The sequence below is a fragment of the Ranitomeya variabilis genome, chromosome 4, assembly GCF_051348905.1.
Source record: "Ranitomeya variabilis isolate aRanVar5 chromosome 4, aRanVar5.hap1, whole genome shotgun sequence".
NCBI classification, from domain to species: Eukaryota; Metazoa; Chordata; class Amphibia; order Anura; family Dendrobatidae; genus Ranitomeya; species Ranitomeya variabilis.
The window spans coordinates 168,542,260-168,614,348 of NC_135235.1; the positions used below are offsets into that span (position 1 = coordinate 168,542,260).

At 43.8% G+C, this 72,089-nt stretch overlaps 1 protein-coding gene across 1 annotated transcript; it reads right to left on the reverse strand.

Annotated features, from left to right (window-relative positions):
* Nucleotides 1–6,996: 6,996 nt before the first annotated feature.
* LOC143768559 (uncharacterized) lies at nt 6,997–51,511 on the reverse strand. Its single transcript, XM_077257203.1, has 7 exons — nt 51,316–51,511; nt 49,647–49,784; nt 43,423–43,548; nt 40,742–40,849; nt 24,918–25,052; nt 8,446–8,505; nt 6,997–7,717 (listed from the first exon to the last, which is right to left on the reverse strand). Exons 1-7 carry the CDS (start codon nt 51,497–51,499, stop codon nt 7,368–7,370), a joined length of 1,101 nt encoding a protein of 366 aa, XP_077113318.1. The 5' UTR covers nt 51,500–51,511; the 3' UTR covers nt 6,997–7,367.
* Between the last annotated feature and the right edge of the window lie 20,578 nt (nt 51,512–72,089).

The following is a 72,089-nucleotide window of genomic DNA, read 5'->3' on the forward strand; positions in this document are numbered from 1 at the left end:
GGAAAACTGAGAAATTCAAGCTAGTTGCACCAGCTGTATCAAAACAATTCCCTTGTAAATCCTCTCTAGAAAACAATAGAGGTTTCAGATACAAGTAATAAGAAGCACAAACACTAAATTTGTTTATACTATACAGATAATATAGCCATTATGTTTTCTATAAGTGAGATAATGGCCTCGGAACGCAACAGACAAGATGTAATTTTTATCCTGAAGTTGGATGTGTTCACTGTATAGGTGGAGATCCCCATGGGCTGACAAATTGACCAATCTCTAATAATTTTTTCATGGTACACCTAGTCACTTTCTTAGAATCCAATATCCTGTTTCATTTAGTAAAATGCAACAAGTGTGATCAAACCTTAGCCTTAATTAATTCCTAGTCTTATTATTTTTGGCATGTAATACCATATCATTACTCAAACCAACAAAGCTGTCTTCATGAATCAGATCCCATTGTTCTTCCTATAAAAGCCATTTGTCCTATTTCAGTGGCTAGCTAAATTTTTATTACCTTTACAAAAAAAAATGACAAGAGAGTGTTAGCTTAGCTACGGCATGTGCAGAGTCATCATCTCTATCAATCCCCTTATGCCAAGCCAACTTTTAAAGAGTCAGTGCATAAGTCATCTTAAGTCTTTGAGGCTGATACACAGGCACAATACTAGACCTGTGGAATGTATTTCAAATACTTCCAAGTGCACACATTATAATCCAGGCTTTAAAAAGTATTAGGATACAAAAACAGACAGAGCTGGTTTTGCCAATAACTTTATCAGGGGTTATCTGATGTCACAGCTGAGGGTAAAATTAGCAGATGCTAAAGACACTAACTCTGACCAAGAATGATTGATTGGACTCAAGACTGCTAGATATACTGTACTTAAAGGTCATACTGGGTCAATTGTGTGACAAACTTTATTATAAGAGCTCAGTTGTGAGCTACACTTTGGCTATTCATCTAACAAAATGTATAAACCTACAGTATATATACATATACAGTACAGAGCAAAAGTTTGGACACACCTTCTCATTTAAAGCTTTTTCTGTATTTTCATGACTATGAAAGTTGTACATTCACACTGAAGGCATCAAAACTATGAATTAACACATGTGGAATTATATACTTAACAAAAAAAAGTGTGAAACAACTGAAAATATGTCTTATATTCTAGGTTCTTCAAAGTAGCCACCTTTTGCTTTGATGACTGCTTTGCACACTCTTGGCATTCTCTTGATGAGCTTCAAGAGGTAGTCACCGGGAATGGTTTTCACTTCACAGGTGTGACCTGTCAGGTTTAATAAGTGGGATTTCTTGCCTTATAAATTGGGTTGGGACCATCAGTTGTGTTGTGCAGAAGTCTGATGGATACACTGAGATCCATAGGCAATATGGAAAGGAGTCTTCTGCTCACTGAGCAGACGCTCAATGGGATAGATGGGGGATGGTAGGATGGAGCTGCAGGATAGTGGGGTAGCAAGCTGGGTGCCAGTTAGAAGGCCGGGTAGAGGGAAGAGTGCCAGGGAGGCTAGTCCTGATCTGGCACACCCCAATAAGTTTGCTAAGTTGGCAGATTAGGGGGGTGCCAGTACAGGGGTAGCACTGCTGCAGCCAGGCATGTCCTCTGAAAGCTGGATGAGTGACTGCTACAGTAAGGAGGGAAATAGGAAAGCAGGGCAGGCCAGACAGGTGCTGGTAGTGGGGGACTCAATTATTAGGGGAACAGATAGGGCAATCTGTCACAAAGACAGGGATCGTCAAACAGTGTGCTTCCTACCTGGCGCTCGAGTCTGACACATCGCTGATCGGGAGGACAGATTACTGGGAGGGGCTGGTGAGGACCCAGCGGTCATTGTGCACATTGGCACAAATGACAAAGTTAGAGGTAGGTGGAAGGTCCTTAAAAACGATTTCAGGGAATTAGGCTGCAAGCTGAAAGCAAGGACCTCCAACGTGGTATTTTCCGAAATACTGCCTGTACCATGTGCCACACAAGAGAGGCAACAGGAGATTAGGGAGGTTAATAAGTGGCTCAAGAATTGGTGTAGGAAGGAGGGGTTTGGGTTCCTGCTGAACTGGGCTGACTTCTCAGCTGGCTACAGGCTCTATGCTAGGGACGGGCGGCACCTCAATGGGGAGGGTGCAGCTGTGTTGGGGGAGAAAATGACTAAAAGGTTGGAGGAGTGTTTAAACCAGGGATTGGGGGGAGGGTATTCATTTTATAGGAGGGGAAGATAGTGCAGATAGAGACCTGGGCACAAAGAAGGAAGTTGGGGGTGGAGGTGGCATGGGGGGTGGGGTTAGAACAGTTAATAATTTAAGAAAGAATAGAGGTACAGAGAGGAACATCAAGTGCATGTATACTAATGCCAGAAGCCTCGCCAACAAAATGGACAAATTAGAACTAATGTTGTTGGAGCATACTTATGACATGGTGGGGATATCTGAAACATGGCTGGATGAGAGCCATGACTGGGCTGTTAACTTGCAGGGTTATAGTCTGTTCAGAAATGACCGAATGGATAGGTGAGGGGGAGGGGTGTGTCTATATTTAAAATCATCCTTAAAACCCATCCAACGCGATAATATAGGTGAATCTAATGAAAATGTAGAGTCCCTGTGGGTGCAGATAAGGGGAGGGGGAAAATAATAAATTACTGATAGGGGTTTGTTATAAATCTCCAAAAATAATGGAAGCAATGGAGAATATCCTCATAAAGCAAATAGATGAAGCTGCGACTCAAGGAGAAGTTATTATTATGGGGGACTTCAACTACCCTGAAATAGATTGGGGAACAGAAACCTGCAGTTCCAGCAAAGGTAGTTGGTTTTTGACAACTATGATAGACAATTACCTTTCACAACTGGTTCAGGACACAACAAGATGGGGGGCACTGCTAGACCTAATATTAACCAACAGGCCAGACCGCATATCAAATATAAGGGTTGGGGGTCACTTGGGGAATAGTGATCACAAAATAATAAGTTTTCAGGTCTCCTTTAATAAGATGTGTAGTAGGGGGGTGACAAGGACACTAAACTTCACGAGGGCAAATTTCCAACGGATGACAGAGGATCTTGGTGCAATTAACTGGGACGATATCCTGAGACATACAAATACACAAAGAAAATGGGAGACGTTTATTAGCATCCTGGATAGGACCTGTGCACAGTATATACCGTATGGGAATAAACATACTAGAAATAGGAGGAAACCAATATTGTAAGGGGCGCAATAAGTGACAAAAAGAAAGCATTTAGAGAATTAAAGGAAGTAGGTAGTGATGAGGCATTAAATAAATACAAAAAATTAAATAAATTCTGTAAAAAGCAAATCAAGGCAGCAAAGATTGAGACAGAGAGACTCATTGCCAGAGAGAGTAAAAATAATCCCAAAATATTCTTTAACTTCGTGAATAGTAAGAAACTAAAAAATGATAGTGTTGGCCCCCTTAAAAATAGTCTGGGTCAAATGGTGGATGAGGATGAGGAAAAGCCAATATGCTAAATGACTTTTTTTCATCAGTATTTACACAACAAAATCCCTTGGCAGACAAAATGACTAGTGATAAAAATTCCCCATTAAATGTTACCTGCTTAAACCAGCAGGAAGTACGTCGGCGTCTAAAAATCACTAAAATTGACAAATTTCCGGGCCCGGATGGGATACACCCCGAGTACTGCAGGAATTAAGTACAGTCATTGATAGACCATTATTTTTAATCTTTAAAGACTCCATAATAACAGGGTCTGTACCGCCTGGGCCTCGACCAATCAGCGACGGGCATAGCATGGCGACGATGATGTCATAATGGAAATCCCGCGTCTCTGATTGGTCGAGGCCGCCAGGCCTCGACCAATCAGCGATGGGCACAGTATCGACGTAGATGTCATAATGGTTGCCATGGCGACGATGATGTCAAAAAGGTTGCCTCGACCAATCAGCGACGGGCACAGTCGGAATCATCATTGTCCATATACTACGGGGACATGCATATTCTAGAATACCCGATGCATTAGAATCGGGCCACAATCTAGTATATATATATACACTGAACAAAAAAATAAAGGGAATACACAAATAACACATCCTAGATCTGAATGAATGAAATGTTCTCATTGAATAATAATAATAATAATCTTATTTATATAGCGCCAACATATTCCGCAGCACTTTACATTATAGAGGGGACTTGTACAGACAATAGACATTACAGCATAACAATAAACACAGATCAAAACAGATACCAAGAGGAATGAGGGCCCTGCTCGCAAGCTTAGAAAACTAAGAGGAAATAGGGGAGACAAGAGAGGTGGATGGCAACAATTGCTTCCGTTGTTCGGACCAGCTATATTGTGAGTATCAGGTGTTCATGTAAAGCTGCAGGAACCAATAAACAGCCTAAATATGTAACAGTATAGATACAGAGGGCTAATTAAATACATAAAGCGTATGAGAACATGATGCGAGGAACCTGATTTTGGTTTAAGTTTTTTGAATGGGCCACATAGGGATAGTTAGGTTAATGCATTGAGGAGGTAGGCCAGTCTGGACAACTGCATTTTTAGGGCACGCTTAAAACTGTGGTGATTGAGGATTACTCGTATTAACCTGGGTAGTGCATTCCAAAGAATTGGCGCAGCACGTGAAAAGTCTTGGAGATTGGAGTTGGGAGGTTCCGATTGAGGATGTTAACCCCAGGTCATTAGCAGAGCGAAGAGCACGGGTAGGGTGGTAGGCTGAAACCTGGGAGGAGATGAAGGGGGTGCAGAGCCATGGAGTGCTTTATGGATAAGGGGAATAAGTTTGTACTGGATTCTGGAGTTGATGGGTAACCAGTGTAATGACTGACACAAGGTAGAGGCATCGGTGTAATGCAGGTACGGACTGGGGCTGAAATTCAGCCCTGGCATTTGAAATCACACAGGCCCATGATGTCCCTGTCTCCAAGCACCAGATTAAATATATTATTAATATTACTCTGGATGGAGGAAAGGAAGATTTTCTACAAGACCAATGTTTCTAATGATACCCGTGGCCTGCTGGGGTAAGTGACGGAGTCAGCGACTTTGTGCTCCATCACAACTCTTAACAGTATGGGTGTCTTGAGAACAATGTAGCAGACAAGGCAGCCCATGACCACAAAGGCCCTTCTGGCATTTGCCAGAATTGCCAGATGGCCAGTCCGGTCCTGGTGTAATGATTGGTGAGGAATATGATCCTGGCTGCAGCATTCAGGACAGATTGGAGAGGGGAGAGTTTGGTAAGAGGGAGGCCGATTAGTAGAGAGTTACAATAATCCATATGAGAATAAATAAGAGAAACAGTAAGAGTTTTTGCAGATTCGAAAGTAAGAAAATAAATCAAATTTATTAGCCAATGGAGGCCTGGATTTAGAGTCACACACAAAATTAAAGTGTAATGTAATGTCCTTAAAACAAGTCAAAATGATGCTCAGTATTGTGTGTGGCCTCCATGTGCCTGTATGACCTCTCTCCAATGCCTGGGCATGGTCCTGATGAGGCGGCGAATGGTCTCCTGAGGGATCTCCTCCAAGACCTGGACTAAATCATCCGCCAAGTCATGGACAGTCTGTGGTGCAACGTGACGTTGGTGGATGGTGCGAGACATGATGTCCCAGATGTGTTCAGTCGGATTCAGGTCTGGGGAACTGGCGGGCCAGTCCATAGCTTCAATGCCTTCATCTTGCAGGAACTGCTGACATACTCCAGCCACATGAGGTCTGGCATTGTCCTACATTAGGAGGAACCCAGTGCCAAATGCACCAGCACATGGTCTCACAAGGGGTCTGAGGATCTCATCTCGGTATCTAATGGCAGTCAGGCTACCTCTGGTGAGCACATGGAGGGCTGTGCCGCCCTCCAAAGAAATGCCACCCCACATCATTACTGACCCACTGCCAAACTGGTCATGCTGAAGGATGTTGCAGGCAGCAGATTGCTCTCCATAGCTTCGCCAGACTCTGTCACATTTGCCAAATGTGCTCAGTGTGAAACTGCTTTCATCTGTGAAGAGCACAGGGCGCCAGTGGCGTTCTGTGGCAAATGCCAATCATCCTGCATGGTGTTGGGCTGTGAGCACAACCCCATCCGTGGATGTCGGGCACTCACACCATCCTCATGGAGTCAGTTTCTAACCATTTGTGCAGACATATACACATTTGTGGCCTGCTGGAGGTCATTTTTCAGGGCTCTGGCAGTGCTCCTCCTGTTCCTTCTTGCACAAAGGCTGAGGTAGCAGTCCTGCTGATGGGTTTTTGCCCTCCTACGGTCCCCTCCAAGTCTCATGATGTACTGGCCTGTCTCCTGGTAGCGCCTCCAGCCTCTGAACACTACACTGACAGACACAGCAAACCTTCTTGCCACAGCTCACATTGATGTGCTATCCTGGATGAGCTGCACTACCTGAGCCACTTGTGTGGGTTGTAGAGTCCGTCTCATGCTACCACGAGTGTGAAAGCAAAGCCAACATTCAAAAGTGACCAAAACCTCAGCCAGAAAGCATTGGTACTGAGATGTGGTCTGTGGTCCCCACCTGCAGAACCACTTCTTTATTGAGTGTGTCTTGATAATTGATAATTGCCAATAATTTCCATCTGTTGTCTATTCCATTTGCACAACAGCATGTGAAATTGATTAAAAAATTAGATATTATGATTATATTATGATTAGATATTAATTGATTAAAAAAATTAGATATTATGCAACCCACCATTCCAAATACGCTGCTTTTTGAGCAGCGTATTTGGAATGGTGGGTTGCATAATATCTAATTATGTATTAATTGTGGAGGTAGTTCTGTGTTCAGCTGTGCAGTGTAGAAGAAAGGGAAAAAGTGTGGAGTCAGCATAGGAGGTGGAGGAGGAGGAGGAAGTCGAGCAAGTTACGTTGCGCCTTCCCACATAGACATGAAGTGATACAACCACGACAACTACTGCAACCTCAGCCCCATCTCTGACTGTGACCGGCACCTGTGTACAGTTTGCAGTTTTGGCAAGGGTTGAGTAGCCTGAAAATCAGACTGTTATAATGTAAATGTTGCACTGACTAAAACAGATAAGTATAAATACGTTTTACGACATACAGAGAAATAATATGCTTTATGTTTATTAGTTACAATCAGCAAGTTTTATCATATACTGTGAATATAAGATACGTTATAGTTTGATGTAAGCACATGCTGAAAAATAGTTGGAACAGATACAGGACAGACATCTATAATGTCAGCTAATTTATAAGCACACAATCAGAACTTTTTATGGGCTTCTATATCCTAGAAAAACTCTCTGAAATCATTAAAAACTCATGACCTACTGTATCCTCTAGAAGAGACTGTGGTTTAGATTTATAACTCACAGACAGTAAGACGTTTTTGATTACAAGCTTTAGAATTCCATTGGCCATCAATATACATTTCAGTGCAGTTTTGTTTTCCTTTTCCACTTGGTTCACCTTTTCCCCAGCGGGTGTATACTGCCGGGTTTCCTCGTCCCTCCTCCATTCCGAGATATGTTTGTCTGTTGTATTTTTTCACAAATGTCAAAACAGCATTGTTCTCAGCTTCACTTTTAGGAGTAACAATCCGTCCACCTACAGATTTACATTTGGACTTAGATGTTGCAAAGTCTGCTTCTTTTCCACTGGTGGCCATCATTTTGCCACCAACCACTTGAATCCTTTCTTCCAACTTGAGAACTAGATAATCAAATATAATTATTACATATTTTTATTTGGTAGGAAGAAGTTAATTTGCCTTAAATATAGTCAGTATAAAAGTAACCTACAAGTCCTTTCCAAATCTATCAATCTAGAATCACTTCGCATAAGCTTTCAGTGACATTCTAACACACCCACACAGAACCAGACACACAGTCTCTGCTCTGTCAGTGACATTCTATCACACTCGCACCAGAACAGGAGACACAGCCTCAGTTCTGTCAGTGACATGCTAACACCCATACAGAACCAGACATAGGCTTAGCTCAGTCAGTGACATTTTAACACATCCTTACAGAACCAGACACACAGTCTCAGCCCTGTCAGTGACATTCTAACCCACCTGTACAGAACCAGACATTAAGCCTCAGCTCTGTCAGTAATAATCTCTTTTGTGTTATTTCTTAGCTCATACAAGCAGTGCTCCTATCTAACTACCTTGTAAACTACTAAAAATACTAAAACGTGATGCCACTAAGGTATGTGCATAATGAAATCATATTGCAAATTTACAGGAACTCATTTATTTAAATTCCATATTATTACCAGACTTTTATCTAAAAAGGTTAAATTCTAATTAACTAATCTGGCTTACATTTTTTTAAGTGATGTGTATTCATCAAGAGTCTTCAATTATGTTCAAACAATTATTGTGTCTTTTTCTAAACCTATAAATTGGCAAAAACAATATCATGTTAGTCACTTGCCTGCTTCCAATCGGTTTATACGATGGTATACGTCATTCCATTGAGAAGTTTCTGAAATACCTAAAATAACATAGTAAATTTACAGTAAAAAAATATAACAGTCATAGGTATTGACTAAATATCTATTACTTTTCTGGCTACTGCCTTACTAATACCAAGGTCTTTTTCACCCTCCATCTATATATTTAAAAACAAGTGTATGTGTGTGTGTAACAATGATGATGTCACAATGGTTGCCATGGCGACGATGATATCAGAAAGGTTGCCATGGCGACGATGATGTCATAATGGTTGCCATGGTGACGATGGTGTCATAATAGGTTGCAATGGGGATGGTGATGTCATAATGGTTGCTATGGTGATGATGATGTCATAATAGGTTGCAATGGTAACAGTTATGTCATAGTGGTTGCCATGGTGACAATTATGTCATAATAAGTTGCCATAGCGACGATGATGTCAGAATGGTTGCCATGGCGAAGATGATGTCATAATGGGTACATGGGCACAGAACTATGGGATGGAGGATGTGTGATGGATATATGGGCACGGGACTATGGGATGGAGGATATGTATGATGGGTATATGGATACCGGATGGGATGGAGGACAATCATTATAATTTGCTATAATTAACCACAGTAAGTTACTATGCCCGGGCAACGCTGTGCTTTTCAGCTAGTCTATATATATAAAAATGAGTGTGTGTGTGTGTGTGTGTCAACGATTATGTCATAATGGCTGCCATGGCGACAATGATGTCATGAAGGTCGCCATGGCGAAGTTGATGTCATAATAGGTTGCAATGGTGACGGTGATGTTATAATGGTTGCTATGGTAATGATGATGTCATAATAGGTTGCAATGGTGATAGGTTTTTATAAGATCAACCAAACAAGGCAAGTCTTCATTATTCAACCACCACAACCCCTTTGTATACCAGACAAATGCCCAAACTCCATACCCTCCCTATCCAACATCACCGAAGGGGAACTTAATTATCTCCGCTACAAATCGCACCTCACCACCTGTGTGCTTGACCGCATCCCATCCCACCTCCTCCCCAACCTCACCGCCACCCTTATCCTATCCCTAACCCACTTCTTCATCCTATCACTAACTTTTGGTAACTTCCCTTCTGCTTTCAAACATGCCACAATCACGCCTATCCTTAAAAAGCAAACCCTCGATCCAACTGCTATGTCCACCTATCGCCCAATATTGCTGCTCCCATTCGCTTCCAAACTCCTGGAGCAGCGCGTCCATGCTGAACTTTCCTCCCACCTCTAATCTAACTTGCTCTTTGACAATCTACAATCTGGTTTCCACCCCATCACTCAACTGACACTGCCCTGAACAAAATTACCAATGACCTACTTACAGCCAAAGCTAACAGACAATACTCTATACTCCTCCTCCTAGACCCTGTCCTCTGCTTTCTACACAGTTGACCACTGCCTTCTACTACAGATCCTCACCTCCTTTGGCATCAAAGACCTCGCTCTATCCTGGATCTCCTCATACCTTTCCAACTACACATTCAGAGTCTCCCACTCCCACACTACCTCCTCATCCCACCCTCTGTTCTACGACCCTTACTCTTTTCAATCTATACACTTGGCCTGGGACAACTCATAAAGTCCTATGGCTTCCAGTACCATCTATATGCTGATGACACTCAGATCTACCTCTCTAGCCCAGACGTCATCTCTCTGCTGTCCAGAATATCAGAGTGTCTATCAGCCATATCCTCCTTCTTCTCCGCTCGCTTCCTCAAACTCAATGTGGACAAATTTGAACTCATCATCTTTCCTCCATCTCATAGATCTTCCTTACCTGACCTATCTATTGCAATTAACGACATCACGCTTTCCCCCATACCAAAAGTCCGCTGCCTCGGAGTAACCCTTGACTCTGTCCTGTCCTTCAAACCGCACATCCAAGCTCTTTCCACCTTCTGTCGCCGCCAGCTCTAAAATATTTTCAGAACCGTCCTTTCCTCAACCGTCAATCTACTAAAATGCTTGTGCATGCCCTCATCATCTCCCACCTTGACTATTGCAACATTCTTTCCTGTGGCTTCCCTGCTAACACCCTTGCATCTCTCCAGTCCATCCTTAACTCTGCTGCCTGACTAATTCATCTCTCTCCTCGCTACTCCTCCACTTCACCCCTCTGCAAATCTCTTCACTGGCTCCCATTCCCTTAGCGTATCTAGTTCAAATTTCTAATGCTGACCTACAAAGCCATCCATAACTTGTCTCCTCCATATATCTCTGAACTAATTTCTCAATATCTTCCCTCACGTAATCTCTGATCCTCCCAAGACCTCCTTCTCTCCTCCACACTTATTCGCTCCTCACCCAACCGCCTCCAAGACTTCTCCAGAATATCCACCATCCTCTGGAATTCATTGCCCAAACATGTCCAACTATCAACAACATTCGGATCCTTCAGACGGAACCTGAAAACTCACCTCTTCAGGAAAGCTTAGAGCCTGCACTGACCCCGCTGCCTCCTAACCACTACTGAAGCTACCACCTCACCAACACCGGAGCTGCTGCAACCCTCAACCTTTTGTCTTCTTCCCCACCATCCTGTAGAATTTAAGCTCGCAAGGGCAGGGTCCTTGCCCCTCTGTATCAAACTGTACTTGTTAGTCCGCTTACTGTTAGTGATATCTGTAATTTGTATGTAACCCCTTCTCATGTACAGCACCATGGAATCAATGGTGCTATATAAATAAATAATAATAATAATAATAATAAAAATGGTGATGGTTATGTCATAATGGTTGCCATGGTGACGATGATGTCATAATAAGTTGCCATGGTGACGATGATGTCAGAATGGTTGCCATGGCAAAGAGATGTCATAATGGGTATATGGGCACGGAACTATGGGATGGAGGATGTGTGATGGGTATATGGGCACGGGACTATGGATGGAGGATATGTATGATGGGTATATGCACACGGGACTATGGGATGGAGGTTATGTATGATGAGTATATGACCACGGGACTATGGGATGAAGGATATGTATGATGGGTATATGGGTACGGGACTATGGGATGGAGGATAATCATTATAATTTGTTAGAATTAACCACAGTTAGTTACTATGCCGGGCAACACTGGGATCTTCAGCTAGTTCTTAATAAAGATAAAATGCAGTAGCGTAGGTACCAGGGGGGCAGAGGGTGCGGTCCCCCTGGGACCGCCGCTCACAGGTGGGAACCCTGAGTTACACTCCTCTTAATTATATCAGCATGCACAGCTCACCGATATAGTTAAGCTCTGTCGTAGAGCAGGGAGAAACAAGCTACCTATACTACTGTGGGCAGTGGCCAGGGAGAGGCAGAGGAGCACATGCCCGCTGGGACACTGGGTTCCGGCACTGTACCTGTGAAAGCTGCCTCCAGTATACAGCAGACATGCCTACATTGCACGCAGTGTGAGCATGTCTGCTGCAGAAAAGTCAGGAACATGCTGCTTCTTCAGTCCAGAGAGGAGCAGGACAGAGGACACAGTGGTGCAGTAAGTAACAGCTGAGACTTCCGCTGTTACCAGCCATAGGTGTCTGCACAGTACAGTGAGGAGGTGACTTAGGGTACTGTCACACAGTGGCACTTTGGTCACTACGACGGTACGATCCGTGACGTTCCAGCGATATCCATACGATATCGCTGTGTCTGACACGCAGCAGCGATAAGGGACCCTGCTGAGAATCGTACGTCGTAGCAGATCGTTTGGAACTTTATTTTGTCGCTGGATCTCCCGCTGTCATCGCTGGATCGTTGTGTGTGACAGCGATCCAGCGATGCGTTCGCTTGTAACCAGGGTAAACATCGGGTTACTAAGCGCAGGGCCGCGCTTAGTAACCCGATGTTTACCGTGGTTACCAGCGTAAAAGTAAAAAAAAAAAATACATACTCACATTCCGGTGTCCTTCAGGTCCCTTGGCGTCTGCTTCCCGCTCTGACTGACTGCCAGCCGGAAAGTAAGAGCAGAGCACAGTGGTGACATCACCGCTGTGATCTGCTTTCACTTTACGGCGGCACTCAGTCAGAGCGGGAAGCAGACGGCAAGGGACCTGAAGGACACCGGAATGTGAGTATGTACGGTTTTTTTTTTTACTTTTACGCTGGTAACCACGGTAAACATCGGGTTACTAAGCGCGGCCCTGCGCTTAGTAACCCGATGTTTACCCTGGTTACCCGGGACCTCGGCATCGTTGGTCGCTGGAGAGCGGTCTGTGACAGCTCCCCAGCGACCACACAACGACTTTCCAACGATCACGGCCAGGTCGTATCGCTGGTCGTGATCGTTGGAAAGTTGCAGAGTGTGACAGTACCCTAACACTGCTCTCCTCCTGATAAGATCTGGCCTTGTGCTGTATCTGCAGTCTCTGAAGCTCAGTAGATTTATGGCGGTTGCTTGAACTTTTAAACAGATCGGCTCACTGTCAGAGTGAGTTGCCCGAACATCACACGAACTGTAACAGACTTCAAGGCAGCTGCCATCAATGTCACGGTGCCTCAGATAGAGACTGAAAATTATCTATCTATCTATTATCTATCTATATATCTATTATCTATCTCTCTATCTATCTATCATCTATCTATTATCTATATATCTCTATTATCTATCGATTATCTATCTAACTCTATTTATGTATCTGTTATCTCTCTATTTACCTATCTATTATCTCTCTATATATTATCTATCTAATTCTTTATTGATCTACCTATTATCTATCTATCTATTAGCTATCTATCTCTATTTATCGATTATCTATCTATATCTATTATCTATCTATCTATCTATCTATCTATCTATCTATCTCTATTATCTATTAATTATCTATCTCTATTATCTATCTATCTATCTATCTATCTATCTATCGATTATCTATATATCTCTATTATCTATCTATCTATAAAAAAAAAATAGGAACAGCACACAATTCTTTTACTTATCTTCGGGTGCAAGGCCCCCAGGCAACCTGTCCATCGATTGTCCAGAGTACATAAAATTCAAAAAAGCAGGCTGCACTCCATATCGTCTGTAAAACTGTGCACGCTTGAGAAAGGCTCATTTGGAGCCGAAACATTGCCCAGACATGTGGGTTCAATAAATCCTGCACAGTTTTTCAGATGATATGGAGTGCTGCCTGCTTTTTAGAATTTTATCTATCTATCTATCTATCTATCTATCTATCTATCTATCTATCTATCTATCTATCTATCTATCTATTATCTATCTATCTCTATTATCTATCTATCTATCTATCTATCTATCTATCTATCTCTATTTATGTATCTAGTATCTCTATTTATCTTTCTATCTATCTATTATCTATTTCTCTATTGATCTATCTGTTATCTATCTCTATTATCTATCTCTATTATCTATCGAATATCTATCTATCTATCTATTATCTATCTATCTATCTCTATTTATGTATCTATTATCTTTCTATTTACCTATCTATTATCTCTCTATCGATGATCTATCTATCTCTATGATCTATCTATCTCTATTATCTATCTATTATCTATCTCTATTGTCTATCAATTATCTATATATCTCTATTATATCTCTATTATTTTATTATATTATAATAATTATTATATATTGTTCCTATCTATCTATCTATCTATCTATCTCTATTTATGTATCTATTATCTCTCTATTTACCTATCTATTATCTCTCTATCTATCTATTATCTATCTATTATATATCTATCTATTATCTATCTATTATATATCTATCTATTATCTATCTATCTATCTATCTATCTATCTATCTCTATTTATCTATTATCTATCTATCTATCTATCTATCTATCTATCTATCTATCTATCTATCTATTTATCTATCTATCTCTATTTATCTATGTATTATCTATCTCTCTATTATCTATCTACTATCTATCTCTGTTATCTATCTATCTATCTATCTATCTATCTATCTATCTGTCTCTATCTCTGTTATCTATCGATTATCTATCTTTATTATCTATCTATCTATCTATCTATCTATCTATCTATCTATCTATCTATCTATCTATCTATCTATCTCTCTATCTATCTATTATCTATCTGTTATCCATCTATCTCTATTATCTATCGATTATCTATCTATCTAATCTGTAGCCGGGGTCAGAGTCCTATCAGACCAGTGTCTGTGTGATCTCATATCAGTAAATCTAAGATGGTAAACACAAAAATCCCATTATAAAACCTTACATAAAAAACAAAAGTTGAGGATGAATACAGTGATGATAAATGGCCAGACAGAAGAAAATAGAAACAGCAAATAGGTGAGCATAGAAAATCATGTATGGGTGCAGGCCCCAGAACATAAACTCAATCTAGACAACAATACCCCAAAGGAGGAAAAGGGGAAAAAGAGAGGAACAGTCCAGCCAGTGGGTACACTTTTTTCTTTAGATTGGTAATATTCTACCTCCCTCTCTTTCTTTTTTCTGTTTCCCTCTTTGGGGACTTGTCCAGACAAGAGTATTCCTTTAGGGTTACCTGGATACATTCAGGTAGCTATACCCATATGCCGGCCTCTATACACACCTGCTAGCTGATTCTATTCTCTTCTATTTAGCTCTTTGTCATATATATCAGAGCTGTGCAAGTAACTGCCCACTGAAAGGGACAGACAGAGACCAGAATTCAAGGCATCACTGTGTGAAGCAGTATGAGGAGCATTGCTTTTGTACCACACAGCAGGTACAGTAATAGGGACACAACAGCAGCAGCTCAGCATTGGGGTATCATCAGGATAGGGAATTTGTACAGGTTGGAGACAGATGGAGACGGTGTAGGAAATCTCAGCTGACGTGACGAGTTGAGGTTGTAGAAGTTCTCATGTCGGTCTGGGCCAGATGGAAAAGATGAGAAAAGTGAATGACTCCATCAGAAAGAACGTCCTCTGTAAGTCACCATCTATAACTGTGCTGTGGTCACTTGTATGCTTTGTAAGACTGGTATCTATCTACCACTATATGGTCACAATATGGCAGAAATATCAGTGTTGGTCTTTGTAGACATTTTTTTTTAGTTACAGCAGGATCATTTACTGTCATTCTCGAATAACAACGATTAGAGTGCGCCACCATAGTAGTAATCAGAGGTTAGGCTCCCACTCAGATGTCTTGCCCCATGAGCTGATCTCCTAGCTACGCCTCTGATAAAATGTATGCTTCACTAACGACCTGTTCACAATATATGTTACTGCAGCGCCCCAGAGTTCTGGTCGTTGCAGTGCTGTGGCTTCGCCGCTAAGGGGAGCCATGGTACGTTCGATGGCACCGAAGGAGTTCCTCCAATCAGGTATCACAGACACCAATATGTTTCACAGCTGGGCCTCCGGGGGGAGCTAAGGGTGCTATTCATTAGGCCACTCCCCACCATAGTGGGTAAACTGGGGGTCAGGCAGGAAGTTAGAAAGAGAACGCTGACGGGATTGAACGGAGCAACACCCGGTGGCAGGGGGTGTTGTGAAGGGAGAGACTGTAGGGTCTCTGCCAGGGGTGGGATCCTGGCAGAGGCTTGGCATTGAAAGAGCGTAACGGGTCCGCGCAGGCTCCTGGAAGCGGCGGGACTCAAGAAAGGACTAGAAGCGAGATAGATTGTGCTGCGTGAGAAACGAGATCAAGCAGAAGGAGAATACCAGCAGGGGTTGTGCTGAAAGAGGCAGCACCCTGCTGAGGCGCAATACCGGTGGCCGGAACGCCGAGGGAGTGGATTAGAATACAGCTTCAAGCCATACTCCAAACAGCGGCAGGACAGTCGGTCTCAGGCGGGCTGTCTACCACATATCACCTATGAAGTCTTGGGGGGCAATTGCGGGAGAGGGGCGACTCTAGGGTCCCGGAAGAACTCCAGGCCTACCTGACAAACGGGTGCCATTCCAACCTGAATACAGGGAAGGGGTGGATTACAGAGGAACATCAAATCGAGTTGTGAGGGAACTTAAGAAACAGACACAACCGTTGTGGGGTTACTTTCCGTGAGCACAGCAGGGAAGGACTACAACACATAGCGCTAGAAGGAAGGCACAGATTTCCACCTGAGAGGAGAACTCTGGAGGTGCCATTGGACCGGCCGGACTTGCGTAGCCTGGTGAACCGTGTTCCGGACTGAGGACTCAGAGATCTCCAGTAAAGAGGTAAAGAGACTGCAACCTGGTGTCCTCGTTATTTACCGCGACTTACACCCCACAACCGTACCGCTCCATCGCTACCATTACTACCACTTATTGCACCGGACGTCCCCCACTGACGGACAGGGCCACGGACGGGGTCTAGCCACCGTGACAACCCCGAGACTGAGAACTAGAGGCCCGGCTCCGGGTACCCCCTCGGCCCTGCGGCGGTGCGGGGGCGCCGCAGACTTGGCGTCACGAACAGGATCTACTCAAGCCTGAAGAATCAGGTCATGTGTGCCTAGAGACTGTGATTTGTTGTGCTTGGACTGTACTTTATTACAAAGACTGTGCTGCGCCAGTTGCCGCCAAAATCCGCCGCCATTGCAGCGCTGAGGAAAGCGCAGGAAGAGAAGAGGGGCGTGGAGTGGGCGTAGACGAGCTGGAGAGCGCGAAGAATAATGGCCGCCCAGTCTAAATATTTCTGTGCAGTGAGGACGTGTCCGTCAGCAGCAGAGATCCGCCTCCTAATCCTTAATGGGGGGCGGAGGCAGAGAAAACGAAACTGCTCACGCAGGAGAGAGCGGGAAAAAGACCAGGAAGCGACCCACGTGGAGGACGCTATGGCCAGCAGCTCCGAACCCGACAGCGGGGTTGAAGTGGAAGTCTCCCCTGACTACCCGGCTGAGCCCAGCAGCCTGTCCTCCGTGGATAACACCAAATTCCTGAGAGCCGAGATGGAGGATTTATATAACCAGCTCCTCCAACTGCACGTAAGAGTCCAGGCCCCGCATCAGGTGGGACCGGCAGTGGATTCCCGGACATCGGAAGAACCAGCGGGACCTGTTGCGGAAAGTGGAATCGTACCAGTGGGTGAGTCCGCCGATCCTGCCCCACCAGCAGAGGGTGTGTTAGTGGGTCCCGTAGCAGCACCACCTCTCCCGGGGACCCATAGACTTCAGCGCCTGTTACCATGGGAGGAAGCCACGGGCATGGAACACCGTATGCGAGCCCCAATCACCCCTACTCCCTTGCCGTGTGAGGTCAGCGCGGAGCGCACGGTGTGCCGCTGGGTGAACCCTGGATCCAATCTCATGGGGTTCCCCGGGGTGGAGACCCAGAAGGGAGAAATGGTACAGGCCCTAAGCTGGGAAGAATACCAGATCCAGCTAGAACAGCGGTGGCGAGAGGAAGAGGAAACACATCAGGCTAAACGGGAGGCCTACCATCAAAAAGATTTGGCGGTCAAGGACCGGGCCCGTAAGGACCCCACCACTCACCAGGCCCCGCGCAGGCAGGGCATCATCACCGTCTTTAAACTCCAAGGAGGCTGGGGCTTCATTAAAGAACCGGGGCTATACGCGGAGGTCTTTATTAACCGACGGGATGTCGAGTCACACCTTAGAGAGGGTCACCCCGATCGGGACCTCTATCCGGGAGACAGTGTTACCTACACCCGGCATCTTGGGGAAAAGGGGTGGTTCGCTCTGAACGTCTACAAGAAAGAGAAACCAGCCCCTGTGGCCAAAGTGCCGCCGTGTGACCGATCTGTACCCACCCTGGTCGGCCCCACCTGCCTGACCACAGAACTTGCGATCTGCCACCCGATCGCCGCCACCACCGTCGTGCCTAAGGAGGTGCCCCTTCGAGTGACCGAGGCTCCGGACGTACCAGCACAGAGAGAAGTGGGGACACAGACCTTGATCGCCGCGCACGACCTGGTCGTGCAACAGACCCGAACCCATGGGGTGTATCTGGCAGTGGGAGTGGACCTGAAACCTGAATTGCAGGGGTCCGCCCGCCAGGTGGCGCCTCATGGAAACTTCTGAAAGAAGAGTAAGATTTCGCTTTGTGAAAATGTAAATAGTTACTGTTTGTTCTTTTAAAGTTGCTGCTAAACCTGTCCAGGGTTAATGGATCCCTTTGTTGACCCGGGATCCCCTTTGTTTGTTTTTCTTTTTTCTGAAGTTTATACAAGTTTTAAAGTTACACAAACTGCAGAAATCATGGACTGTGCATGATTCGAACTTTCTTTTGTAAATAGTTTGCACCTTCTTAAAGGTGCTCCCTGCTGGTTTTAGCCAAAGACACTTTGCGAAGATATTTGCCCTATTGGTTTGAGCCAAAGACACTTTGTGAAGATACCTTTCCTACCGGTTCTAGTTAAAGACACTTTGCGAAGATACCATACCGGAACCTTTGCGTGGGCTGGTAGGCTGAGAAGACGAGCTACCTCAGAAAGACTTGGTCCCCTCTTAAAGGGGATGTGTGAAATTGAACTTGAGAAAGATACTGTTGCAGAACAGTAATGTGATAATGAAGCTTGAAAAAGAAATGTAACTGTTTTACATGCTAAGTTATATGTGTTGAATTTGTTGAAATGTGAAATCTAAATAATGTTTTGCAGAAAGAAAAGATGCAGAGAGCCCGTAGGGGTAGAGATAGAGATCTGCATAGCTGAAAGTAAGGAAGTAATGATGAAGGTGAGGATAGAAGGTCAACCCTGCGTCCCCATAGAAAGTTACTTTGTTACTAAGGACAGAAGGCGAACCCGTAGGGGTTAGAGAGTGAGTCCTTAAAGGAGCCGAGTAGAGTGGGCTCAGAGTTCTTTAAACGAAAGGAATGTTATGTCTATACTATGTATAGTAGCGAAAGGCAGTAGGCCCTGGCTGAATGGGGCGGTCCTGTAAAAGAAAGGAGAGGCAGTAGGTCTGGTGCCATAGGGACAGGCGGTCCTGCAGGTTCAAAGTAGGAGAATGTGAAGTTACCCTACCCTGTAATGTGATTATAGGAAGGCCTTTGGTAAACTAAGAGTGTATGTTTCTTAAAGGCAATGTTAATTTATTGTTCCAGAATTTGCACTAAGTAGAATACCCGGTTGGGTAACAGGAGTTATGCATAGCCTGTAATTTATAATGTTGACCATGTTTGTAACGTTAAAAGTGTCCTCACCTCCCATAAAGGGAAGCCTGTTCAAGTATACTTATTGTTTTGCACTCAACAAAATTGTATGTCTGTTTACTAATCTGTATTGTTGTTTTTCTTCCCAGTCCCGGAGTACTGTGTTTAACCAGGGGGGAGTGCAGCGCCCCAGAGTTCTGGTCGTTGCAGTGCTGTGGCTTCGCCGCTAAGGGGAGCCATGGTACGTTCGATGGCACCGAAGGAGTTCCTCCAATCAGGTATCACAGACACCAATATGTTTCACAGCTGGGCCTCCGGGGGGAGCTAAGGGTGCTATTCATTAGGCCACTCCCCACCATAGTGGGTAAACTGGGGGTCAGGCAGGAAGTTAGAAAGAGAACGCTGACGGGATTGAACGGAGCAACACCCGGTGGCAGGGGGTGTTGTGAAGGGAGAGACTGTAGGGTCTCTGCCAGGGGTGGGATCCTGGCAGAGGCTTGGCATTGAAAGAGCGTAACGGGTCCGCGCAGGCTCCTGGAAGCGGCGGGACTCAAGAAAGGACTAGAAGCGAGATAGATTGTGCTGCGTGAGAAACGAGATCAAGCAGAAGGAGAATACCAGCAGGGGTTGTGCTGAAAGAGGCAGCACCCTGCTGAGGCGCAATACCGGTGGCCGGAACGCCGAGGGAGTGGATTAGAATACAGCTTCAAGCCATACTCCAAACAGCGGCAGGACAGTCGGTCTCAGGCGGGCTGTCTACCACATATCACCTATGAAGTCTTGGGGGGCAATTGCGGGAGAGGGGCGACTCTAGGGTCCCGGAAGAACTCCAGGCCTACCTGACAAACGGGTGCCATTCCAACCTGAATACAGGGAAGGGGTGGATTACAGAGGAACATCAAATCGAGTTGTGAGGGAACTTAAGAAACAGACACAACCGTTGTGGGGTTACTTTCCGTGAGCACAGCAGGGAAGGACTACAACACATAGCGCTAGAAGGAAGGCACAGATTTCCACCTGAGAGGAGAACTCTGGAGGTGCCATTGGACCGGCCGGACTTGCGTAGCCTGGTGAACCGTGTTCCGGACTGAGGACTCAGAGATCTCCAGTAAAGAGGTAAAGAGACTGCAACCTGGTGTCCTCGTTATTTACCGCGACTTACACCCCACAACCGTACCGCTCCATCGCTACCATTACTACCACTTATTGCACCGGACGTCCCCCACTGACGGACAGGGCCACGGACCGGGTCTAGCCACCGTGACAACCCCGAGACTGAGAACTAGAGGCCCGGCTCCGGGTACCCCCTCGGCCCTGCGGCGGTGCGGGGGCGCCGCATTACAAATATGTTTCATGTATACAGTGGCTTTCGAAAATATTCTCCCCCCTTGGCTTTTTATCTATTTTGTTACACTACAACCTGTGTGCAAATATTTTTGCAATCTGATTTGTGTGTAATGCATCAGCACTAGTGTTGAGCGATACCGTCCGATACTTGAAAGTATCGGTATCGGAAAGTATCGGCCGATACCGGCAAAATATCGGATCCAATCCGATACCGATACCCGATACCAATACAAGTCAATGGGACTCATGTATCGGACGGTATTCCTGATGGTTCCCAGGGTCTGAAGGAGAGGAAACTCTCCTTCAGGCCCTGGGAACCATATAAATGTGTAAAAGAAAGAATTAAAATAAAAAATATCGCTATACTCACCTCTCCGACGCAGCCGGGACTTCAGCGAGGGAACCGGCAGCATTGTTTGTTTAAAATTCGCGCTATTACTTGGTTACGTGAATTCCCGGCTTGTGATTGGTCAGGTCGGCCATGTTGCCGGGACGCGGACCAATCACAGCAAGCCGTGACGAAATTACGTCACGGCTTGCTGTGATTGGTCCGCGTCCCGGCAATATGGCCGCCCTGACCAATCACAAGCCGTGACGTCACGGGAGGCTGGACACGCGCTCATTTTAAAATGGGCGCGTGTCCAGCCTCCCGTGACGTCACGGCTTGTGATTGGTTGCGCCGCGGTCAACCAATCACAAGCCGGGAGGCTGGACGCGCTCATTTTAAAATGGGCGCGTGTCCAGCCTCCCGTGACGTCACGGCTTGTGATTGGTTGCGCCGCGGTCAACCAATCACAAGCCGGGAGGCTGGACGCGCTCATTTTAAAATGGGCGCGTGTCCAGCCTCCCGTGACGTCACGGCTTGTGATTGGTTGCGCCGCGGTCAACCAATCACAAGCCGGGAGGCTGGACGCGCTCATTTTAAAATGGGCGCGTGTCCAGCCTCCCGTGACGTCACGGCTTGTGATTGGTCAGGGCGGCCATATTGCCGGGACGCGGACCAATCACAGCAAGCCGTGACGTAATTTCGTCACGGCTTGCTGTGATTGGTCCGCGTCCCGGCAACGTGGCCGACCTGACCAATCACAAGCCGGGAATTCACGTAACCAAGTAATAGCGCGAATTTTAAACAAACAACGCTGCCGGTTCCCTCGCTGAAGTCCCGGCTGCGTCGGAGAGGTGAGTATAGCGATATTTTTTATTTTAATTCTCTCTTTTACACATTTTAACATTAATGTTGTTGCGATACCCGATACCACAAGAGTATCGGAATCCCGGTATCGGAATTCCGATACAGCAAGTATCGGCCGATACCCGATACTTGCAGCATCGGAATGCTCAACACTAATCAGCACTAAATAACCTAAGTTGGTGAAGTGAGAAAAATGTAGGGATAAGTTAAAGTTATGGGATCAAACAAATAAAAATTGGCGTGTGCATATCTATTCACCCCTTTTGCAATGAAGCCTCTAAAAAATTCTGTTGCAAACAATTCCCTTCATATATCACATGCTTAATGAATGGAAATCCTCCTGTGTGCAATCTAAGTATCATATTGTCTGTCAGTATATACACACTTTTTCTGAAAGGCCACAGAGGATGCAGCACCATTAAGGTGTCAGACGCAACGTATGAAAAAGCCGTCCGATTCTCTCTCCCTAGAATCACAGCAATGTTCTCCATATGGTGATCCATATGAAATCCTTGTGCAATGCAATTTTAACTTGAGCTTTTACATACAGCACAGGCTTCCAGTATCCGTTGTTTCAGATGCTGCACATCTTGAATCTTCACAGCATAGACAATTGCCTTCAGATGACCCCAGCATCTGAAACAACGGGGACTGGAAGCCTGTGCTAGCATTTCTTCTTCGGCGTTGCTATCAGTGTGTCAAGAGTGGGAGAAGAGGATTGCATTGACAATCCAACACAATGGGCAGCACTTTGAACACATTTTATAAGTGGTTATAAACTTGTAAATAACTCATGAAATAATAAAGTTACGTTAAAACCAAGCACACCATTGTTTTTCTTGTGAAATTCTCATTAAATTTGATGTGTCACATGACCCTCTTCCCATTGGAAAAAATAAAGTTGGATCCAAAATGGCCGACTTCAAAATGGCCACCATGATCACCACCCATCTTGAAATTTGAAGTTTTTCCCCTCCCATATACTAATGTGCCACAAACAGCAAGTTGATATCACCAACCATTCCCATTTTATTTAGGTGTATCCATATAAATGATCCACCCTGTACAGTTGTGAGCTGATACTAATAGCCTGGGAAGCTCCATGAGTTTTACCCCCTTCCCTGGCTATAAACATCTGCCCCCAGTCGCTGGCTTTCCCTCTGCTGGTTGTGAAAATTTCGCTGGAGCCCACACCCTTTTTTCTGTAAAATAATCTTTGATTAATTAAATACATGTCCAGTAATTTGCACACAAACTGTACTAATTGTTTTTGTCACTGACATCTATATATCTACCTATTCTATATGTATTTACTGTATGTAATCCAGCAGAAGAATTACCGTCTTTTCTTCAATCTATTCTCTATGCTATATAGATATATATATATATGTGTATCACTGACATAGTGTATACTGTACATATGTATTCTATGTGTATATTTCTATTCTATATATTCTACTCTAACCTGTCAGTGTGGTTTTACTGTACGCGCAGAGGAATTACCGGCTTTTCAAAGGACACTGGTATGTAAAAATCAGACAGCACTCGCATGCTATGAGAGCTGTGCGTTTTTTTCTCACACTCATAGACTTGCATTGGCAAAACTCAGCCGGTATATGTGTAAAATCACAGCATGCTGCAATTTCACTTGCACGTAGAATACGGCTAAGAAAAAAAAGTGATCTGAGCTGCCCCATAGATTATCAGCGGTCCGAGTGCTATGCGAATTTTTTTCCTGCATGCCACTCGTCTGTATTCAATACTAATGTGACTCCAGCCTATAAAAAAATATTCCAATCTCTGATGATCCCCTGGAGCATTATCAAATCAATTATCATCAAATGAATGAACATGGTACCACAACAAAACTGTTTATGAGAGGGCCACTCACAAAGCTCTAAGCCTAGGTAAGCAGGACATTGATCAGAGAGTCAGCAGAGAGACATAAGGTAATCCAGAAGGAGCTGCAGAGTTCCAAAGTGGAAACAGGAGTATTTGTTCATATGACCACAATAAGCCGTATGCTCCATAGAGGTAAACTTTATGGAATAATTGGCAGATAAAAAACTTTAACTTACACACTAAAACTGTAATGCCTGTTTTGAATTTGCCAAAAGACATGTGGGAGACTCTTGAAATGTATGGAGGAAGGTTCTCTGGACAGATGAGGCCAAAATTGAATTTTTTGGCCACCAAGTTAAACCCTATGTTTACTGCCAAACCATCACAGTTCATCGCCATAAGAACACCATACCCACAATGAAACGTGGTGGCAGCATTATGCTGTGAGGATGATTTTTGGCCACAGGGACAGGGAAAATGGTTCATGTCGAGGGGAAGATAGATGGTATGAAATACAGGCCCACTCACTGATTCCACAACTGTAGACACCTGTGGTGTTAGTGGACACTCCTTGATTTAACATGTCCCTTTGATCACATTATTTTCAGGGATACCATCACCTCTGTCCAGGCCTATTTCATGAGTTTTATTTTTTTTTAAATTCTGTGGAAGCATGGTTGAAAAGCAATGTCTGACTTTCATTTGTTCATTTTCATAGTTTTTTAAATTTATTATTACTTTTGTTAGATTCAAGTTATTTCTGTGACCATTGTGGGTTTTTCTGTCATTAAACAAAGAGTTTCAACAATTTTGACCACGTGTGTAGGTAGTGGCACAATTTTAAGCCTTCCTCCTGATGTACAGTAAATGTCGGAAAAAAATGCATTGAAAAAAGCATAAAAAATGTATGCAAAAATTTACAAATCACAATCACATATGTCTGGAGCAAATACTTAACGTGTGCACATACTGTTACATGTAAACTTACCAATGCACTCAAATATAAAATGTGTATTACAAACTTACCAAATTTAGTGGTTCCAGGTAAGTTGGGCTTGTCTGCAGTTGCTACGTTGACTACCAAATCTTCCTTAGCTATTGGTAGATTGACTTTTGGAATAATGTTGGGCTGTGTGTTTATCGCTGGGATCTCGGGTAGCTCTTAAAAGAAAAATGTAAACATTTTATAAGAATAGTCCATAAATTGTGACTATAAAAGTGTTTCAAATATTACTTCTAATGTATGAAGAGAAGAAGAAAGCATGGGCTCCACAGTGAAGAGACCCTTAACCCTTCATCACCAGAGGTATTTTTGTTTTTGCATTTTCGTTTTTTGCTCCCCTTCTTCCCAGAGCCATAACTTTTATATTTTTCTATCAAAATGTCCATGTTAGGGCTTGATTTTTGAGAGACAAGTTTTACTTTTGAATTACACTATTGGTTTTAACATATCAGGTACTGGAAAACAGGAAACAAATTCCAAGTGCTGTGAAATCGCAAATAAAATTTCAATTCCACTGTTTTTTTTGTACCATGTTCACTAATTGCTCAAACTGACCTGCCATTATGATTCTTCAGGTCATTACAAGTTCTTAGACACCAAACATGTCTAGGTTCTTTTTTATCTAAGCGGTGAAAAAAAAATCCCAATTTTGGTAAAAAAAACCAAAACATGCCATTTTCCAAGACCTGTAGCATCTCCGTTTTTCGTGATCTTAGGCTAGGTAAGGACTTATTTTTTGCAAGCCGAGCTGACATTTTTTACTTGTACCATTTAGGTGTAGATATTATCTTTTGATTGACCATTATTGCATTTTATTGCAATGTAGCGGTGACCAAAAAAACGTAATTCTGATATTTTATTTTTTTTTCTTGTTACTCCTTTTAGCGATCAGGTATATATTTTTTCATATTTATAGATCGAGCCATTCTGAATGCAACAAAACCAAATATGTGCATATTTGATTTTTTTAATTGTTTTATTTTGAATGGAGCGAAAGAGGGGTGATTTTAACTTTTATTTGTAAAAACTTTTTTATTTTTCCGTCAATTTGGCCATGTGAGGGCTTATTTTTTGCGGGACGAGTTGTACTTTTGAATGACATCATTGGTTTTACCATGTCGTGTACTAGAAAACGGGAAAAAAATTCCAAGTGCGGTGAAATTGCAAAGAAAGTGCAATCTTACACTTGTTTTTTGCTTGGCTTTTTTGCTAGGTTCACTAAATGCTAAAACTGACCTGCCATTATGATTCTTCATGTCATTACGAGTTCATAGACACCTAACATGACTAGGTTATTTTTTACTTTAGGAAAGCTTTCCTAGCGAAACGCGCGTTGGGTGTGGTCGGGTCCCTGGCTGGTGGCATCTATTAGGTAAATAAGTTCCTCCTGGTATGTACTAATGGATGTATGATATACTTTCCGATATGCTGACTGATGCTTTTTACATACTTCTTATAATATATAATATATAGTATACCACTTGGTACTACCTCACATTTGTGAATATTTATTAATTTATTGTCTGATTGATTGCACTGTTGCACTTTTTCAGTCACCATATCGGTAGTTATATTTTGGAACTGGTTGAGTGCTATTACTATCTGCTTTGATATCGTATTGGGAGGTAGTTGTTCTATGTTAGCCACTTATTTTCCAGCCATCCCTTCCAGTTGTGTCTGTTCTCTGTGGTGTCTCATTTTTTATGTATTCGGTTTTACCTGTTCTTTAATAAAGTTGACATTAGATTATTAGTGCAGTCTAGCATCCCTTTTTGGTGTGTGTGCCATGGTGGTCAGTTGATTTTCATGGGTCTCCGTTCTATCAACCCCAATAAAATGACTGATTTTTTTGGGAGAAAGCTGAGGCCAGCCATACACATGTAGGGAGCCTCAAACAGGGGCTCTCATCTGTGGTGACCACACACAGTACTCTCAGAAGACAAACTAGCTTAGGCCGGTTTCACACGTCAGTGGCTCCGGTACGTGTGGTGACAGTTTTCTCACGTACCGGAGACACTGACTCACGTAGACACATTAAAATCAATGTGTCTCTGCACATGTCAGCGTGTTTTCACGGACCGTGTGTCCGTTTGAAAAACACGGAGACATGTCAGTGTTTGTGGGAGCGCACGGATCACACGGACCCATTAAAGTCAATGGGGCCGTGTAAAACACGTACCGCACACGGATGCTGTCCGTGTGCAGTCCGTGTGCCGTGCAGGAGACCGGGAACTTTATTTCAACTGCAAAAAAAATAAAAAAACAATGATTTTTCATTCCTTCTCTCCAGCGAACGCTGCTGGAGAGAAGAAATGAATGGCGGCTTCAGCACCCTAAGCAGGGGACAGCGCGTGTGGTACCCAGTCAGCACACAGGCGGCACACGGCTGCCGCACGTGTGCCACACTGATGTGCCACGTGAGCACACGGACACACAGACACACGGACATGGATAACTCCGGTACCGATTTTTCCGGTACCGGAATTATCTGGAAGTGTGAGACTGGCCTTACATAAAGCAACCTCTTTCCGTTAACAATATAGCAAACTTTGTGTTACAAATCTTTTGATGGGATTATTCCAGAGAGCCAATTTATAAAAGATTGATTCACTTCTCACAACTGCTGCTATACACAGAGCCATAACCAAAGTTGTGATCGGTGGGGGTTTCAGTGGGGATTTTCCAGATCACTGGATTATACAGATACATATTGTACATATACATATATAAAACATAGTAGTGTTAATAGTTTATTTTTAGTAATTTTCAGATTGCAATAGGAATGAACAAAAGAGAAATCTAAATCAATCAGTAAAGTAACCACTCTATGGCTTCGAAGCATAGACTTCTGTCTCTTCGAGTAATCCCAAATAGACATGATGATGATGAGGTCAGATCTCTGTGGGGCTGTATGGTCACTTCCAGGACTCCTTGTTCTTCTTTACACTGAAGATAGTTCTTAATGACTTTGACTGTATGTTTGGTGACAGTCTTCTGCTGCAGAATAAATTCGGAGCCAATCAGATGCCTCCTTGATGGTATTACATGATGGTTACTGTGAACATATATATTTGCTCATATTTTTCAGAATTGGAAAGATAATTGATCCTTACCAAATTTCCAACACCATTTGCTGAAATACAGCCCCAAGCTGCAAGACACATCTACAACGCTTCACTTCTATCTGCAGACACTCCTTATTGTACACACGGCAGCCATTTAGCGAACAAACGGCCTTCTGATATAGCCAAATATTTCTTATGTTATCAAATCAGTGCAGAGTATCTGCTGCTATTTTTCTGCGCCCCAGTTCTTATGTTTTCTGGCATAGTTGAGTTACTTGTTCCATGTTGGAGATATATGGTTTTTGCCTGCAATTCTTTCAAGAAGACCGCTTCTGGTCAGACTTCTCTAACTAGTATTATAATTATGGATGTTACTGGGTCCGACTGGTTCTGTCCATTCTGAGGTAATGGTGCTTTAGGACATCTTTCAATATCAAAAAGAAGTCAGCATGATGTGTTTTTCATCTGCTGCACTGTTTTCTTTGCCGACCACCATTTCTTGGTGCTTCTTCAAAAGAGCTTGGACAACACATCTTGAAAGCACAGACTTCTGTGAAATCTTTTCCTGGGAGAGATCTTGCTGATGCAATATAACTACCATGTTGCTGTACTTAGGCTTGTCATGTTGCATTTGCAGCGCCCCAGAGTCCTGGTCGTTGCAGTAGCATGGTTCAGCCACTAAGGGGGGCCATGCTGCGTTCGATGGCACGGAAGGAGTTCTCTGAGCAGGTATCACAGTCACCAATACATTTCACAGCTGGGCCTCCGGGGGGAGCTAAGGGTGCTATTCATTAGGCCACTCCCCACCATAGTGGGTAAACTGGGGGTCAGGCAGGAAGTTAGAGAGAACGCTGACGGGATTGAACGGAGCAACACCTGGTGGCAGAGGGTGTTGTGAAGGGAGAGACTGTAGGGTCTCTGCCAGGGGTGGGATCCTGGCAGAGGCTTGGCATGGAAAGAACGTAAAGGGACCGTGCCTGCTCAGCATAGCGGCGGTGCCCAAGGAAGGACTAAGAAGCGAGATAGATTGTGCTGAGTGAGAAACGAAATCAAGCGAAAGGAGATACCAGTGAGGGTTGTGCTGAAAGAGGCAGCACCTTACTGAGGCGCACTACCGGTGGCCGGAACGCCGAGGAGGTAAAGAGTTTCAAGCCATACCTCAGACCTACGGCAGGGCAGTTAGCTTGAGGCGGACTGTCTCACGCATCACCCAGGAAGGCAAAGGGGGGTACCAACAGGAGAGGGGCGCAGATAGAGTCCCGGAAGATCTCCGAGCCTCCCCGTCATACGGGTGCGTTCCTACCATAGTATCTGGAGGGACGAGGAAGATCATTGCGAATTAAGTTGTTGTGAGGGAACACGAGAAACAGACACAACAGTTGTGGGGTACTTTCCGTAAGCACAGCAGGGAAGGACTGCAACACATAGCGCTAGAAGGAAGGCACCGATTTCCACCTGCAAGGAGAGCTCTGGAAGTGCCATTGGACCGGCCGGACTTGCGCAGCCTGGTGAGCCGTATTCCGGACTGAGGACCCAGAGAGCTTCAGTAAAGAGGTAAAGAGACTGCAACCTGGTGTCCTCGTTATTTACCGCGACCTGCACCCCACAACTGCACCGCTACAACATCACTTATTGCACCGGACGTCCCCCACTGACAGACAGGGCCACGGACCGGGTCTAGCTACCGTGACAACCCCAGGACTGAGACCTAGAGGCCCGGCTCCGGGTACCCCTCGGCCCTGCGGCGGTGTGGGGGCGCTCCAACTTGGCGTCACGAACAGGATCTACTTAAGCCTGAAGAATCAGGTCATGTGTGCCTAGAGACTGTGATTTATTGTGTGTGGACTGTACTTTATTGCAAAGACTGTGCTGTGTCACTTGCCGCCAAAAGTTCGCGCCAAAACCGCCGCCATTACAGCGCTAAGGAGAGCGCAGGAGAAGAAGAAGGGCGTGGAAGTGGGCGTGAACAAGCTGAAGAGCGCGAAAGACAATGGCCGCCCAGTCTAAATATCTCGGCCCCTTGAGGACGTGTCCGTCAGCAGCCGAGATCCGCCTCCTGATCCTCAATGGTGGGCAGAGACAGAGAAAACGAAACCGCCCACGAAGGAGAGAGCGGGAAAAGGACCAGGAAGAAGAAGTGAGCAACATGGAGGACGCCATGGCCAGCCGCCCGGAGCCGGAGCGTGGGGTCGGAGCCGAGGACTCCCCCAGCTACCCGGAGAGGCACAGCAGCCAGACCTCCACAGTTGACGCTGACCTCCTGCAGACCGGAGCGGACGAGCGGATGCAGCTGAGCACTGAGGCCGGGTGGAAGAAGACCATCATCGGGAGCCTCGCCAGACGTCTGTCGGCAGCCTCGTCTGGTCCGGAGCAAGAAAGAAGTTCCAGCGCTCCGAAGCCAGAAAGCAAGGCCCTGCCGGAAAGCGAGGTGCTGCAAGCAGAGATGACAGCGTCGCAGCACAAGGCCCCGCAGCCAGCGTTCCAGACCCCAGTGGAGACGGAGCAGACCGGCACCGGAGGAACCGCATCTGAAGCAGGTAGGAAGAGCCACCCTGCCCTGACGACTGACACCACTCCAGTGACTGCTAGTGCCACAGCTGCTGACTCCGTTCCAGTGACTGATCTTGCAGCAGCCGCTACCTCTGCTGCAGCAGATACCCATACTCAAGCTGCGCAGACCTCCATCACTGCGCATGATTTAATCGTACATGAAAGACGGATTAACGGCGTTTGTCCAGCACTGGGTGTAACCCTGGACCTCACTTTGCCCAGGCCAAGAGGGGTTAAGTGCCAGGTGCAGCACTGGAAGCCGTTCAACTAAACCTCGATACCATGAAAATGTAAATAGTTACTGTTTGTCCTTTAAGTTGCTGCTAAACCCGCCCAGGGTTAATGGATCCCTTTGTTGACCCGGGATCCCCTTTGTTTGTTTTCCTTTTCTGAAGTTGTTGCACAAAAGTTACACAAACTGTGAAATCATGGACTGTGCATGATTCGAACTTCCTTTGTAAATAGTTTGCACCTTCTTAAAGGTGCACCCTACTGGTTTTAGCCAAAGACACTTTGCGAAGATATTTGCCCTATTGGTTTGAGCCAAAGACACTTTGTGAAGATACCTTTCCTACCGGTTCTAGTTAAAGACACTTTGCGAAGATACCATACCGGAACCTTTGCATGGGCTGGTAGGCTGAGAAGACGAGCTACCTCAGAAAGACTTGGTCCCCTCTTTGAGGGGATGTGAGAAACTGAACTTGAGAGAGATACTGTTGCAGAACAGTAATGCCATAATGATGCTTTGAAAAGAAATGTAACTGTTTTACATGCTAAGTTATATGTGTTGAATTTGTTGAAATGTGAAATCTAAATAATGTTTTGCAGAAAGAAAAGATGCAGAGAGCCCGTAGGGGTAGATGTAGAGGTCTGCATAGTTGAAAGTAAGCGAAGTAATAATGAAGGTGAGGATAGAAGGTAAACCCCGCGTCCCCATTGAAAGTTACTTTGTTACTAAGGACAGAGAGTGAACCCGTAGGGGTTAGAGAGTGAGTCCTTAAAGGAGCCGAGTAGAGCGGGCTCAGAGTTCTTTAAACGAAAGGAATGTTATGTCTATACTATGTATAGTAGCGAAAGGCAGTAGGCCCTGGCTGAACGGGGCGGTCCTGTAAAAGAAAGGAGAGGCAGTAGGTCTGGTGCCGTAGGGACAGGCGGTCCTGCAGGTTCACAAGAAGGAGAATGTAAAGTTGAAATGCCTTATAATGTGATTATAGGAAGGCCTTTGATAGACTAAGAGTGTGAGTTTCTTAAAGGCAATGTTAAGTTATTATTTCAAAAATTGCACTAAATAGAATACCCGGTTGGGTAACAGAAGTTATTTATACTCTGTAAATTATAAGGTTAATTATGTTTGTAACGTTACAAGTGTCCTCACCTCCCATAAAGGGAAGCCTACTTAAGTATACTTATTGTTATTTGCACTCAACAAAATTGTATGTCTTTTTGCTAACCTGTATTGTTGTTTTTCTTCCCAGTCCCGGAGTACTGTGTTTAACCAGGGGGGAGTGCAGCGCCCCAGAGTCCTGGTCGTTGCAGTAGCATGGTTCAGCCACTAAGGGGGGCCATGCTGCGTTCGATGGCACGGAAGGAGTTCTCTGAGCAGGTATCACAGTCACCAATACATTTCACAGCTGGGCCTCCGGGGGGAGCTAAGGGTGCTATTCATTAGGCCACTCCCCACCATAGTGGGTAAACTGGGGGTCAGGCAGGAAGTTAGAGAGAACGCTGACGGGATTGAACGGAGCAACACCTGGTGGCAGAGGGTGTTGTGAAGGGAGAGACTGTAGGGTCTCTGCCAGGGGTGGGATCCTGGCAGAGGCTTGGCATGGAAAGAACGTAAAGGGACCGTGCCTGCTCAGCATAGCGGCGGTGCCCAAGGAAGGACTAAGAAGCGAGATAGATTGTGCTGAGTGAGAAACGAAATCAAGCGAAAGGAGATACCAGTGAGGGTTGTGCTGAAAGAGGCAGCACCTTACTGAGGCGCACTACCGGTGGCCGGAACGCCGAGGAGGTAAAGAGTTTCAAGCCATACCTCAGACCTACGGCAGGGCAGTTAGCTTGAGGCGGACTGTCTCACGCATCACCCAGGAAGGCAAAGGGGGGTACCAACAGGAGAGGGGCGCAGATAGAGTCCCGGAAGATCTCCGAGCCTCCCCGTCATACGGGTGCGTTCCTACCATAGTATCTGGAGGGACGAGGAAGATCATTGCGAATTAAGTTGTTGTGAGGGAACACGAGAAACAGACACAACAGTTGTGGGGTACTTTCCGTAAGCACAGCAGGGAAGGACTGCAACACATAGCGCTAGAAGGAAGGCACCGATTTCCACCTGCAAGGAGAGCTCTGGAAGTGCCATTGGACCGGCCGGACTTGCGCAGCCTGGTGAGCCGTATTCCGGACTGAGGACCCAGAGAGCTTCAGTAAAGAGGTAAAGAGACTGCAACCTGGTGTCCTCGTTATTTACCGCGACCTGCACCCCACAACTGCACCGCTACAACATCACTTATTGCACCGGACGTCCCCCACTGACAGACAGGGCCACGGACCGGGTCTAGCTACCGTGACAACCCCAGGACTGAGACCTAGAGGCCCGGCTCCGGGTACCCCTCGGCCCTGCGGCGGTGTGGGGGCGCTCCACATTACCTTTGACATGAAACTTCTAAGGGAAGATATAGGGGCATTCTGAAGTATTAAGAGTAATACTTTTAGAAAAGTGGAAATACATAATGGAGTGTTTATCTATTTTCTATGGCAGTAATGCAGTTCCAATTTTCTAAATCTATTACTCTTAATACTTCGGAGTGCAGTTATATCTTCCCTTATAATCATTGTCTTAGCTGGCACCAACACACACTACTGTAGTTTGCATGTGCTGATCAGTTTTTCTGTTTGTATGAAACTGTCTTCCGCAACCTCACCCTTTCTGTAGCAGCATTTTGCTGTTCTTCGCCCAGTTTTAGATTTCAAAGACAGCTGTTTCTTTTCCAGTTAATGGCAATATAAAACTTGTTATTTGTGCATCTGATTATCAAATATTGATGTGATTTAGATTTCTTTTCTTATTATTCACTTTTGCCTTTTGTTAATTGATAAAAACATGCTATTGATAGTGATGAGTGAGTGTACTCATTGCTCAGGTTCTCAGGGGTCTCCGAGTATTTGTAACTGCTCGGAGATTTAGTTTTTGTTGATGCAGCTGCATGATTTATGGCTGCTAGCCAGCCTGAGTACATGGGGGGTTGCCTGGTTGCCAGGGAATCCCCACATGTATTCAACCTGTCTATCAGCTATAAATCATGCAGCTGAGCAACAGAAAACTACATCTCTGAGCAGTTACAAATACTCAGAAACACCCCCCCACCCCCCGCCCAGGAGATGTGGTATGCCTCAGACACAGTTAATTTTCGTTCATAGGAAAACCCTTTTAATGTGACCGGCTTCCTCTGCCTGCAGATACATCGTGCATCTGCCGCCGGGATCAGGCAAATGATTCACTGCACCTGCGCATAATTTGCCCAGGTGCAGTAAATCAGGCCGCCACCATCTTTGTACAGACAGACAGCGGTGGTCACATTAAAACTGTGCATGCACTCCTCCTGTGTAAAGATGGCAGTAGTCTTTGAATCATTCGGCTCATCCCGGTGGCGGTGTGTTCGCGATGGTGTTCCACTGGTGGTACCACGCAAGAGGCTGCATGAGTATGATAGTATGAGTGTGTGAGTGTGTGAGCATGTGAGAGTGTGAGTGTGACTTTGTGTGTGTGTTAGTGTGTGCGTGTGTGAGTGTGTGGTGCATACGGCATATAGAGTGTGTGTCTGTATGGTGCAGTGGTGTTCTGCTGGTGGTATCGCACAATAGGTTGGTACCAGCAGCATACCTCCCAACTTTTGAAGATGGGAAAGAGGGACAAATTTTAGGCCATGCCTCTGACCACACCCATTCATAATTAGTCACACCCATATCCACGTCCCAACTACACCCATTTAGCACTGCTGATCACACTGTTTCATATACAATAGTTATAAACAAAAAAATATGGCCACACAGTGCTCCATACTGTATAATGACCGCACATGACGCTCCATACTGTATAATGGCCACACATGATGCTCCATACTGTATAATGGCCACACATGACGCTCCATACTGTATAATGGCCACACATGATGCTCCATACTGTATAATGTCCGCACATGATGCTCCATACTGTATGACCGCACATGATGCTCCATACTGTATAATGACCGCACATGATGCTCCATACTGTATAATGACCGCACATGATGCCCCATACCGTATAATGGCTGCACATGATGCTCCATACTGTATAATGACTGCACATGATGCTCCAGACCGTATAATGACCACACATGATGCCCCATACTGTATAATGGCCACACATGACGCTCCATACTGTATAATGGCCACACATGATGCTCCATACTGTATAATGACCGCACATGATGCTCCGTATTGTATATTGACCGCACATGATGCTGCATACTGTATACTGGCTGCACATGATGCTCCATATTGTATAATGACTGCACATGATGCCCCATACTGTATAATGGCCACACATAACGCTCCATACTGTATAATGACCGCACATGATGCTCCATACTGTATAATGGCCGCACATGATGCTCCATACTGTATAATGACCGCACATGATGCTCCATACTGTATAATGGCCGCACATGATGCTCCATACTGTATAATGACCGCACATGATGCTCCGTATTGTATATTGACCGCACATGATGCTGCATACTGTATACTGGCTGCACATGATGCTCCATATTGTATAATGACTGCACATGATGCTCCATACTGTATAATGGCCGCACATGATGCTCCATACTGTATAATGACCGCACATGATGCTCCATACTGTATAATGACCGCACATGATGCTCCATACTGTATAATGGCCACACATGATGCTCCATACTGTATAATGACCGCACATGATGCTCCATACTGTATAATGACCGCACATGATGCCCCATACTGTATAATTGCCACACATGACGCTCCATACTGTATAATGACCGCACATGATGCCCCATACTGTATAATTGCCACACATGATGCTCCATACTGTATAATGAACACACATGACGCTCCATACTGTATAATGACGGCATGCATACCGTATAATGGCCCCACATGATGCTCCATACCGTATAATGGCCGCACATGACGCTCCATATTGTATAATGACCGCACATGATGCTCCATACTGTATGATGACCAAACATGATGCTCCATACTGTATGCTGGGTGCACATGATGCTTCATACTATATAATGACCGCACATGATGCTGCATACTGTATAATGACCGCACATGATGCTCCATACTGTATAATGGCCACAGTTCTCCATACTGTATAGTGACATACAGGCACGCAGCTCACACACACACGCTCACACACATGCACACGCACACAGCTCACACACACGGCCCACACACACGCAGCACACACACAGCTCACACACGCACGCAGCTCACACACATGCAGCATCACACACACAGTATCACACATACACACGCAGCATCACAAACGCAGCTCACAAACACATGCAGCTTTGACACAAATGCATCACATACGCAGCCTTCACACACACACACACACAGCCATCACACACACACGCAGTCATCACACACACACACGCAGTCATCACACACACACACGCAGCCATCACACACACACACGCAGCCATCACACACACACACGCAGCCATCACACACACACGCAGCCATCACACACACACACCCACCCAGCCATCACACACACGCAGCCATCACACACACACACCCAGCCATCACACACACACACACCCAGCCATCACACACACACCCAGCCATCACACACACACCCACCCAGCCATCACACACACGCAGCCATCACACACACACACCCAGCCATCACACACACACACCCAGCCATCACACACACACCCAGCCATCACACACACACACCCACAGCCAGGTTGGCACTAGGAGGGTGCTGGCTGGCACTGTTAGAGGTGTTACAGTGCTACCTGTGGATGGAGAGGTGCATGGACACACTGCACTATCTGGTTTGCAGGCTTCTCCCTGCCGCCCCTTATCCGCCATACACAATGCATGCCGGTGTGTGCCGGTAATGATGACCGCCTCCCTCCCCCTCACACGCCGCTGCCGCCTCCGAGTGACACAAGGACCAGACTCTGCGCCTCAGCATCGGGTACCACAGATTCCCGCGCATGCGCGTTGCGGTGCGTGGTGGGGGAGACACCAGGCTGGAGTCGGCGCCGCCCACGCAGCTGGTCCCTCCTTCCCCGATCTCCTGGCCCAGGTTTACTAAACAAAGGCTGCAGAGTGTGATCATGCCGGCCGCTTACGTCACTGACCCCGCCCGGAGTGCGGGACTAGTCCTAATCGTCTCTACGTCCCGGAAGTGGGCGGGGCTTCACCGGCGGCCGCAAATTCGGGATTTTAAATGCCCGAAGCGGGACAGCGGGACCCCGGTGCCAAAGCGGGACTGTCCCGCTGAAATCGGGACGGTTGGGAGGTATGCAGCAGCAGTTTCCATATTGACACACTTGTCACTTGGGTGTCCCAATATGGCGGTCGGTGAACTTCCTCCTCTTGGAATTCTGGGATACGGTGACATATGGACAGAACAGTAAATGAAAACATTACAAGGCAATTATATAAATAGATACTTTAGATCTTTACAACAAACATAACAATCTTTCCACATATGATATAGGACATGCCTCTATGTAAATATATTCATAGCAGGGGTGGAGAAACAATTGGTTAAACCTGTGCAGTCGCACAGGTGCCCAAGGAATATGGGTGCCATTTCCACCTCCAAAGCAGTGAGCAGCTTCTGTTACTGACACATTGCATAGATACAGTTGCATAGGTTGAAAAAACTCCTAAGTCCATCAACTTCAACCGTCCTCCACCAATTGTGCATTTTTTCACTAAATTAACTATAACCCTCAATGTTACGTGTGCTGAGGACATCATCCAGCCCTTTTTTAACCCTTTTCTGACCTCGAACAGGATAGTACATCCGAAGTCAGAACCCCCGCTTTGATGCGGGCTCCAGCGGTGAGCCCGCATCAAAGCCGGGACATGTCAGCTGTTTTGAACAGCTGACATGTGGCTGCAATAGCGGCGGGTGAAATCGCGATTCACCCGCCGCTATTAACTAGTTAAATGCTGCTGTCAAATGCTGACAGCGGCATTTAACCGGTGCTTCCAGCCATTGGGCCGGAAATGATGTCATCGCTGACCCCGTCACATGATCGGGGGTCAGCGATGCTTCTGCATAGTAACCATAGAGGTCCTTGAGACCTCTATGGTTACTGATCCCTGCTAGCTGTGAGCGCCACCCTGTGGTCGGCGCTCATAGCACACCTGCATTTCTGCTGTATAGCAGCGATCTGATGATTGCTGCTATGTAGCAGAGGCGATCAAGTTGTGCCAGCTTCTAGCCTCCTATGAAGGCTATTGAAGCATGGCAAAAGTAAAAAAAAAAGTTAAAAAAATGTGAAAAAAATAAAAAAATATAAAAGTTTAAATCACCCCCCTTTCGCCCCATTCAAAATAAATCAATAAAAAAAAATCAAACCTACACATATTTGGTATCGCAGCATTCAGAATCGCCCGATCTATCAATAAAAAAGCATTAACCTTATCGCTAAACGGCGTAGCGAGAAAAAAATTAAAATGCAATAACGGGCGATCAAAAGAACGTATCTGCACCTAAATGGTGTCATTAAAAACGCCAGCTCGGCACGCAAAAAATAAGCCCTCAACCATCCCCAGATCGTGAAAAATGGAGATGCTACGGGTATTGGAAAATGGCGCTATTTTTTTTTTATTTTAGCAAAGTTTGGAATTTTTTTTCACCACTTAGATAAAAAGTAACCTAGACATGTGAGGTGTCTATGAACTCGTAATGACCTGGAGAATCATCATAATGGCAGGTCAGTTTTAGCATTTAGTGAACCTAGCAAAAAAGCCAAACAAAAAAACAAGTGTGGGATTGCACTTTATTTGCAATTTCACCGCACTTGGAATTTTTTTCCCGTTTCCTAACACACGACGTGTTAAAACCAATGATGTCGTTCAAAAGTACAACTTGTTTTGCAAAAAATAAGGCCTCGTATGGCCAAATTGACAGAAAAATAAAAAAGTTATGGCTCTGGGAAGGAGGGGAGCGAAATACGAACACGGAAAAATGGAAAATCCCAAGGTCATGAAGGGGTTAAAGGTTGTTATTGTGTCAGCCATTACTACCTCTTGTGGTAGGGCATTTCACATTCGGACAGCTGTAACTGTAAAGAACCTTTTCCTACTTAGCTGCCAGAATCGCGTTTCTTCTACCCGTAATGAATGTCCCTTGCTCCTTAGTAAGGTCCTTGTAAGGAAAAAGTAATGCGCCCGTCCTTTGTACTGACCACACGTGTATTTATACATGTCAATGAGTTCTCCTCTGAGGCGTCATTTTTCAAAGCTAAACAAGCCCAACTTTTCCAACCTCTTTCTATCTAACTGAATATCCTAAATAAAATGTGGGGCCCAAAACTGAAACCCATATTTTAGATGTGGTCTCACAAGCGATTTATAAAGGAATAACAATCTAATGGGATCACAGGATTTAATCTCTTTTTATGCACCCTAAAATCTTGTTTGATATTGTGTCTGCTGCTTGACATTGAGTACTGCTGCTCAGCTTACTTGTAACCAGAATACCCAAGGCCTTCTCCTGTTCTGTAGTCCCGCGTATACTCCCATTTAATGTACAGGGTGGAGCGCGGTAATTTGCTGATTTGGGAATGAAATAAAAAAATTATGATCATTAGAAAAATTTATTTTATATTTTAATTATACTGAACAGTAATGGAATTTTTAAATTACATGGTTTTAAATAGTGTATCTGGCAAATGTCGACCTTCGCTATCCACACACTGCTGCATACGTTTTCTGAAGTTTTCATGAACTCTAACAAGCATGTCCACTGGTATTCTGCCAATTTCAGCTTCAATATTGTTCCTTAGGTCTTCCAAGGTGTTGGGACGGTTGATATACACCTTAGACTTCAGGTAACCCCAAAGGAAAAAATCGCATGGGGCTAAATCTGGTGAGCGTGCTGGCCAGTTCACATCTCCCCTCAAAGAGATAAGCCGTCCAGGAAACATTTGCCTCAAACAATTCATGGTAACCCTCGCTGTGTCTGCAGTGGCACCATCCTGTTGGAACCATGTATCCTCTAGTTCCATTGCCTCAAGAGCCGGCTGAAAATAATCCTGTATCATAGACAAGTACCGTTCGGAGTTCACAGTTATGGCACGACCGTTATCCTGAAAAAAGTAAAGACCAATGATGCCTACTCGTGATATGGCGCACCACACAGTGACGTGGTCCGAATGCAGAGGTCTCTCGTGAACTTCTCTGGGGTTTGTTTCACTCCAGTAATGCATATTTTGTTTGTTTACACACCCACTGAGGTGAAAATGTGCCTCATCAGAAAAAAACACAATTGCGTCACGGGGTATCGTTGCTAACATGTCTTCACAAGAGGTCCGCCGTGTCAAATAGTCCCGTGCTGACAATTGTTGGACCACGCACATTTTATACGGGTGAAAATTCAGTTCATCATGAAGAATCCGGTGGAGAGAACGTCTTGAAATGCCAAGAGCAAATGATTGCTTCCGAGCAGAGCATTTCGGAGATTGCAGTACTGCTGCTCTAACTCTCTCGATGTTTTGTGGTGTTGTAATCCTTCTCTCAGGTCCCCTTCGTACATATGACACATTCCCTGCTGTTCTGAATGCATTCACCCAATTTACAATTGATTGCCGTCCAGGAACACGTCCGCATGGAGGAACAGTGAATTGTAAACGAAAAGCACGCTGCACTGCAATGATCGAGTGGGCATTTGAAAAATACGCTTCAACACAAAATGACCTCTCCTCACGTGTCCACTGCATGATGGCAACTGAAAGGCGGAGGAATACAAATCTCCCATCAGCCACTGTAAGCCACACCCACTCTCCCCTCTCTTCGACCGACAGTGCCGCCACAGCATGCAGTGCAAAAAAGCAAATTACCGCGCTCCACCCTGTATATCCATAAGTAGGGTTACTCCGTCTTAGGTGCATTACTCTACATTTATCAACATTTTACTCCCGCACAATTGACGTTCTACATGAAAACCATACCTGCTATTTCTGCTTTATCCTTAACAGACAAATCTTCTTTAGGCAGCTGTATACAGGTTTTTGCATTAGTAATGGGCAGAGGATTCAGTCCTGGAATTTCAGGTGAACCTGAAGGAATAAAACACAAAAGAGTATGCAAAAGGTAGCTAAGGGTTCCTCTTTAACCACTTTGCGCACCAAGTTGTACATATACGTATGTCAAAGGTATGGCTCAGGAACAAGGGTTGAGCCTTTCACAGCTGGAGCAGGCAATCATATAAAGTGGAAAGACTGCACATACTGTAAGGTGCGCATAGCGGTAGCCATGGGTTAGGTGCTTTTATTCTCCAACACCCTGGCACCCCACAAATAAACCGTGTCTAAATTTCCATGTGCTGTGAGTAAAGTGCAGCTGGCTCATGTTTTGGCTGCAGGCCTCCACTGTTTCCATGATACTAGATCCAGGAACAGCTGCACAGTCAATAGGGCACCCCCTGCTTTGTTTTAACAAGTTTGTCTTTACTGAACAGTTCAAATACAGCTATCTTTAACACACGATATCAGGCACACCACCCTGCGTCACTTGCTTCGTTCACATAGAACATCTCACTCCTATTCTCATGTTCAGCATGGATTACTTCTACACTTGATCCTCATATTAGCCCCAGGGTTTCCCGAACCAGCTCCACAATATGCCAAAGATCTGTAATGTTTTCTTCATACGGTTCCAAGTCCATCTTCCACTGTACGGTAGGGTTGCCAGTGCTCTCCTTAGTCCCAGACTTGAACCTTAGGCTTCTTTCACACTTCCGTTTTCCAAATCTGCACAGGATCCGTCAAGACGTTGAAATGACGGATCCTGTGCAGATTGTGGAAAACGTGTGCACTGGGCCCGTCTTTCTGATGGACCCGTCAAGGCTATGTGCACCTGTTGTGTATGCGTCTTCGCAGCGGAAAACGAACCAGGTTAAAAAAAATTAAAAATCACAGTATTCTCACCTACCAGTGTCCCGCGCAGCGATGCTCCCAGCAGCTAACGTTCCTAGTAATACATTGCGTGGAACGTCAGTAGGTGAGAATATTGCGATTTTTTTTTTTATTATTTTTAACATTATATCTTGTTTTTATTGATGCTGCTTAGTCAGCAGCATAGTAAAAAGAAAAAGAGAGTGAGCGAGAGAGAGAGAATTGCCCTGACAGGAAATTCTTCCAAGCATGCTCTCTTTGAAAAGACGGGACCCGTCGCTGGATTCCTGCTTTTCACAGACAGCGGTGCATCCTGCACCCATAGGCTTCTATTCTAGCCAGTGACAGGCAGCACAGGATGCATCACTGACCGATTTTCCGACGTGCAGAAAAAACGTTCCTCTGAACGTTTTCTCTGCCCGATGGACCATTTTTTTTACACAGGATCCAGTGCACGATGGATGAAACGGCTGGCCATCCGTCACAATCCGTCACTAATACAAGTCTATGAGAAAATGCAGGATCCTGCATTCTCAAAAATTGACGGATTGTGATGGGAGCTGAAAGTGTGAAAGAGGCCTTAGACTCCAGAAGTTGCAGGAATGTTCGTGGGGGGAATTTTGTGCGAACTCATACCACCAGAACATCTTTGCCCACAACGTGCTTCAGCCCACTGCACCTTGAACTCACTCTATAACTGTCACCAATGAACTCCTTCAATAACTGACTAAAACAGAAACTCATTGATTTTAACTGGCCTTTGCCCCTCTCACTTTGGGCTGGACCAATCACCAACTGTCTCCTTTTTCTGTCTACCTCAGCAGTCGGTTGCTGGGCAAAACTTCACCGGTCACCTATTTAACTTCAGTCACTACCCTCTAAGGCTACTTTCACACTAGCGTCGTGCACTGCACGTCGCTATGCGTCGTTTTGTAGAAAAAACGCATCCTGCAAAAGTGCTTGCAGGATGCGTTTTTTCTCCATAGGATTGCATTAGCGATGCATTGACACACGTCGCAACCATCGTGCGACGGTTGCGTCGTGTTGCGTCAGTCCGTCGCCACCAAAAAGCTTTGTATGTAACGTTTTTGGTGCGTCGTGACCGTCTTTTCCGACCGCGCATGCGCGGCCGGAACTCTGCCCCCGCCTCCCCGCACCTCACAATGGGGCAGCGGATGCGTTGAAAAACTGCATCCGCTGACCCCGTTGTGCGGCGCTTGCACAGTATGCATTGGTACGTCGCAACATCGCATTGCGACGTGCGTCGTACGACGCTAGTGTGAAAGTAGCCTAACAGTGTGCACTGCTTTAAATGCTCTTATATGTTAAAAATAAAGTCATGTCTGAATTATTCATGGTCTGTGTAGGCTTTCTGTATAGGTTTAATCATGGTACTATACATTTGACTACAACAGTATACTTGGTTTAACCTTGTCTCAGTGTCTTGGGACAAATTCTGTAGGTTTTCATCACTCTTATATTTTGCAAAACAAGATGTACCATAGTTTTGATTGGTACTAATTTGTGCTGAATGACTTTTTGATCACTTTTTGTTACACTTTTTTAGATGAAGAATGAACACATTTTTTTTTTCTTAAATATTGTTCATTGTCCTGTAAAAATATCAAAACTTTTCAAAAGCACAACTTTTTGGGGGGTTTTGCTACTTTTTTTTCTCAACAAAAAAGGCAAGTTTATCTAGACACATTTACATAATAATAAAGTATATTATCTACCTGGAACTCCTAATTCTGGCACAATGGGGTTATTTCCAATAATTGCAGGATCACCATTAGGTAAAAGTAGACTGTCTTCTGCATTAATAACGGGCAGTGGATTTAATTGTGGAACATCAGGTATACCTAAAAGGAAGAAATATTACATCTAAAACAAGAATACTTCTATGTTAAAGACTTTGATTTCAGAGAATGCTTAATACAGAGTAGCTTCTTACTGCATACCCGGTCATGAAGTATCTGCTGCTGGCAGAAGCAAGGAAGAAAACCATGTAAGTATGCACATTGTGCGCGCCACTGGGCTCCAGGAGTGTTGGTGCGCAAACACAAATCAGTTAAGGTAGCGCTTGCTTTGGGCAAGTGAGCATTGGCAATTAAGCTAAGGACTCCTTCACATGTCCTGGTAAGATTCCTGTACAGGAAAAACAGTACCATGTCTGTGTGCCATCCGTATATATGTATGTGACATCTGTTTCCTGTCATCCGTGTGTCCGTCTGCTGTCAGTGTGACAAGTATGGAATGAGTGTTAGATATTATCCCTTTCCCAACGTGCACTGAAAATGTACTGCTCTGCTGGAGCTGCGTTCCCACAAGGAGCAGTACATGTACGGCGGCACAATTGCGTGGCCTCACTCTGAGCGCCGCGGGGATTGCATGCAGGAGTCAGCTCATGATTGGTGCTAGCACTGATTGCAGGCATTTAACCCATCTCATGCCGCTATCAGTAGTGACTGCGGTATAGATGAGCATCGTGTAGGGAATGAGTTCTCTGCTCTCTTCCATCAGTACAACGACTTTGGAGGCCCCCGGACCCAAGATGGCCGTGGGGTCTTTCCGAGTCCTGCAGGGAAGGTGGCTTCCCAGTGCCTGCAGAGACCAGGACCTGATATGCCTCCTTCCCTGTCTAACAGTCTCTGCTCTGATGGTCTGCAGTGCATATGCATTGCAGAATATCAGATCAGCAATCTGATGTGTTAGGGCTCAAACCCATCTGCGAGAAAAAAAATGGTACATTTTCCGGGCCGAAAAAACGGACGAGTGCTATGCAAGTGTCATGCGAGTGTCATGCAAGTACAATGTGTCACACTCGCACCCAGACTGGTTGGCACGGACATGCGGGGGTGTGGCCCCACTGTGCCACAGACCAGACTACCCTGGAAGGGGCGTAACTAAGTAGCTTCCTTGGTATTCGCTGGAGCCTCTGATGGTGAGATCAGACTTGTGCGACAGGAAGCTACCAGGTACCACTCCAGAGTGGTGTCTGGCTGTGGCTGCTGAACCCACCAGGGAACAGAACATAGACAGGCAAGCGGGCACAACTGGCACTCTGGCAGACAGGCAGACACAGCTGGGACACAGGCAGGCGGACGGGTACAACAGAGACACTGGCAGGCAGGCGGGCACGGCTGGCTCTCTGGCAAGCAGGTACGGCTGGCGCTCTGGCAGGACAGGTGGACAAGGCAGGTACACTGGAAGAACCGGTAGGGACCGGTATGCAGGACCGGTATGCAGGCAGATATATGAAAACAGGTAAGAACATGTTCAGACAGGACTTATGAACAGGTAGAGAAAGACCGCAAAGCGGAAGCACAGGAGCTAGAGCCAAGAACAGAAACGCAGGAGGCGGAGCCAAGAGCAGGAGGCAGCATCAAGTACAGAAATGCAGGAGGCGGAGCCAAGAGCAGGAGGCAGAGTCAATTACAGAAACGCAAGAGGCAGAGTCAAGAGAAGGAGGCGGAGCCAAGAGCAGAGACACAGGACGAGGAGCTAAGAGCAGAGACACAGGAGGCAGAGCAGGGAAGGACCACAAGGAGCGGAGCAAGGTAGAACCGCAAAGAGGGGAGCCGCAGAGTGAGAGCTGAGCAGAGCCGCAGAGCGAAGCCACAGAGTGAAGAGCTGAGAGCAGAGCAAAATCAGAGTGCAGAGCTGAGTGCAGAGCAAAGCTACAGAGAGCAGAGCCAAGAGCAAAGCCAAAGAGTGCAGAGCTGAGAGCAGAGCAAAGTCAGAGTGCAGAGGTGAGTGCAGAGCAAGACACAGAAAGCAGAGCCGAGAGTAAAACCTCAGAGTGCAGATCGAGGTCACAAGTCAAGATACAGAGTGTAAAGCCGAGAACAGAGCAAAGCAAGACAGAGTGCAGAGCTGAGAGCGGACCAAATCAAGACACAGAGTGCAGAGCCGAGAGTGGAGCAAAGCAAGACACAGAGTACGCACAGCAGAGAAAGCAAACCAAGACAGGGACATAAATAGACACAGGAACAGGACTAGACTAAGACAGAGTCAGGAATGGGAGAAGGCACAGAGACACGGGCACAAGCCAGGGTACGAGGCCCCACTGGGTGGCGGACACAGGCCAGGGTATGAAGCCCCACTTGGTGGCTACACAAGGACACAGGCCAGGGTACTTTGCCCCACTGAGTGGCAAACACAGGACACAGACCAGGGTACAATGCCCCACTGGGTAGCAGACACAAGAGTCACAGAGACAGGGCCTGGCATCTCAGCAGCTGAGAACTGACTGAGGGAGTAAGTTGCACAGGCCCCCATCAATGGGTCAGGAAGTCTTAAATACAGGAAGCCTCATGGCAATTGGCCGGGGACACCTTAGAAAGGTGCACACAGTTTCAACAAGACACACCACCCCCCTATGCACACAGACAGAGCATGCACAGAGCAAGCAGCAGATATAAGGCACACAGCATGAAGCTGGCAGCAGAGAGAACTCATCGACCATAAGCATGGACCAGAGAAGTGAGTTTGAGTTAAAAGCAGGTGGGGGATGGGAGGCCATGCAGTGATGCCTGCAGGGGTGTTACACAATGCGATTTTCACACCTAGCATCTGTTTTACATCCAAGTGCATTGCGATTGCTATCTGATTGCAATGTGATTTTAACATGAGCTTTTACATACAGCAGTTCCCTGTATTTAAAAGCTCATGATAAAATTGCATTGTAATACACAACTGTACACATCCTTTTAAAACCAAATATTCTTCAAAATATATATATATACAGTTGTGCTCAAAAGTTTACAAACCCCAGAAGAATTTTTTATTTCTTTACCTTTTTTTCACAGAATATGAATGATAACACCAAAACCTTTTCTCCACTCATGGTTAGTGGTTGGGTGAAGCCATTTATTGTCAAACTACTGTGTTTTCTATTCTTAAATCATAATGACAACCCAAAACATCCAAATGACCCTGATCAAAAGTTTACATACCCTGGTGATTTTGGCCTGATGATATGCACAGAAGTTGACACAAATGGGTTTGAATGGTCACTAACATCCTCACCTGTGACCTGCTTGCTTGCAATCAGTGTATGTGCATAAAAGCTGAGTGAGTTTCTGGGATCCAGACAGACTCTTGCATCTTTCATCCAGCCACTGATGTTTCTGGATTGTTAGTCATGGGGAAAGCAAAAGAATTGTCAACCGATCTATGGGAGAAGGTAGTTGAACTGTATAAAACAGGAATGGGATACAAAAAAATATCCAAGGAATTGATAATTAGTCAGCAGTGTTCAACTGATTAACAAATGGAAAATCAAGGACTCTGTAAAAACAAAACCACGGTCAGGTAGACCAACAAAAATGTCACCCACAACTGCCAGGAAAATTGTTTTGGGATGCACAGAAAAACTCACAAATAACATCAGCTGAAATACAGGACTCTCTGAAAACTAGCCATGTGGCTGTTTCAAGATGCACAATAAGGAGGCACTTGAGGAAAAATGGGCTGCATGGTTGAGTCGCCAGAAGAAAGCAATTACTGCGCAAATGCCACAAAATATCTCACCTACAATACGCAAAACAGCATAGAACCAAGCCTCAAAACTTTGGGAACAAGGTAATTTGGAGTGATGAGACCAAAATTGATCTTTTTGGCTACAACCACAAACATTACATTTGGAGAGAGGTTAACAAGGCCTATGAGAGGCCTGAGAGAGAACGCTGATGTTTAGGGGATGTGTAAGCTACAAAGGCACAGGAAACTTGGTCAAGGTTGAAGGAAAGATGAATGCAGCACGTTCTCAGCAAATACTTGAGGCAAATTTGCAATCATCAGCCAGGAAGCTGAGCATGGGACGTACTTGGACATTCCAAAACACAAAGCCAAGTTGATCTGTAATTGGCTAGAGCAGAAGAAAGTGAAGGTTCTGGAGTGGCCATCTCAGTCTCATGACCTCAATATCATTGAGCCAATCTGGGGAGATCTCAAGCATGCAGTTCATGCTAGACAGCCCAGGAATTTACAGGAACTGGAGGCTTTCTGCCAAAAAGAGTGGGCAGCTTTACCATCTGAGAAAATAAACCTCATCCACAACTACCACAAAAAACTTCAAATTGATGTTGGAGGGGGCAATACATGGTATTAAAGAATGGGGTACGTGAACTTTTGATCAGGGTCATTTTGATGTTTTGGGATATCATTATAACTTAAAAAGAGAAATCACAGTAGATTGACAATATATGGCTTCACCCAACCACTAATCATGAGTGGAGAAAAAGTTTTGGTGTTATCATTCATATTCTCTGAAAAAAAGACCAAAAAAACAAAAATCCTACAGGGGTATGCAAACTTTTGAGCACAACTGTATATACAGTATAAGTCTCCTATCCTGTCGGCTCCTGCAGTGATTTTACAAAAGCCGGCAAATGAGTTACGGGCTTATCTTCTATCTATCTCCCTATATCTATGTAATATAAATACATATATATATATATATATGTGTGTGTGTGTCACTGACATGTATTATATGTGTATATATCTATTCTATCTTTTCTATTATAACCTGTTAGTGTAATTTTTACAGTAGCTGCATATGAATTAATGGCTTTTCAAAGGACACTGAATTGCACTCGTCCATTATTTTCGCAAGTGAGTATGAACCCTCACAGTGATGTCTTAGGATGGGACAACGTAAAAAAGTAAAAAAGAAAAAGTGTTAAAATATTTTTTTTTTAAATCCTCAAATAAAAAAAAAAAATCAAATATGTTTCCAATACATACATTTATTTATATAAATAAAAAATAAACAATATAAGTACACATAATTGGTATTGCCACGTCTATAATGATCCACTCTATAAAGCTGTCCCACTAGTTAATCCATTCAGAAAACACCATAGAAAAAAATAAGGCAAAAAACAATGCTTTATCATAACGCCGAACAAAAAGTGCATTAAAACGAGATCAAAAAGACGAATGTAAATAAAAATGGTACCGCTGAAAGCATCATCTTGTAATGCAAAAAACAAGCTATCATACTGCTCCATCAGCAGAAAAGTAAAAAGTTATAGCTCTCAGAATAAAGCAATGCAAAAATAATTTTATTTTCTATCAAACATTTTTTATTGTGTAAAAGCACCAAAACATAAAAAATATTAACTGGATATCGCCTTAATCATACTGACCCGAAGAATAAAGCTGCCATACTAATTTTACCACAAGCATAATGGTATAAACAAAAAAGCAATTCCTGAATTGTTGTTTTTTGCTCATTCTGTTTCCCAAAAATCAGAATAGAAAGCAATTAAAAAATGTCATGTGCCCAAAAATGGTTCCAATAAAAACATCAGCTCGTTCCGCAAAACATGCCATAACATGACTATGTCAGCCGAAATATGGAAAAATTATAGCTCTCAAAAAGTGGTGATGCAAAAACTAATTTTTACAATAAAAAGCCTCTTTTAGAGTGTGACAGCGCACCGACCCGAAAAATAAAGTCACCTAATCACTTATACCACAAAAGAAATGGCCTAAAAAGAATAAAACCAATTCTACACATGCTTTTGATTTTTTCACTATGCCTCCAAAAAGATCACACTAAGGATCGGCGCACATTTATCCTGTGCTCTGTGCTGAACACTTACATGAGGGTTTCTGTGTCTCTGAAATATGTTATTCACATGGAACTTCTAGCAAAACATTGCAAATAATGAGGCACGTGAAGGCACTGTGCACGCCATAAAACCTGTGATCTGGCGTTGTCCGTCTTTGTAGGATTGCATAAAAGTGCTGTCGGTCACAGTTTTGTGCTCTTCTGAAAAGGACACCACTGAACAGAAACCAGATGGAGTCCAGAGTAACTCTGCTGCCTCATTATAGTGAATGGATCTATTGGTGGTTTCATCTGTCAGTAGAACTCCACATTTCTGAAAGTTTTCTTACATAAAAACTCAGACAAATTACAAACTCAGACAAATTTGAGGTATTTTACCTGGAACTCCTAATTTTGGTAAGATAGGTTTATCTCCAACAGTTGCAGCGTAGTCAGATATTTCTCCTATAGGTACAGGTAGACTGTCCTTTGAATTGATAATTGGCAGAGGATTCAGTCCTGGAGTTTCTGGTGAACCTTAAAGGAAATATCACAAAAGAGTATGTAAGAAGTGGCCGAGAGCCGCAGCAGTAAGCCAGAAAAAAGGTACAATAACCTTGATGGTTATATTCAAATTAGCGCAAGTAAGGTTAATGGCTGTCAGTCACTTTGTGTGGTACAGAACTCTTGACATGCTAGAACATAATACCAATATAGTATAGTATAGTATTCCACTTCATACAGTGGAACTCCCCCTTTGAATTAGGCAATGTTTCTTTACAGAGATCCAATTACTTTTACACTCACCACCACATTTTTACTTTGACAAATTGAGAAATATTCATAAATTTAATGAAACAACTTTTCAGCTACTCTCCACATCACTGACTCTGCTCTAACAAGCCTCAGTAACAAACCTTCTTACCACCCATGGCATACCAAAAATGTCCCAGTATCAACAATCTATGCTACTTTATTGGCCACAGGACGGCTAGCTTCTTGCTATAAACTGATTACTAGTCTCTTAAGCTAAAACTCAGCTGAACCCTTTCAGACACAGCTACAGTTGCACCAAATTAGACCTAATCCTATTTTGCTCCACACATAGGTGAAGTTACTCACAGTCCCCAAACTTTTACTGAATCTGATGATATTCCCACCTTTTACCACAGTGGGACTTTTAATTTGAGCAGAGTTGAAGGCACCTTTAGCCCTAGTCTGCCAGTGTCACATGTTCTCTTACCTGCTTACTTTTTTCCTCCACTGACAATTCTTCAACCTGACTAGTCAATGCTACAAAGCTATCCCAAACCTTGGGATCCCCACAGCACTGCAGGAACATACTAGGTGACTCAGCTTCATTCACACTGAAATATATATAATCGTGAAAGTAGAGTATAGGTTCTAAAGGTGCCATACTGTATATGATCTCCTGGACTCTGACCCTTGGTGCTTACCCACTACCTTATTCATACTCCTCTTATCCTTCTCAGCATAATGGCACAGTTCTTCAACATCATAATGCTCATGTCACTGTAAGAGTTCATTTACACGAACCACCCCGCTGAACTAAAAAAACGCCAATCAATTACCCTTTACTGATCAGTAGTGATGAGCGAGCATACTCGTTACTCGAGATTTCCCAAGCATGCTCGAGTGATCTCTGAGTATTTAGATGTGCTTGGAGATTTAGTTTCTGTCTCCGTAGCTGCATGATTTGTGGCTGCTAGACAGCCTGAATACATGTGGGGATTCCATAACAAACAGGCAACCACATGTACTCTTGAGTAACGAGTATACTCGCTCATCACTACTGATCAGCAGTCATATATAATCTGTTCACGCAAACAGAACAAAGCAACCAATTTGAACTATATGATCTGCAATACATCTGAAATATTTACTTAAATACAGAACTTATTTAATAATTTTCTGACTAGCTTGCCACATTTTCAGCTATAGAAAGCGAATGAAAAACAACTTTTGTATTCATCTTCTCAACTCCTCATAGTCATATATGCGCTGTGGAAAAAAAAATAGCAAAAAATATATTAAAAAACACTCAAACCTGTCAGTCCATCTTTATTTAGTGTTTCTAGTGGAACATTCGGCATCTCTTGAATAGGCTTTGGAATAGGTTTAGAGATTCGATCTTTGGGAAGTACCTGAAGTCTTGCCCTTTTGAATGGCTGAGGAAGGGAACATGCTTGACCAAGCACCATTAAAAGTAGCAAAGATCTCTGAGATAACATCTTTTTGGTCAAGAAAACCTGGAAATTAGACATATTGTAGATGAAAGAATGCAAGTAATAAAAAAATGTGCTTATTGTAGCATAATATACAAATACTATGAGCGATAAGAACAGTAAATCCGACCCATAGAAAATAGTAATGAACACACAATATTGGTTTTAAAGGAGTTTTCTCACACATAATATTTATGACATATCTACAGGAGAGGTGATAATGTACTGTAAGATCTCTTGGGGCCCCACGAGTGTGCAGGGCTATATAGAATATAGTTTTTACTATCTCCATCAGTTCTATGGATTTTTATTTCCTGACTGTTTTCATACGTTGAGTAGGAATAGAGGTCTTGAGACACATGTTCTACTCATCAATGGGGGTCTCTCTGATTGGGCCCCCAGCGATCTTGCAATTATACAAAGACGTCTCACTTGCTCAAGACTTGTAAGAAACGCAGTCCTCCAGTGAATTGCATTGATTGACAAAATAGTATAGTGTATCGTATATATTTGCTAGCATTGTAATATTTTCTAGAGTATTTCTTCTGAACCATGTTTAATGGGTCAAGTTGCAATTAACTGGTATTTTTTTGTGAAAGTGTGGAAATTATAAGAGTGAAGTTTCTAGTTTAAAAGCAAACTCCTTAAATTCTGGACTACATTTTTGTAAAGTAATACATACAAAAGGGTACATCAATTTTGGCTATACAGTAAAGCACAATCTACCAAAATAAAACAATGGACCAGTTTAGCCTCATGTTAAGCTATTAGATTGTTTTTTTTTGCTGACATTAGCACAAAAGGTAAAAAATCTCCCTCTTCATATGTTGACTTGTCAAGCTTCACAATAGCGGATCCCATGCTGAAACAGTTTGCCCTGTTATAGTTAAATATTAAAACATTCATATAACATAGAGAGCATGATAACTAGCAGATCAATACACAGTTTAGGAGCAGTTCAATGAGAATATTTTCTTGTGGTACTTACTTCTAGGCATATCCAAGAATTATGAAGTCTGGTCATGTCTCATTTTATATTCTTTTCAAATACTTAATTATTAAGTGGTAGTGGATGTTTCTTCAGTTAGATAGAATGCCCCTCTTTGTTGTATCCTTGATTTTTTTTCCTTAAGTGTTGTAGAAATGCTTTAAAGTATCTAATGGATTTGCACAAGGTAGTGTCTGGAAAATTAAGAGGTAATTATGTACCGAAATAAGGTTTCAAACATCAAAATGATTCTAAGTCGAGAATTTTATTCCTAAATGGACCAATTTGTGATGTAATGACTGCCTTAATGTACTTTAGAAAAGTTCTTGAAACTGGCAATGTTTGTACAATGATGGGGAGAAACGAAGAACATTCCTAGTAGGGGTCCATCTTATATAAATCTGCAGTTACAATATAATTATCAGAGCACTCTCTTGTAATGGCTGTGCACTTGTGTGATCGTCACATGGTCGCAAGACTGATTATATCTGTCACATAAAGATGTGGTTGATAACCCTATGATGGAGTTTGAAAACTTAAAAGACTCTGAGCTCATGCAAGAGTTATTTTTTACATTTTAAAAATTACAAAAAGGTACTATCTTGTTCACTATCATCGTTAGGAAAGGCCAGATGATGCAAATTTCCCAGATTTATAAAAACCCAACCTCTTATAACCTAGTGCCAAAAAATAGCAGCCATGGGTTCTTTTAAGCAGCTGCCTATGATTATGAAAATGAATATAGTGGAGGCCCACAAAGCCGGAGCAGGCTGTAAGAAGATAGCAAAGCATTTTCAAGTTGCCCTTTCCTCAGTTTGAAATGTAATTAGGAAATGGCAGTTAACAGGAACAGTGTAAGTCAAGATAATGATTGAAAGACCAAGCAAATTTTCAGTGAGAGCTACCTGTATGATTGCTAGAGAGACAATTCAGAACCCCTGCCTGACTGCAAAAGACCTTTAGAGAGATTTAGCAGACTCAGGATTAGTGGTGCATTGTTCAAGTGTTCAGAGACACCTGTTATGATCCCAGTGGCTGAGGATCACAGGAAATACTAGCTCAGTTACTAAACAAAGAACAAGCTCTAGGGAAGTGGTAACTGGACTGACCGCAAACCTGATCCTATGCAAACACACTAAAGGTAGCCGGTGAACGTGCCTGAAAGCCTGGACGTCTCGACGCAGCCTGAGAAACTGACTACCCCTAAAGAGAAAGCAAGACCTCACATGCCTCAAGAGAAATAACCCCAAAGATATAGGTAGCCCCCAACAAATAATAACGGTGAGGTAAGGAGAAAAGACACATGTAGGAATGAAAACAGATTCAGCAAATGAGGCCTGCTAATACTAGATAGCAGAAGACAGATAGCGAACTGTGCGGTCAGTGGAAAACCTTACCAAAATATCCACGCTGAGAATTCAAGAACCCCCACACCAACTAACGGTGTGGGGGAAGAAACTCAGCCCCCTAGAGCTACCAGCAAGCAGGGAGATCACATATTAGCAAGCTGGACAAGAAACATATTGAACACTGATGATCAAAAAAATGAACAAAACGGAAACTTAGCTTCTCTTGAAGAGACTGGAAGTAAGGTAGTCAGAAGGAATCAGAATAGCACTGAATACATTGACAGCAGGCATAGACTGAGAGTCCAAGTGAGCTTAAATAGAAAACCAGCCCACAGATAACGAGACAGCTGATGCCAGTCACAAACCTGCAGAAAGACAGCACTCACACAGTACCACTTGTGACCACAAGAGGGAGCCCAGAAATAGAGTTCACAACAGACACCTATACAAATATGGCATTCATGAAAGAGTCATCAGATAAAAATCTCTCCTGCATCCTCACCATAAAATTCAGCATCAGAAGTATGCAAAAGAACATCTAAACAAGCCTGAGACATTTTGGAAACAAGTCCTGTGGACCGATGAGGTTAAAATAGAACTAGTAGGCCACATTGATCAAAGATATGTGTGGAGAAAAAAGGGCACAGAATTTCAGGGAAATAACATCGTACCAAACATTAAGCATTGGGGTGGATCAATCATTCAATGTGGTTGTGTTGCAGCTAATGGCTTGGAGAACATTTCATGGGTAGAGGGAAGATTGGATTCAATGAAATTTCAATAAATTCTTGATGCAAACATAACGCCATCTGTAAAAAGCTGAAGTTGAAAAAAGGATGGTATCTACAAATGAATAATGATCCTAAACACAAGTCAAAATCCATAATAGACTACATCAAAAGGCACAATCTGAATGTTTTACAATAGCCCGTACAGTCCCCTTATCTCAACATCATTGAAAATCTGTGGCTAGACTTCAAAATAGCAGTGCATGCAAAACAACTCAAGAATCTATCAGAACTGGAAACGTTTTCCAAGAAAAAATTGATGAAAATCCCTCAACAGGAATTAAAAGACTCTTGGATGGCTCCATAAAGCATTTACAAGCTGTGAATCTTGCGAAAGTGAGTGCTACTAGGTACTAACTGTGCTAAGTGCCCAAACTTTTGCATCGTCCCATATTCCTTTTGTAATTTTTAAAATGTAAAATATGAAAATATGTCTTTTTGGGACTAAAATACAAAGGAAATGTGTAATCTTAACCCCTTCACCCCCAGAGCTTTTTTCAGTTTTGTTTTTCGCTCTCCTCCTTCCCAGAGCCATAACTTTTTTATTTTTCCATCAATATGGCCGTGTGGGGGCTTATTTTATGCGGGACAAGTTGTACTTTTGAAAGATACCATTGGTTTTACCATGCCATGTAACAGAAAATGGGAAAAAAATTCCAAGTGCGATGAAATTGCAAAAAAAGTGCAATCTCACACTTGTTTTTTGTTTGGCTTTTTCGCTAGGTTCACAAAATGCTAAAACTAACCTGCAATTATGATTTTCCAGGTCATTACGAGTTCATTGACACCAAACATGTCTAGGTTCCCTTTTATCTAAGTGGTAAAAAAAAATTCCAAAGATTGCTAAAAAAACCAAATTGCGGCATTTTCCGATACCTGTAGCGTCTCTAATTTTTGTGATCTGGGGTCGGGTGAGGGCCTATTTTTTGCGTGCCGAGCTGGCGTTTTTAATGATACCATTTTGGTGCAGATATGTTCTTTTGATCGCCTGTTATTGCATTTTAATGCAATGTTGCGGTGACCAAAAAAACGTAATGTTGGCGTTTTGATTTTTTTTTCTCGCTACTCCATTTAGCGATCACGATAGTCCTTTGTTTTTATTGATAGATCAGGCGATTCTGAATGCGGCGATGGCAAATATGTGTAGGTTTGATTTTTTTATTGTTTTATTTTGATTGGGGCGAAAGGGGGGGTGATTTGAACTTTTATATATTTTTATTTTTTTATATTTTTAAAAACTTTTTTTTTTAATTTTGGCATGCTTCAATAGCCTTCATGGGAGGCTAGAAGCATGCACTACACGATCGCCTCTGCTACGTAGAGGTGAAGTACAGATCACCTCTATGTAGCAGAAATGCAGGGTTGCTTTGAATGCCGACCACAGGGTGGCACTCAAAGCAATCGGCCATCAACAACCATAGAGGTCTCAAGGAGACCTCTGGTTGTTATGGCAATGCACCGATGACCCCCGATCATGTGACGGGGGGTCAGCGGTGCGAGCACTTCCGGCTGGAAGCGCTAGTTAAATGCTGCTGTCAGCGCTTGACAGCAGCATTTAACTAGTTGATGGGCACGGGCGGATCGCAATTCCGCTCGCACTCATTGCGCGCACATGTCAGCTGTACAAAACAGCTGACATATCGTGACTTTGAGGTGGGCTCACTGCCAGAGCCCACCTCAAAGCAGGGGTTCTGCCAGCTGACGTACTATTCCGTCAGCTGGCAGAAAGGGGTTAAACTTTAGCCCTTTTAGAGATCATTTTCATCTTCAACTTGCTTAAGTGTTTACAACAGTATTTTTGTCCAGTGTTGCCCAAACTTTTACATGCCACTGTATTTGTATATACAGTATATGTCATTGATAAAAACTTTTTTATTGTGACCTAATCCAATAAAGGATTAGGTGTTAACCCTTACTGTGAATGGAATTGTTACTGAATTTGAAAAGATGTTCAAAATGAGAACCTAATGAGTAAAAATGAATGGCCACAATCTACTGTCCATCTACTGTATATAAGGGGATCAATTGTATAAGGTAAAGCTAAAATTAATTCTAAAAAATATACAGTGGGGGAAATAACTATTGGATCCTTTGCTGATCATGGTCATGGATACCCCACGATTGACAATCGTTTTGTATTTCTTCCATTTTCTTACTATTTGCACCAACAGTTGTCTCCTTCTCACCCAGCATCTTACGTATGGTTTTGTAGCCCATTCCAGCTTTGTGCAGTTCTATGATCTTGTCCCTGACATCCTTATAAAGCTCTATGTGCTTGTCCATGTTGTAGAGCTTAGAGTCTGACTGATTAATTGACTTTCTCTACAGGAGTCTTTAATAAAATTGACTATGTAAGACAGCTGTCTTTAATGCAGGTAACGAGTTGATTAGGAGCTTCTAACTGGTCTGTAGGAGCCAGAGCTCTTAATGGTTAGTAGGGGATCAAGTACTTATTTCTCACTGCAAAATGCTAATAAATTTATATAGTTTATACAATATAATTTTCTGGATTTTATTTTTGGTATTCTCTCAATCTAAAATTAACCTACCCTTAAAATTACACACTGCTCCTGTCTTTGTCAGTGGGCAAACTTAAAAAAATCAGCAAAGGATCAAATACTTATTTCCCCCACTGTATTTATATTTATGCTATGTTAGGCTGGTTTCACATATGCGGTGGTGTCTGCAGCGTTTTGGACACGTACATCCGCATGACCCAAAGAACACCATCTGCACTGTCAAGCATTGAAGTGGAAACATTATGTTTTGGGGGTGTTTCTCTGCTAAGGGCACAGGACTACTTCACCGCATCAATCGGAGAATGGATGGAGCCATGTACTGTAAACTCCTGAGTGACAACCTCATTCCCTCTGCCAGGACATTAAAAATGGGTTGTGGGTGGGTCTTCCGGCAAAACAATATCATACAGCTCTGGCAAAAATTAAGAGCCCACTACATCAAAACCCTGTCATGGGCAGCCCAATCTCAAGACCTGAACCCCATTGAAAACCTCTGGAATGTAATCAAGAGGATGATGGATAGCCACAAGCCATCAAAAAAGAAGAACTGCTTAAACTTTTGCCCCACAAACAGTGTGCAAGACAGAACAAAAAAAGGGAAAAATATGAAGTACATTGCAGAACAATAATAATTATGACAGGCGTTAATGTTTAAATGTTACGTACCTTAGTGTCACCAGCAGACGTTCCTCAGCAGGAATCGCTCTACGGCGCTTGGTGTCCTGCCTGCTAATGGCTCCTTGTACACGGACCAGCAATTCCATTAAGCTGTCTTTACACATCCTCATGTACTCAAAATATTTCTCTGGGTTTTCACGGAGCTCACTGAATAAGGAGTGGTAGGCTCCACGGCTCTGTCACAGTTCAAGAATAGGGTGCTGCCAAAAGCCTCGACGCCATCTTCTCTGTTTTTCTCTTTTCCATTCTTGCTCACAAGCAAATGCAAAGGAAAGAAACAAGTTGACTTCCAAATAAAGATTCCGATAGAAAAATGCGAAGATCCATCTTGACACAGGATACAGGAGCAAAATGTGAGTATTTCATCTGTACAAGGGTTTATATAGAGAAATCCCATGAGCCATGCCCATTTGGCGTGGCTTGTTTCAAGGAAATTCTTCTTGAAAAAATGTTTCCTATCAAATGCATGCGCATAAAAAACGCGAACGCATGCAAAAATGCAGGCAACGCATGCAAAAATTGCATTTTTTATCCGTCATGCGTAAGTTGATGCGGATAAAAACACAGCATTATCATGCATTTGCATGCGTTTTGCAATGCATTTGCAGTTGCGGACGAGACTCTGCTGACTCAGCCACAAATCTGAACCTAGCCTTAGCCAGTGTATAGAACATATACAAATTTATAGCAAAAAGCCAGTAGACAGAACACATAGAAATTTATAGCAAAGAAAGGAGCCAATTTTTGCCTTGATCACCAAGACCCAGTTTTTAAATCTTACATGTCACTTTCTATGGTGTGGTGTAGTGACCTCTGTTACAGGTAGGGTGCGCTGTATGGGCTTCCCAGAGTGTGCATGGAGGCGTATGGAGGCCATAGAAATGCATGGTAATCGAAGATATAGCTGTTGTGATGAGACAAAGTCCGTCAGAATTGTAGATGGCTGGTATGTGTGTCACAGAGGAGGATACTCTGCGCTGTCAGTCTGAAGTTGTGTTGTGGTCTGGGACCGGTAGTCCCACATGTAAATGTGTAGTTCTAATGGGAGATTGGCAGGGCTAGTAATGAGAGATTGGAGGGTCAAACTAGCCACACACAGAGACACACTCCCATCTAGTGGAGTGGTTAGTACTATACACTCACCGGCCACTTTATTAGATACACCTGTCCAACTTCTTGTTAACACTTAATTTCTAATCAGCCAATCACATGGCGGCAACTCAGTGCATTTAGGCATGTAGACATGGTCAAGACAATCTCCTGCAGTTCAAACCGAGCATCAGTATGGGGAAGAAAGGTGATTTGAGTGCCTTTGAACGTGGCATGGTTGTTGGTGCCAGAAGGGCTGGTCTGAGTATTTCAGAAACTGCTGATCTACTGGGATTTTCACGCACAACCATCTCTAGGGTTTACAGAGAATGGTCTGAAAAAGAAAAAAAATCCAGTGAGCGGCAGTTCTGTGGGCGGAAATGCCTTGTTGATGCCAGAGGTCAGAGGAGAATGGGCAGACTGGTTCGAGCTGATAGAAAGGCAACAGTGACTCAAATCGCCACCCGTTACAACCAAGGCAGGCCTAAGAGCATCTCTGAATGCACAGTGCGTCGAACTTTGAGGCAGATGGGCTACAGCAGCAGAAGACCACACCGGGTACCACTCCTTTCAGCTAAGAACAGGAAACTGAGGCTACAATTTGTACAAGCTCATCGAAATTGGACAGTAGAAGATTGGAAAAACGTTGCTTGGTCTGATGAGTCTCGATTTCTGCTGCGACATTCGGATGGTAGGGTCAGAATTTGGCGTAAACAACATGAAAGCATGGATCCATCCTGCCTTGTATGGAGCATCTTTGGGATGTGCAGCCGACAAATCTGCGGCAACTGTGTGATGCCATCATGTCAATATGGACCAAAATCTCTGAGGAATGCTTCCAGCACCTTGTTGAATCTATGCCACGAAGAATTGAGGCAGTTCTGAAGGCAAAAGGGGGTCCAACCCGTTACTAGCATGGTGTACCTAATAAAGTGGCCGGTGAGTGTATAATGTGACTGAGATCTGGTCACGTGGTCTTGGAGTGTGGACCTGAATGGTCTGTGCTGGAAGGTCCTGGAGAGCCCATGTGTTGGGAGTGTCGTCTCCCTGAAGAGCACATGGCAGGGCTCTGGACCTAGCACTAGGGTTGAGCGACTTTTATTTTTATAGGATCGGGTCGGGTTTCACGAAACCCGACTTTCTCAAAAGTCAGGTCAAGTGAAATCGGCCGATCCTATAAAAAAGTCGGGGTCGGGGTCGGCCGAAACACGAAACCCAATGCAGTGCAATGGGATACTATGGTTCCCAGGGTCTGAAGGAGAGGAAACTCTCCTTCAGGCCCTGGGATCCATATTAATGTGTAAAATAAAGAATTAAAATAAAAAATATTGATATACTCACCTCTCCGTAGGCCCCTGCACCTTACCGCTGTTAACCGGCAGCCTCCTTTGCTTAAAATGAGCGCGTTTAGGGCCTTCCATGATGTCACGGCTTCTGATTGGTCGCGTGCCGCTCATGTGACCGCCACGCGACCAATCACAAGCCGCGACGTCATTCTCAGGTCCTAAATTCCTAGAATGGGGAGTTTAGGGCCTGAGAATGACATCACGGCTTGTGATTGGTCGCGTGGCGGTCACATGAGCGGCACGCGACCAATCAGAAGCCGTGACGTCATGGAAGGCCCTAAACGCACTCATTTTAAGCAAGGGAGGCTGCCGGTTAACAGCGGTAAGGTGCAGGGGCCTCCGGAGAGGTGAGTATATCAATATTTTTATTTTAATTCTTTATTTTACACATTAATATGGATCCGATACCGATTCCCGATACCACAAAAGTATCGGAACTCGGTATCGGAATTCCGATACCAGATTCAGAAGATCGCCGACCTCATGGCCGACCCCACACAGGGGTCGGGTCGGGTTTCATGAAACCCGACTTTGCCAAAAGTCGGCGACTTCTGAAAATGGCCGACCCGTTTCGTTCAACCCTACCTAGCACATGCCAGCGTGTGGAACGGTCTGATAGCCGTGGGCCATACTGACCAGGGACAGTGAGAGCTTCTGAAGGATACCTCTGTGGAGGAGAGGTATCCGAGAACCTGTGCGGCAACAACAGGTAACGGAAAGGGATCCGTGTGTCATGCTGACCGGGGTCAGAGGAGAGAGACATTGTGTATGGGGCACCTCTGAGGCCAAGAGGTGTCCAGGAGCCTGTGAAGGTCGCCAGCAAAAATTCCCAGGCTCGAGTTCATGTGAGGACATCCAGCAGAAGGCGCGTCACCGCGACTCAAGGTAACTACAGGACATTCCCCTGCACTCCATTCATTCCCCGTATTTTTACAACCACGAGCACAGCTGCTTTAGCAGAGCTCCTGGGTGTAAAATGATTTAACCCCTTCAGATGGATTTACATCGTGGGACTTGCCAGAACGCCGGAAGGTATGGGATATTGTTGATTTTTTATTTTTCCTTTTTTACAGAACGAGGGTCTTCAGGTGGATTAAGAGAATAATAAAATATTACAACACCCTGTGTCTTTATTTCATTAAAGTACTTTGTAATAATGTGTGTGTTTTATTAACCATTTCGTACTGTTGGATTAATAATGGATAGGTGTCATAATTGACGCCTCTCCATTATTAATCTGGCTTAATGTCACCTTACAATAGCAAGGTGACATTAACCCTTCATTACCCCATATCCCACCGCTATATGGGAGTGAGAAGACAGTGGCCAAGTGCCAGAATAGGCGCATCTTCCACATGTGCCCTTTCTGGGGTGGCTGGGGGCAGATGTTTTTAGCCAGGGGTGGCCAATAACCATGGACCCTCTCTAGGCTATCTATTAATATCTGCCCTCAGTCACTGGATTTACCACTCTGGCGGAGAAAATTGCGCAGGAGCCCACGCCAATTTTTTCCGCGATTTAACCCTTTAATTTAATAGCTAGTGCGCCCAAATTTTGCACATACACACTACTAACATTAGTAGTGTGGAATATGCAAAAAAAAAGGATATGAGATGGTTTACTCTACTTAAACCATGTCTCATATCATTTCGGGTTTGTGAAGGAGAGCACAAAAGCCGGCAATTGAATTACCGGCTTTTATGCTATCTAGCGCTGTATTAAATATAAATACAGTATATATATATATATATATATATATATATATATATATATATATATATATACATATACATATATATACACTCACCGGCCACTTTATTAGGTACACCATGCTAGTAACGGGTTGGACCCCCTTTTGTCTTCAGAACTGCCTCAATTCTTCGTGGCATAGATTCAACAGGGTGCTGGAAGCATTCCTCAGAGATTTTGGTCCATATTGACATGATGGCATCACACAGTTGCCGCAGATTTGTCGGCTGCACATCCCAAAGATGCTCCATACAAGGCAGGATGGATCCATGCTTTCATGTTGTTTACGCCAAATTCTGACCCTACCATCCGAATGTCGCAGCAGAAATCGAGACTCATCAGACCAAGCAACGTTTTTCCAATCTTCTACTGTCCAATTTCGATGAGCTTGTACAAATTGTAGCCTCAGTTTCCTGTTCTTAGCTGAAAGGAGTGGTACCCGGTGTGGTCTTCTGCTGCTGTAGCCCATCTGCCTCAAAGTTCGACGCACTGTGCGTTCAGAGATGCTCTTAGGCCTACCTTGGTTGTAACGGGTGGCGATTTGAGTCACTGTTGCCTTTCTATCAGCTCGAACCAGTCTGCCCATTCTCCTCTGACCTCTGGCATCAACAAGGCATTTCCGCCCACAGAACTGCCGCTCACTGGATTTTTTTTCTTTTTCGGACCATTCTCTGTAAACCCTAGAGATGGTTGTGCGTGAAAATCCCAGTAGATCAGCAGTTTCTGAAATACTCAGACCAGCCCTTCTGGCACCAACAACCATGCCACGTTCAAAGGCACTCAAATCACCTTTCTTCCCCATACTGATGCTCGGTTTGAACTGCAGGAGATTGTCTTGACCATGTCTACATGCCTAAATGCACTGAGTTGCTGCCATGTGACTGGCTGATTAGAAATTAAGTGTTAACAAGAAGTTGGACAGGTGTACCTAATAAAGTGGCCAGTGAGTGTATATGAGTGTGTCTTAATGACTATATATATATATATATATATATATATATATATATATATATATATATATATATATACTGTATATATGTTTTAACGAGCATTTGAGCACATATATCAATTAGATGTCGGTTTTGCAAGCCTGCGAGAAAATATCGCAGTACGGATGCCATATGGATTACATACGGAGGATGCCATGCGCAAAATACGCTGCCACACCCTGCCTACGGATGACATACGGATCACTATTATGGGAACATTTCTGCATATTACGGCCGTAAAAAACGGGCCGTATTTTCATATGCTGAGCGTGACGCTGGCCTAAAAGTGACTTTAAGGGGCTTCTATAGAAAAACATGAAAGTGATACCAATTTAAAAGCCATACCTGTAAAATTATTCAAAACATTTAGCTGTATGCTTATTTAATTTATTAAGGAATTAACACAATGTGAAATGAAAAATTACAAAAATGTTGTTTTATATCTAAGTTTTTAATTTTCACAGGGAATCAGAGGAGAAAATGGATTGCACAATTTGCTACCCACTTTACTCTGAATTATACCCCTTATGAGATCAGAAACTACAGTTTGATGAGTGTCAAGGATTGGAAGGGAAGGAGCACTATTTTGCTTTTGTTATGCACATTTGGCTTTGAATAGATCGTGTGCGCCATGTCATGCTGGCAGAGCCACGGAGCAACAAAACAAGCAAAACCTCAACAAGTGACACTATTTTAGAAACTACACCCCTAAAGAAATTCATCTAGAGGTAAAATGAGCATTTTGAACCCACAGGTGCTTCATGGAATTTTATAACTTTGGACCATGAAATTTTAAAAAATACATGTTTTCAGAAATTATTGCTTATGCCTCATATTTTTCATTTTAACAAAGGGTAACAGAAGAATTCCAACCTTACAATTTGCTACACTCTTTCTCCTGAACATGTTAATACTTTATGTTCAAAAGCTACGCTTTGGACAAATGGCAGGGCTTGGAATGGAAGGAGCATTACTTAACTTTTGAGCACAAATTTGGCTGTATTTGAAATAGATTTGCGCATTTGCAGAACACCTGAGGTTTTAGGACAGCAGAAAATTGTTTTCCTGTTGAATATAATCCCCTTTAACATATTCATCTAGGGGGATTGAGGCATTTTATTGCCTTGGTTCTTCTGTGTTCAGAAATACATCCAATGGGGCCCCAATGGTTACAGTACACAAAGCTATGCATAAAACATAAGGGACACCGTAATCTTTCAAGGTAGAAGTGAGAATTATGAGAGGGTGCTTGGTATAATGAAGACCAGCATGAAAAGTAGCACAATGTGGACATGGGTAGGGTGGAATGGCAGAGTGGAACTGAAAGGGAACAGTGTGAGATGACAGTGTGAAAAGGATACACAGTATGGAGATGGGGCAACATAGAGGGAATTCAGTGTGGGGAGAAAGTATGGACAGGTGTCATTATGGGGATACAAATTGAGGGGCAGTGTGAAGAGAGTACAGAGTGACGTGGCAATATAGAAAAGGAGCAATATGGGGGGACACTGAAAATGGAGATAGTATGGAGGTGGCTGCAGTTGCTAGTCGTTTGTCACCTACCAGCACATCCAGGCACAACCCAGCATCTCCTTTCCCTTCATCTCTCTGCCTGTTGCAAGTTTGCACATGGTTTCGGCTCAGTGCGCCTACGCAATGTGTCAGCTGCTGGTGTCTCAGCAAATGGTCCACTCGGACGCCAAAATAGAGCCATGTTGCTTGCTTCCCCACCCCTGGTGAGCATCTTCTCCCTTACACCGAGGGATCTCCCTATTGGTCCATTGGCATTATATGTACACATACCCTCTCTCCCCAACAGACGCTTCCTGCTCTGAGGAAGTGGCCACACAAAACGTGCGATGGGGCGGTGGGAACACCTCCACTGCAACTGGACTACCAATGCATGTTTTAAGCAGCACCTTATATTTGATGCACTTTAGCCAATAGTGGCACAGGTCCACCCTCTATCTACTTTGAACACAAGTTTTTTTTATGGTAACACCAAGTTTGTTTAATATGTAGTGTTTCTCCTCCATTATATTAGGTATTGCAGCCTTTGTGATTATTTAAGTAAACTTGATTTTTAATCTATTATATCTAATATAATCTATTTTTTTCGGCACATTTCTATACTCTATTTCCTTGTTGCTATCTAAGTTTGTGCTCTGAGTTGTGAACATTTGCTCCCATATAAACCCCTGGATGTTTCTTTGTTACCCATTTTTTCAATAAGGATAGTATTTGATACTTTATCAAATGCTTCACTGATTGTCCAGATATACTATATCTACCGCATTTCTCTGATCCACTCAGTCAGTGATTCCATCATTGAAGGAAATTAGATTAGTCTGGCGTGATTTGATTGCTAAAAAACCATGCTGGCTCTGGTTAATTACTGTATTCTTAACCAAGTATTACATACATGCTGTTTAACCACTTAACGTCCAATGACGAACACAGTCTGTCTTTGAATGCCTCCCCTGTTTAGTGCAGGCTCCGGCAATGAGCCCACACTTTTTCTGGCACAAGACAGCTGATCTGATGAGCTGACATGTGCCCCTAACAGCCACGGGTGGAATTGTGATTTACTCGTGGCAGTTAACTGTTATGATCCTTAGTGGCTTAGGATCACAAATCTGACCAGCTAAGTAGACGAACATAGGACGAGCTCTGGGGATGTGGTAACTGGACTGACCGCAATCCTGATCCTATCCAACACACACTAAAGGTAGCCGTGGAACGTGCCTAGAAAAATCCTAGACGTCTCTTCACAGCCTGAGAAACTAGCTACCCCTAAAGAGAAAGCAAAGACCTCACTTGCCTCAGAGAAATAACCCCAAAGATATAGAAAGCCCCCCACAAATAATAACGGTGAGGTAAGGGGAAAATACAAACGTAGAAATGAAACAGGTTTAGCAAAATGAGGCCCGCTACCACTAGATAGCAGAAGATAGCGAGGAAGCTGTGCGGTCAGTACAAACCCTATACAAAAATATCCACGCAGAGAATGCAAGAACCCCCACACCAACTAACGATGTGAGGGGAGAAACTCTGTGCCCCAGAGCTACCAGCAAGCGAGGAAATCACATATTAGCAAGCTGGACAGAACTCATCATATTCTAAGAAACATATTGAACACTGATGAGCGGAAAATGAACAAACAAAAACTTTGCTTCTCTTGGAGAGACTGGTAACGAATGAAGTCAGGAGAGATCAGAATAGCACTGAATACATCGACAACAGGCAACAAATGAAGGTCCAGGTGAGTTAAATAGGAAACCTAACTAGCAGGTGATGAGGCAGCTGATCCCAGCCACAGACCCGCAGAATGACAAAAGAGCCACCAGAGGGAGCCCAAAGATACAACTCACACAATACCACTTGTGACCACAAGAGGGAGCCCGAGAACAGAGTTCACAACAGTTAACATGTTAAATGCCACTGTCAAATGCTGACAGCAGCATTTAACATTCACATCCTCCCATCAGCGCCCATGTCACATGACCGCGGGTCGCGGATGGGTTGGTATGGCAACTCGGGGTCAGCAGGAGACCACTGTTTTTGTCATTGCTGGATCTCTATGAGTACCGCCTGGTGGTCGGTGCTCATAGCAAGAGAGCATATCTGCTACATAGAGCAGGACTTCAGCCCTGCTCCATGTAGAAGAGTTATATATATATATATATAAACCTATAAAGGGGGCACTATAAATAAATGCTCAGCCATCAAAATATATAATAAACCAAGAAAAAGATGGACTCCAAAAGCTAAAAATTACAGTTTATTCAAGAACCATTAAAACAATACATACAAATAAAGTATATGATAAAGACAAAAATTGTAATAAGTGAAAAGCGACACTAGTGCCGCATACACATGTATCCTGCTCTAAGATAATTAAAGGAAAGGGAAATATACCATAACTCAATACAATAAATATTTCAATGATATTATAAAGTATATATCATGATACACAGCCAATAACCTGTCATTTAGTAAGGTAATAGTTCACATATAAAAAGCAGGTATAAAAAAACAAGGCATGTGATCAAGAAAACTTAAAGTAATAAAGGTGCCTAATGTAAGTTAAGTATGGCAGAAAAGCCCTATATGTGAGACCTAATTATCATGTCTGTATGCAAATATATTGGCAATAGTAGCGTGACAGTTCACACATGGGGAGCAGGTACAGAGGGACAATAGGTGTGCATATGAGTCACAGGGGATAATAAAGTGCCTCATGCATATTTTGAAAGCAAATCATAGTATCCATACCTAGGTGCAATAAGGGAAAAATCCCAAGCATATGCATCAGTCAAAATGTAGTATACTTACGGATGAAAGGGTATATGCACACGTAGAGTCACCCTGTAGCGATATGCGGAAGAGAGGAGCCCCGACGCGCGTTTCGCAAATATTGCTTCCTCGGGGGGCGCTAGTGATCCATGTAGAAGAGGCGATCGGACAAGTGCAAATTCTGGTCTCCCATGGAGACTATTGAAGCAAGTAAAAAGTAAAAAAAATGTTTTTAAAAATATTTTAAAAAATGCAATGCGAGAAACTCATGCTAGTCTCTCGCCTCAATACCTGGCACTGACGTTGGCATTCAAGACAAGAGTGTGCAGCGGCATGTACTTTTATGCAGCTGAATGCTCCGGTCCAAACCACCAGCGGCAGTGACGGGTATTGAGGCGAGAGACTGGCGCGAGTTTCTCGCATTGCAGTTGTTTGACCCTGACCTTAAAGTTCAAGTCACCCCTTTCATCCCATTCAAAATAAAACAACTAAAAAAACAAATTTCCACATATTTGGTATCGCTGCATTCAGAATCGCCCGATCTATCAATATAAAAAAAATATTACTCCAATCGGTAAAAGGCTTAGCAAGAAAGAAGATCAAAGCGCCAGAATTACATTTTTTTTGTTTTCTGCAACATTGCAATTAAATCCAATAACTGGCAGTCAAAGATCATATACACACCAAAATGGTATTAACCCCTTCATGACCGTGGGATTTTCCGTTTTTCCGTATTCGTTTTTCACTCCCCTCCTTCCCAGAGCCATAACTTTTTTATTTTTCTATCAATTTGGCCATGTGAGGGCTTATTTTTTGCGGGACGAGTTGTACTTTTGAATGACATCATTGGTTTTACCATGTCATGTACTAGAAAACAGGAAAAAAATTCCAAGTGCGGTGAAATTGCAAAAAAAGTGCAATCCCACACTTGTTTTTTGCTTGGCTTTTTTGCTAGGTTCATTAAATGCTAAAACTGACCTGCTATTATGATTTTCCAGGTCATTACGAGTTCAAAGACACCTAACATGACTAGGTTATTTTTTACCTAAGTGGTGAAAAAAAATTCCAAACTTTGCTAAAAAAAAAAAAATGGTGCCATTTTCCGATACTCGTAGCGTCTCCATATTTCATGATCTGGGGTCGGTTGAGGGTTTATTTTTTGCGTGCCGAGCTGGCGTTTTTAATGATAGCCTTTTGGTGCAGATACATTCTTTTGATCGCCCGTTATTACATTTTAATGCAATGTCGCGGCGACCAAAAAAACGTAATTCTAGCGTTTCTAATTTTTTTCTCTTTACGCCGTTTAGCGATCAGATTAATGCTCTTCTTATTGATAGATCGGGCTATTCTGAACGCGGCGATACCAAATATGTGTAGGTTTGATTTTTTTTTTTATTGATTTATTTTGATTGGGGCGAAAGGTGTTGTGAATTCTGCTCTTGGGCTCCCTCCTGTGGTTGTTAGTGGTAGTGCAGTGGTCTCTGAATTGTAAGCCGGGCAGGTGTTTCTGCTTATTGCAGATCTATTAGGTATATAGGTGTGAAGGAGCCTTCTATCCCTGCCAGTTGTCCATTGTATCTTGGAGGGATTGCATCTCTGTCTGGCTCCTCTTGCCCTGCTGTCATTTCAGCTAAGATAAGTGTTTGGTTTTGTTTTCTTGAGCACGCATGCAGTGTGCTTTTATGTACAGTGCAATCTATTGTATTTTTGTCCAGCTTGACTTTGGATTTTTCTGTCATGCTGGTTTCTCTGGAGATGCAGATATATACTCTATGTCTTTAGTTAGATGTAGTTTATAATATATTCTGCTGTGGATTTTTAGAGTTTAATACTAACTCTGTCCTATACTTCTCTATTTAGCTAGAAGTGCCTCTTTTGCTAAATTCTGTCTTTTCTGCCTGTGTACGTATTTCCTCTCAAACTCACAGTCAATATTTGTGGGGGGCTGCCTTTCCTTTGGGAATCTGCTCTGAGGCAAGATAGTATTTCCCTTTTCCATCTTTACGGTTATTTAGTCCTCCGGCTGTGTCGAGGTGTCTAGGCCATGCTAGGAACATCCCACGGCTACTTCTAGTTGCGGTGTCAGTATTAGGATTGCGGTCAGTACAGGTACCACCTACTCCAGAGATAGTCTCATGCGGCTTCAGGGTCACCGGATCATAACAGTACAACTGGCCAACAAGTTAAATGCATCTCAGAAGAAGGGAAGAAAAGTGCTGAGCCATTTTTTTTTCTGCAGTCTGTTTTGTCTTTCCTTCCCTCTTTTCCTCTGGGTGACTGAGGAGCTGTGTGCTGGCATGGATGTTCAGGGATTGGCTTCTCGAGTGGAACAACTTGCTGCTAGGGTACAGGGTATTTCTGATTATATTGTTCAGACTCCGGCTTTGGAGCCTAGGATTCCTACTCCTGATTTATTTTTTGGGGACAGGTCTAAATTTTTGAGTTTTAAAAATAACTGTAAACTTTTTTTGCTCTGAAACCTCGTTCTTCTGGTGATTCCATTCAGCAGGTTAAAATTGTCATCTCACTGCTGCGTGGCGATCCTCAGGATTGGGCATTTTCCCTGGAATCTGGGAATCCTGCCTTGCTTAATGTTGAAGCCTTTTTTCAGGCTCTAGGGTTATTATATAATGAACCAAATTCTGTGGATAATGCTGAGAAGACCTTGTTGACCCTGTTTCAGGGTCAAGAAGCGGCAGAATTGTATTGTCAGAAATTTAGAAAATGGTCTGTGCTGACTAAACGGAATGAGGATGCTTTGGCGGCAATTTTCAGAAAGGGTCTTTCTGAATCTGTTAAAGATGTTATGGTGGGGTTTCCCACACCTATTGGGCTGAGCGATTCTATGTCTCTGGCCATTCAGATTGATCGGCGCCTGCGTGAGCGCAGAGCTGTGCGCGCTGTGGCGTTGTCCTCAGAGCAGATACCTGAGCCAATGCAGTGCGATAGGATTCTGTCTGGAGCGGAACGACGGGGATTCAGACATCAGAATGGGTTGTGTTCTTACTGTGGAGATGCTTCTCATGTCATTTGGGTCTGCCCTAAGCGTACTAAGAGAATGGCTAGTTCAGCTACCATCGGTACCGTACAACCTAAATTTCTGTTATCTGTGACATTGATCTGCTCATTGTCATCATTTTCTGTCATGGCGTTTGTAGATTCTGGAGCCGCTTTGAACTTAATGGACTTTGAATTCGCTAGACGTTGTGGTTTCCCCTTGCATTCTTTGGAAAACTCTATTCTTTTAAGGGGTATTGATGCTACACCTTTGGCTAAAAATAAACCCCAGTTTTGGACACAGGTGACCATGTGCATGGCACCAGCCCATCGGGAGGATTGTTGCTTTCTGGTGTTGCATAATTTGCACGATGCTATCGTGCTGGGTTTTCCATGGTTGCAGGTACATAATCCGGTGTTGGATTGGAAATCTATGTCTATGACTAGTTGGGGTTGTCAGGGAGTTCATGGTGACGTTCCTTTGATGTCAATCTCTTCTTCCCCCTCTTCTGAAGTTCCAGAGTTCTTGTCTGATTTTCAGGATGTGTTCGAGGAGCCCAAGTCCAGTTTCCTTCCACCGCATAGGGACTGTGATTGTGCTATTAATGTGATTCCAGGTTGTAAGTTTCCTAAGGGGTGACTTTTCAACCTGGCTGTGCCTGAACATACCGCCATGCGGAGTTATATTAAAGAGTCTTTGGAGAAAGGGCATATTCGGCCATCTTCTTCACCATTGGGAGCAAGATTTTTTTTTGTTGCCAAGAAGGATGCTCCTTGAGACCCTGTATTGATTATCGCCTCTTGAATAAGATCAGGGTCAAATTTCAATACCCTTTGCCTTTGCTTTCCGATTTGTTTGCTAGGATTAAGGGGGCTAGTTGGTTTACTAAGATTGACCTTCGAGAGGCATATAATCTTGTTCGTATTAAGCATGGTGACGAATGGAAAATTGTGTTTAATATGCCCGAGGGCCATTTTGAATACCTTGTGATGCCTTTCTGGCTCTCTAATGCTCCATCTGTTTTTCAGTCCTTCATGCATGATATCTTCCGGAATTATGTTGATAAATTCATGATTGTATATTTGGATGACATTTTGATTTTTTCCGATGATTGGGAGTCTTATGTGAAACAGGTCAGGATGGTATTTCAGATCCTTCGTGATAATGCTTTATTTGTGAAGGGGTCTCAGTGTCTGGAGTGCAGAAGGTTTCGTTTTTGGGCTTTATTTTTTCTCCCTCATCTATAGAGATGGATCCTGTTAAGGTTCAGGCCATTCATGATTGGATTCAGCCCACGTCAGTGAAGAGTCTTCAGAAATTTTTGGGCTTTGCTAATTTTTATCGCCGTTTCATTGCTAACTTCTCTAGTGTGGTTAAACCTCTGAGCGATTTGCCGAAAAATGGCGCTGATGTGACGAATTGGTCCTCTGCGGCTGTCTCTGCCTTTTAGGAGCTTAAATGCCGATTTACGTCTGCCCCGGTGTTGCGTCAGCCAGATGTTTCTCTTCCATTTCAGGTGGAGGTTGACGCTTCCGAGATTGGGGCAGGGGCCGTTTTATCTCAGAGGAATTCTGATGGTTCCTTGATGAAACCATGTGCTTTCTTTTCCCGAAAGTTTTCGCCTGCTGAACGTAATTATGATGTCGGCAATCAGGAATTGTTGGCTATGAAATGGGCATTCGAGGAATGGCGACATTGGCTTGAGGTAGCCAAGCACCGTATTGTGGTCTTGACCGATCATAAAAATCTGATTTACCTCGAGTCTGCCAAGCAGTTGAATCCTAGACAGGCTCGATGGTCATTGTTT

Coding starts and splice junctions, on each gene's coding strand:
- LOC143768559 (XM_077257203.1), bottom strand. CDS start 51,499: ATGTTATCTCAGAGATCTTTGCTACTTTTAATGGTGCTTGGTCAAGCA. Junction 49,785..51,315: donor AAATAAAGATGGACTGACAG/GTTTGAGTGTTT, acceptor ATTTCCTTTAAG/GTTCACCAGAAACTCCAGGA. Junction 40,850..43,422: donor GCCAGAATTAGGAGTTCCAG/GTAGATAATATA, acceptor TTATTCCTTCAG/GTTCACCTGAAATTCCAGGA.